At 36.9% G+C, this 72089-nt stretch overlaps 2 protein-coding genes across 2 annotated transcripts; one reads left to right on the top strand and one right to left on the bottom strand.

Annotated features, from left to right (window-relative positions):
- Positions 1 to 17817: 17817 nt before the first annotated feature.
- Positions 17818 to 33212, bottom strand: LGSN (lengsin, lens protein with glutamine synthetase domain). The gene is made up of 5 exons (XM_055329610.1): positions 33204 to 33212; positions 32742 to 32871; positions 31724 to 31921; positions 25348 to 25514; positions 17818 to 19155 (listed from the first exon to the last, which is right to left on the bottom strand). Exons 1-5 carry the CDS (start codon positions 33210 to 33212, stop codon positions 17956 to 17958), a joined length of 1704 nt encoding a protein of 567 aa, XP_055185585.1. The 3' UTR covers positions 17818 to 17955.
- A 2549-nt stretch (positions 33213 to 35761) lies between these two features.
- On the top strand, positions 35762 to 36786 carry LOC129512782 (28S ribosomal protein S33, mitochondrial). Its single transcript, XM_055330327.1, has one exon. It carries the CDS (start codon positions 35813 to 35815, stop codon positions 36131 to 36133), a length of 321 nt encoding a protein of 106 aa, XP_055186302.1. The 5' UTR covers positions 35762 to 35812; the 3' UTR covers positions 36134 to 36786.
- Positions 36787 to 72089: the final 35303 nt, after the last annotated feature.

The following is a 72089-nucleotide window of genomic DNA, read 5'->3' on the forward strand; positions in this document are numbered from 1 at the left end:
TTTTTCTATTCATCTGTCTGTGCATTCCTGGGGCTATGGTAGTTACCAATGATACTTTTACAATAGGTCACCAGTAATATTTTTATAAAGGGATAATTATATTATGACCCATTCAGAGGTCTTGAGGGCATTGTGTGAAAGGTTCATACTAAGAAAAAAAGGAAATCCTGCAATGGTAAAAACATGCCTTCCTTGTTCTCTCTCTGAAACTAGGCTATCAGAATAGTACATGTGATGATTTTCCATTGCCAGATCAGGAGATATTTTAAGTCTTCTTGCCGTTTATAATCATAGGCTTTACCAAGGAAGCCAAAGGAACTTAGCCAGCCTGCTTTTCATATTTACATAGTTTGTATTATCTATAAATATAGACTATTGAGAGGCTTGAATATATTAAAATTGATACATCAGATCAAATGGATATCCTATTTAATAAATATCAGACTCAAATTCACATTATGTTTTCCTGTAATTTAAGAAACTAATAGGGTTTTGGAGAAGAGAAAGAAAACTCAATATAATGAAGCCAAAATTCATCTTTTAAGCTATTTTTGCATATCTAGGATAGAAAAATAATAATTCTATGGATGATGATTATAATACCAGTGATAATTGCAAACATTCTTGGATAGATATGTTCTTGATTAGATAGAAGTCACTAATGATCTTAAAATGAAATGTTTCAAAATACAATTGCATTTTTGAGACTGCCTACATTTTTAAAAGCAACATAATAAATAAGATTCAAATAAAAAAAACCTTGAAATTTTTGTTTTTCTTAATAGACGGCAATTAAGTTTTACGATTGTTCCAGGCTTGATAGGCTTCTGCTTAATTATCCTCTCCTTGTCATCCTCCCTACATGTATTATTGCTCAGAAAAAAATTATGTATATGTGATAAAAGTAATGGCTGCCTCTTACTCTCTTCCACACAAAGACTGTATGAGACACATTACATATGCTATTTCATAATACCTCACCAAAAAATGTAGGATTATTGTGAAATAATAAATAAAATAGCAAGTAAAAACATCTAGCTGAAAACACAGATCTCTCGAGTTTGCACGAGAATAAGTGGCTGCCCCAGGATGCAAATCCAGATCTTTTGCATCAGTAGAGACTCAATCAATTTATACCTAGCTCAAGAGAGGTTTATCAATAAATAGTATTAAAATTGCACAAAGATATTCTCCTCCTTTTCTATATTCCCTCCTATTCTTCTTCCCACTTGGAAGGTGTTTCCAGCATAACTTGGACTTTTCTGTAAACTCTGTAAACCTTCCCTTTCCTCAGCTATGAAGAGTACTGTCAGCAGAAACTCCTATGGAGCTTTAAGGACGCAAGTCAGTAGAAATTGTTGTGTAGTTGTCAGAATGATAAGCAATTCTCTATTTCTCAAGTAGCTGGCTGCATAAAATATCACTGAGGAGGTATTTTCTTAAAAGCAGATTTTTGGGACCCGCCCTCAAGTAATTCTGTTTAGTTAAGCAAGATAAGGTTAGGAATCTGTGTCATTAACAGCCTCCTAAGGCAATTCCCATTCACAGGCAGGTTTGAGAATTATTGGTTAAATCAGAAGCAGAAATGATAGTCAATAGTTCCTTAAGGCCAAGATTAAGAACAACTCCCCTGCACATTACAATCACCTTGGGAGGTTTTTGAAAAATCCTGATGTTCATGCCCCACTCCAGACCAACTGCAGCAGGACATTTGAGGGTGGGACCTAAAGCATCAGGGTTTTTCAAAGCTCCCCAGGTAACTGCAATGTGCAGCCAAGGAGAGAACCACTGATTTAAGGGGTGGAAATAGTCAGAGTTGTTTGGTTTTGTGTTCCCCCGGCTCACCTCTCTCTCTCTCTGCCTTCTCTCTCCCCCCTCCCCCCTTCGGCTGCAAGTCATAGAGTCATCACCCTGAATGTGATGACACGTGAACATCTGACGCCAGCTTGGCTGTAGCTTCTAACCGAGAGCAGAGAACTGGGTCCGAAGCTTCTAGTTAACCTGCCTTCCACTGGATCAGAATACTTAAACATTCTAAACTGAAATGCCAGAGAAATGTCTCTTCATTTCACTCATTTACCCAACAGATATTTAAGCTAAATGTAAACATTACCTTTCACTCTTAAAAAAATATATGGATGATTTTCTATTTCTAACTTGTTTACCTGCATCCACACCCACACTCTGAAACACACATACGCGCTTACTCATGTAATGTCCATTGCAAACTCTTGCTTAAAACTTTGTCCCCTTGAGTATTTCAAGACTTCAATGGGAAGAAAGGAAGGTCAGAATGTTGCAAGTTTTGGGCTGGACTAGCCACAAAGAAGATAAAGTAAAAATCTCAAAGATCATTGAAGATTAGAGGTAAAGGTGCACAAAACAGAACCAGTATGTTTACACAGTATTTCTCTGCTACTGGGATTCCCAGATATTGTCAGTAAAAGCTTTAGGTTGAGTGGGGGGATAATTCAGATGTCTGAGACAAATAGGAAACCAGAAGCTGGCACTGACATAGCCATGAGCATCCAGAGTCAGACAGTCAGAAGCTAATGAGGTGATAAAGGACTGGAGGACTATGAGTCAGCGACACTTGCTGGCATTTTTTCTGGAACAGGTTTGAATATACTTTTTATCTAAAATCTACCACTACTCTTTTTTTCCCCCCTTAATGTATTTGAATCTGGTCCAAGATTCTCTAAATCATCTCAAGGGTTGGAGGCTTTCCTCAGTTTCTGTCATAAGAACGTAAAACAGGATAGCAAAAGTCTGACTGATGATTGGGAAGTAAAGGAAAATTGGAAATTACCTCCAGTTTATGTCTAAGTCAGTTTAAATCAGGGGATGGGCCCAAACTCAAGCAGGACAAGCTCAGTTTTATGAGCCAATTCAAAATGAGTTTTAAAACAAATTTAGAACCCAAAAGGCAATTTAATTCAAAATTCCTCTAGGCAGAAAACCAATGGGGCTTTAAAACATGGCAAAACGCAAATAAAAGGGCAGATTCAAGGGTAAAAATATTTTACAAGTTCCAGTGACAGCACAAAAATTCTATTTAAATATGGGATAATAGGAAGATGACATTGTACAGCATTTAAAAAAAAAAGCACTAGACTGGAAATTAGCAGATCCTGATACAATTTTGGCCCTGCCAGTGACTAACAGCCCTGGGCAAGTCGTATAAAACTTTCTGGGCCTTAGGTTCCTCATTTTTAAAAGAAAGGTGAGGGATAATTGGTATCTTTCATATTCCTAAAGTGTTTGGTTCTATATCTACTTAAAAGCCTCACACTTTGAATTGTCTGAAAGTTCTACATTATTTGATTGTCTCATAAGTGAAAATCGCTTTAAAATAAAATTTGATACATATAATTCTCTCCCACTACACTAGACTAAAACCCAATCTGAACTCACCCTACTTAAATTTAGTCTGTAAAAAATTAATAGCATTGTACTAAAAAGGCAAGATGTTTTCAGAATTGAGAAAACATTTCCAGATTAGTAAAATATTTTCTCTAGAAATTATTTTTCCTTAATTCCTAAAATGTCATAATTAAAAGAGACCATGGAATCAAGTAACTATTTCTCTCTGGCAATAAAGAATAAAATTTTTAGTAATTGCTGGATGGGACTTTTCAGTCAATGTTTGACAAGCATCCCATTCTCTTCCATCTTACAACTTCCTCAATCTTTCTAAATCCTTTTTCCCATCCTAGTCTTACCTCTTCCCAACAGAAAGATTTCTTAGACCTTGGTTTCTTCATGACTTTGTGGTTCAGAAAATTATCTTGCCACTTCCAGTAAGTTTTGCTCCTTTTGTCCAAGTAGCTCCAATATTTGACATCATAGAAGCTCCTATCATTATTCTTGAGAAACTCATTATCTTGGGGCAAGTGTTGGAAATAAGACTTCATTCTTATCAGAAATGTTATGCCTATAGCTTTATTGCCTAATGTAATGGCAACTATCCAATTTTAAAATAAATAAAGCTACTTGATTTACCATGCAATTCATAGAAGCTAAAAGGTGAATCCTATTGTGATTCTCCATTGATTTAGAGTAAAGCACAGGGAAGCTTACCATATAATTCTGTTGTAAAATGCTATTGATTTACTGTACAATATATAGAAGCTCATGGTGTGGCTTTATTGAGAGACTCTTATTCATTGTGCGGTAGCATGAAACCAACTCAGTCACAGAGGGTAGTGAAACCCTCTGATTTAATACAGATCCCAGAGGATTTTATTGTGTCACTCTATAGTAACAAAACTTGAAATTTCATTAATTCATTGTGAATTTCTCAGTAGAAGCCCTTCATAGACTGAGATGTGGCTCTAACCAACCATGAACAGTAGCAAGCACAGTGTTCTGTATGGAACTCATGAAAAAAACAACCTCAGGAGAACAGTTTCTGGCATAAGACATGTGTTGCTAATCTTCATCTTAGTAAGAAGGATGAAAGATTTTATCCTTACAAAAAAAGTGTTAATACCAAAGTTCATAGTATAAATTTGGAAGGAGAAATAACAATGTGATCATTCATTTTAAGATTAGCTATACTTTATAAAATACTTTGAGATTGCTTGTGAATATCTAAGAATATCTAAATTTGCTCATATTTTTTTTCCATTTAGAAAAGTCTGTTTAATCACTATTTGAACTATGTAGAGCTAAATGAGGTAGCACAAAACACAATAGATTGCTATACTAGGGATGATTTTTTTAAAGACTTCAGGAAAAAAAGTCTTCCAAGATTTGCAAATTTGAAAATAATATAGAAAAAACATAAAATGTATAAAACTATGTTTCTTGGTCCAAAAGCTGTTGTCAGTTTGTAATATTTGATTTCTAAATTTAATTATAGATACTCCTCATTGAGATAATTTTTTGTTGAAAAAGTTATAAATCTATTAGTCTTTAGAATAAGCTTGCTTTCCTTGAAATCTAATAAAGTGAACTCTTTTCAGAAGAAACCCCAGTGTCAAACATTATTTTGAGTGTATGTTAGGTTTCTATCCTTTATATAAATTATTCAAATCTGCCTTTCTCTTAACCCTGCATATTTCTTCTTTGACTTAACATGAAAATTGTACTTGGTAGTAAGCAAAGGAATGAATAGTCTTGCATTTCAGTCCTTTGTATTGTTCAAGAAACACATCGTGATTTAGTATGCTAGAAAGATTCCTTTCAACTTCACAGGCAGATGAAAATCCATGCTACATGGGATTTCTTCCAGGAACTTCCATTTGCAAAAGCTGTCTTCTTCTTACATATGTATAAAATATATCCACAAAGAATAATGTTTGAAGGACTGCTTGAATCTGATATACTATTATATTTCCTGTCAGTCAAAGATTACCTGTGAAGTGTATTACAGGTAATAAAGTAAATTTTTAGAAACCATAAAGACTAAGGAAAGAAGGAAAGGAAAGGAAAGGAAAGGAAAGGAAAGGAAAGGAAAGGAAAGGAAAGGAAAGGAAAGGAAAGGAAAGGAATGGAAAGGAAAGAGAAAAAAGAAAGCTCCCTTATCCTGTCCAGGAATTATTTACAATGGGAAGGAGAAGAACAATATAGAGGTTGGGAGACATTTAGGGATCCCTAAATTTGCCTCCTTTGTACAAGCCCATGATAAATGTCTCCACAAGAACTTCTTTTTTAAAACTATAGCCCCCAGCTAGGAAGGTCTCAAACCAAATGGACAGGATAAAAGGAAATCCCGTTTTCTCTTGTCACAAAACTTAAATAATATTACAATTTGTTTGCAAAATTTACTGTATGTTTAACAAATGACAGGCACTATTTCAAGGGCTTTCCATGCATTAACTAATTTAATCCTCACTTTGACTTTTGAGGTTTTATTTTGAGCCTCCTTTTATAGATGCAGAAACTGCACACAGAAAGTTTACAAAACCTTCACAAGGACAGAGAGATAATGAAAGATAGAACTGGGTCTCAAGCCCAGAGTCTAATTCCAGACTGCACCGTCGAAGACTGTGCAATAAGCATAATAACTGCACTTTCCAAATCACACATTTGTGTGTTGTTTTACGTAGAGGTTTAGATCTATTGTGCATAAATACATTTCTTTCTCTCTCATTCCTGTGTATGTGTGTGCATCGGTGTGTGCCTGTGAATCTGATGTGAATAATGCATTTCAGAAATTTCAGAATCTTTCACAAATGCAATGTGTACAATGTGTTTCCTACTGTGAGTATATATCCTGACACAGTTGTTCCTGTCCTGTGGAAAAAAAAAATGTGCTGCTTATTAGAGAGAATTAAGAGGCATTAAGAGAATTAAGAGGCATTGCATAACCCCAACTAGTACCAAACAAATCCATGTGACTTCTTGATCATGCAAGAATTTTGCCTCCTGGGAATATCAGATAACTCAATAAGGTTAAATGTCCTGCCAAAATTGTATTCTTAAAAATATCCCAAACCCAGTAAGTTGGGAGCCATTCAGTCAAAGACTATTCTTGATAGAGTTTCTCTCCTTTAAAGGAGTAAATGATGAACTGAAGTGAGATCATTCACATGTCAAGAAGCTTTTAACTGTCTTAGCTACAAACATGATTAATAGTCATCACATTGGACCTAATAGCACAGCAGATAATGTACTTTTTTGAAGCGTGCAAAAGCCTTTCTTGAGTATTAAGAAGATATCCTAGGTGTGAGAACAGCTGTTTGGCTCTGTAGCAGTTTAGAATAGCAAATGTTAGCCCCAGGGACACAAGAAACTAGAAGCACAGAAGTAGCTTCTCAAAAGCAGCAGAGACTTTGTGTGCTTTCCCCTTAGATTTGGGACTTATAGAAATCTCCATGAACTACTGGACAGGCCTTGATCTTGCAGGTCAGTGCTTCTCAAACCTAAGCTGCAAAGGAATTGCCTAGAGCACTTGTGAAAACACACATTCCTGGGCCTGAGAGTTTGCATTTCTAAAAAGCTCAGAAGTGATGTTTCTGCTGTTGCAAGGATTCCTTTGAGCATCTCCAAGCAACACTGTTTTAGGGCATCCCTTTAACCACTGTGATTCTCAAAGCTGCCTCACTTTCTCACTATTTTTTTCCCTCTTCTTTCATACCAGTGAGACAGAGAAACAGCTCTGGGAACCACAGGACATACAAAAACAATTACTATGCCCTGACCAAAAAACCAAAACAAACTATAAGGCCACCATGCAGCATGGGGCTTCCTTGAGTACATGAGTATGAAAAATGAGTATCCCTGAAGTGAGAAAATCATTCTATCCCACTGTCTCTATGAGCTCCCACTGTGGCAAGTGACCTTGCCAATTGAACCCTTAGGGTGTTGTTTCATACTGTAAAGAGAAACCAAGAAGATTTGAGGTAGATTGCATGTGGGGTCCAATTCAGATGCTCTCTGCGGATTTCAATCAAAACATTTCTTTTTTTTTTAAATTTATTTATTTATGATAGTCACAGAGAGAGAGAGAGAGAGAGAGAGAGAGAGAGGCAGAGACACAGGCAGAGGGAGAAGCAGGCTCCATGCACCGGGAGCCCGATATGGGACTCGATCCCGGGTCTCCAGGATCGCGCCCTGAGCCAAAGGCAGGCGCCAAACCCCTGCGCCACCCAGGGATCCCCAAAACATTTCTTTATTCTCCATTCAGCTTTAGGTTTCTGCTCATCTAACTCATGACAAAGTTTTCAGTAACTGTTGGATGATCAAGTCATATGATCATTCATTTGGTGTAATGTTTCTAAAGGAATATCCAAAGAAGGTTAGTACAATTCCTTTTTGAAACTTCTTAGCAATGTGATCTGACTTTATCTATGGTCTCTTTTTTTTTAAGTAAGCTTCACACCAAGTGTGAAGTCCAACACAGGACTTGAACTCATAACTCATAACCTTGAGATCATGACCTGAGCTAAGCTCAAGAGTCAGATTTTTGTTTTTGTTTTTGTTTTTGTTTTTAGAAAGAGAGAAGGAGCATGCATGAGCTGCTAGGAGGGATAGAGAAGGAGAGAGATAATCTTTTTTTTTTTTTAAGATTTTATTTATTTATTCATGAGACACAGAGAGAGGGGGGCAGAGACATAGGCAGAGGGAGAAGCAGGCTCCTCACAGGGAGCCTGATGTGGGACTGGATCCCTGGACTGGGATCATGCCCTGAGCCAAAGGTGGACGCTCAACCACTGAGCCACCCAAGCATCCCAAGAGAGAGAGAATCTTAAGCAGGCTCCACACCCAGTGCAGAGCCCAACATGGGGCCAGACACTGGGCAAAATCTCAGGACCCTGAGATCATGACCTGGACCAAAATCAAGAGTTGGATGCTTAACCAGCTGAGCCACACGGGTGTTCCTATAGTCTTTTTAAGTTAAAAAGGGTGGCAGGAGGAAGAATTATTGTAAAAGACCTGCTGCTATGACTAAGGAGGATATCCTTATTTTATTAATGGAGGAAACCTGACTCAAAGAAATTAGGTTGCTTGCCCAAAATCACATGCCAAAAGCATAGAGAGAAATGGCAGCTGCAAACCAGTGTGCAGGATGAGGTAAAGCTGTAGCTGAAGCTGCGCAGTGTACTATATAAGCCTTTCAGTGAATGGAGGACGTGACTGGGACTCAGAGGGCCCTTACTGCCAGAAGAAGCTGGAGCGACACTATCATGAGTGGATAAGAGGAATTGGGGTGAGGGGGAACCCTGACTATGTCAAGAGAAGAGACCACATGTCTTACCAGGCCTCTTGGGCTTAAACTATGGATGGTAGCTGATGACCAGTAACCAGGCATGACAAGGGCCTTCTCCTAGGAGGAGGTCAGCAAAGACTGAAGAAATAGCAGGGGACTGATAGGTAAATTTTTAGGCCAAAGTTCATGAGTTAAACACTGGATACTGAGCTCTAGATGACAGGGGGACGTTCCAGTGGAAACGCATTTTGAGAAATCATTTTGGCAATCATCTGCTTGTAGATGGCAACTGGGGAGATGGGACTTAGTGTGGACTCACTGGGTTTTCATGTAATCCTGTAAGGATTCCGCCTTCTCTGTCCCACCCATGTTGTAATAGAGAAAGCAGCCATGTTTGTACACTCTGACTTCTCCCTCGCAGGCCACAGTTAACTGCAGGAGGAGTGGGCACACTGGCCAACTGAACCAGCCAATTTGAAACTGGAACTGGAAAGTCCAGCTTAAGGCAGGTGCTTATTGCACATAAAAGATATGAATTTGGTCTATTGTCCCAGCAGCCATTCTCCATTGTACAGAGAAAGAAACAGAAAGCCGGGCTATGGCAAGAGAGAACGCATAATGCTGGCATAAAGAGAAACACAGAGAGCACAGAGACATCCTGGTTTATCTGCAGTGCTTTGGTCCCTAATTAGACCCATTTCTGGGACCAAGCTTCACCCAAGTTCTCATGGCCCATGAGGCACACTTCTACCTCTTCCAGGAAAAAAAAAAACAAAAACAAAACTTCTCTTTCATTTAATCAAGTTCAATTTGGTTTCTGTTACTTCAAACCAAAAGCACTAATCCATAAAAAGTAATATCAATAATAGAGATAGGATGTTGTGGGGACAGTTTTTAGAACAAGGAGAGGAGAAGGATCCTGAATAATAAAAATCAACAATAGTAATAACCAACAATAAATATCAGACAGAAGACAGAGGTTCATAGGAGGTTGAGACGTGGCCAGAGAGAGAAGAAAACCCAGAGCCTCTTACAAGTCAAGAGAAAAGCATTTCCACAAAAAGGTAGAGGTCAGCTATGTCAAATCCTGCCTGCCTAGCAATCATGAGACATAAAGAAGACATGGCTAGTGGGCCTCACAAGAGGGAGAGAGGTCACTGTTGAACTTGGTGAGAGCAGTTGGAGTAGATTGGTATGGAATTGTCAGGAGTAAATAACAATAGTAAATAACAACAGATAGAAAGAGCAAGGGTATATAACCTAATCAACAAATTTGGTTTAAAGGGGAGAGTATAGAGGCACCTGGGTGGCTCAGTGGTTGAGCATCTGCCTTTGGCTCAAGTCATGATCTTGGGGTCCTGGGATCCAGTCCCACCTCAGGCTCCCCACAGGAAGCCTTCTTCTCCCTCTGCCTATGTCTCTGCCTCTCTCTCTTGTGTCTCTCATGAATAAATAAATAAAATCTTTAAAAATAATAATAATAATAATAATAAAGAGTATGAAGGGTTCTTGGGATTGGTACAGTTGTTTTTTCTCCTCTCAGGTTGTGTGTGCATGTATTATACACATTGAAAATGCGTTAACATGTTTATATTCTGATGGGAAAGAAACGTCAAGAATGGGCCATACAGGAGATGGAGTAGAAAAGGGGTGATTGGTAGCATTAGGGCCTGAGAAGACCAGAAGGGTGGGATCCTGAGAACATCTAAGAGATGCCTCTTGCATTACGTGGCAAAGCAGAGGTGTAGTGCCTGTTCTCTGTCAAGGGATGAAGGAAGTGCAACTGTGGAAGAGCTGTTTCTTCTCTTGTTCCTAGCCACACATCTTTTCCTTCTGCAAGTCCTGGAGACACGGAACCCTATAACCCCTGCCATCCAGTGGGGAACGAGGTTGGAGTCAAGGACAAGAAACAAACAGACTTGAGTATTGCTTGCTCAATGGCATTCTCCTCTATGCTGTTTTATTCTCTTCTGCAACACATACCTGTCCTCAGTCCATAGACATATATAAACATGTCTTACTCTCTCAGTGAAGTTGAAAATTCTTGGTGAGAGAGAATCATGTGTTGCCCTTCCCCTTCAGTTTTACACCTTTCTCTTCAGTAATTTATGTACCAAAGACTCTCAAAAACAATCATTTAAAAAGTTAGATAGAAATGCTGTTTAGGAGGCACCTGGGTGACTCAGTGGTTGAGCATCTACCTTGGGCTCAGGGCATGATCCCAGGGTTCTGGGATCAAGTTCCACATCAGGCTCCCCACAGGAAGCCTGCTTCTCTTTCTGCCTATGTCTCTGCCTCTCTCTGTGTCTCTCATGAATAAATAAATAAAATCTTTAAAAAAGAAAAAAAAAGAAATGCTGTTTAGTATCTAAGTCAATAACAATCTAAAATCTCACCATCTTTTGCTCATTTCAGCAGCACATATGCTGAAACCTCACCATTTCTTTTCACTTCTGACACTAAAGTATCATAATTTCTGATTACCTTGTAAAAGGTGAGTTGGCAAGAGTGTTTTCTAGTGATCTCAGAAAGAAAACTAGCACTTTGTGGGATTTACTTAATTTGTAGATGTTTTAGAGACTTTTATAATCTGATTCATTGAAGTGAACCTCCAAACAAGTGACAAATTATAGCTAGGTTTTTTATCATTCCTTTCATAGCGTGTTAAATATTAAACATTTCTTCTTTAGTCCCTTTCAGAACTATTTATTCCAAATCCATTGCAGAGTCATCCAGAATTTTAAAAACCTGGATTAATTTCAGGCTTCACATAATGAAGCTAATGTTTCCATGGTTTCATATTTCTAATGGCTCTTGAATCTACTCTTCAGTGTCAGTAATAATATATCCTTCCAATGCTCTTTTCTTCTCTCCCCCACCCTGCCCCGATATTGAGCCTGTACTTAATATGTTAACCTGAAGATATTCAAATGCAAGTCATGTGATTGGAAATGCATTTCTGCTATTAGTATTTCTAATACATTTTTTTTCAATTTCCATTCATTTAAGATCTGGTTACTTTCATGTTTAATATTAGGTTTCATGATGAATTCTGAGCCACCGATACTGAATGTTTGATGGTACACTGCCGCCCTCTAGCTTACTTTTGCAAAGTTCTCCACCACATAACAATTTATTCGGTAAATCCCTCATATATGTCCAATCAACAGATATCTGTTGGTTTTCAGTGAATGATATATTGAAAGCTCTATCTTTGCACAGCTATTAATTGGAGTTATACATTTCTTTGCTTTCCAGATAAGATTAAATGATCAGTTAATCAACTGATCAAATTCTAAAAGAAAATAAAAGTCTTAAAAAGGGGAAAAAAAAAGAAAAGGCTCCCCCATTGTGTGTCAGGTTCTCAGCCGATTCTCTTTTCACCTTAATTTACACCTTTTCCCTTCAGGTAAGCTGACTGTTTTTAAAAATCAATGTACTTTCTCTTATCTTTTATTCCTTAAGCAGCCAGAGAGAAGTATCAAATCTTTTATGCTCTCGGTGAATGCTGAACACTTGTCAAATGATATCTCTGAAGATGGAACAAAATAATTTCAGTTCAAATTCCCAGGACTGTCAGAAACTTCAACCAGGTGTTTTTATGTTCAAAAAATTATAAAACTATTTAAGGCTTGAATTACTATTCTTCTCTGAAAAAAGTTCTGAATTAGATGCTGTTGTGAGCTGATACTCCTCTGCGATGAGATCTTCTGGCCTGGATAGAGGTATCAGCTATTCATTACCTGGACAATTCCACATCTGGCTTGTTGAAATTTATTTATAGTCAAACATATTGACTAAAACTCAATGAAATGACATTAAATTAAACCATATAGTAACAAAAAGGAAAGGTATGTTTATTTAAGTACCTACTTGCACTCTGGTGCTCCAAAGCCTTAAAATTGAAACATGATGTGCAGCTTAATTTTCAACATTGTTCTTGGCTGGAACTGTGTAGGAAATGACATTTGAGTATAGCATAGAGTTCTGCCTCACTTAACTTCTGAATCCTGCCTCTCTTACACTTAAAATGATGAGCATACCATGCTCATGAAATTGTAGAAACCATCAAATGAGACAGTGAATGAGAGAGCGCCAGCATGATGCATGTATAAGCAGCCTAGTCGACCTTTGTTTAATATAAACCTAATACAAATATTGAATTTTTCCTACTCTTCTAATTAGGGAGCATTTTCTATTATCCTTGTTCCTCTTACCCAAGTTTCTTGTTCCTTGTGTAACCTTATGTACTGTTTTCCAGTCTTTTTGCAAATTCTAGCTATTTTAAGCAGAAAATGAATTTATTAAGAGATATTAGGTAAGTCACAGAATCTGGGAGGGTAAGAAAAGCAGGTTTAGAAGTTATACCAACTGTTGCGCAGAGATCCAAAGCCACTGTCACTGGGCAACAGTACCACCAATGCCACCCGAGGAGGCTACCACTTGTCACTGCTGCTTCCTCAGATTTACCTAGAGTGGAGTCCATGAGGGGTAAATGATTGCATTTGATTGGCAGACACTGTACTGTGGCTGCCAGAAAAACAGGAAAGTTGAGGTTCTAACTTCTAGCTTGGACGAGAGAAGACAAAAGAAATTCTATAAACAGAAGAAAGTTACGCAAGGGTTCGATGTGGCCAAAAAGCATAACCGCTCCTCTCTGCTCTCTGTGTTTTACGACCCCACATCAAGCTGAGGAAATTGTTTACTCAAGAGTTCCTAGAAACAGAGAAGCTAAAGAAGTTCCTCTAATGGCAGATATTTCAGGGCTGGGTGCCTGGGTGACTCAGTGGTTGATCGCCTGCCTTCAGCTCAGGTTATGATCCTAGGGTCTTGGGATCAAGTCCCACATTGGGCTCTCCATGGGAAGCCTGCTTCTCCCTCTGCCTCTGCCTCTCTCTGTGTGTTTCTCATGAATAAATAAGTAAAATCTTTAAGAAAGAAATAAATTTCAGGGCAATAACCAACCACAAATCATTGATTCTCTCAGCTGTCTCCATTTCTACTTTTGCCTCTCTCTGGACATGTGAACATGTGTGACAGTATCATACTGTACAAGCATAGAACTTATGCTGATGCTATATACATTGATTACTTGATTAAACATAAATTGAATTCCAGAACATCTGCAAGGAATAAGAAATATAAGCACTAATATGAATAAGATCTGTGTCCTTCATTCTTGGAACTCACATTCTACTTAGGAAATCTATCCTATAAACTGCTAACTACAGGCAACATGAAAAACACTTTAACGGAAGATGTAGGGCACTGTGCATATATGTAATGTTTAGAGATACTTGTAGTAGGAAACCTAGGATTAAAGGTATTGTCCAATAATACCTACATGGAAAACATATCGGTAAGTCTATTTTGTTAAACCGGAGACTGGAGATATGTCAATGAACTGTTGTACATTGCTGATAAGTTCAGACCTTACTGTGCACTTTCAATTTTTATTCATATTAAAGTTTTTAGATCTTTCATTGCCTTCAAATCATCATTTCAAGCTTTGCTATTATTCAGACACTGTAAAATGAAATTTTAGATCATAAAGTGTCCTTGAAAATAGATACTTCTTACTATGATACTAATGTTTTAGTTTCTAGTCTTAAAACATTACAGTTTTTCATTTACATTTCTTATGTATACTCATTTAATAACCAACTTTAAATTCAGTAATCACATTTTCCCCTAAGCTTTGATTAGAACAATTATAGTAAATGAAAATAAGAAAGTAATTTCTGTAAAGAGATTCATAAAGCATCCTTTTCAAGCCATAAAGCAGCCTTCCAAATAGATTTTTTCAGCATTGGGTCTACCAAAAAAAAAAAAAAAAAAGATTCTGTTCTGCTGAACATACACAGATCCAACACATTTTCATTGTCTGCTCATCTTCTTTTTCTGGGTCTAGCCTGGTACTTTGGCTCCCAGCAGAAGACTTAGCACACAAAATGTGCTAAATAAATGCTGTGGAGTGAGTGTCTCACCCTCTTGCCTAGACTAAAAAGGTAGAAGCATCAGCAGAAAGTCCCCTCTGAGGGGTGCCTAGGTGGCTAGGTTGGTTAAGTATCTGCCTTCGGCTTAGGTTATGATCCTAAAATGGAGCCCCACTCAGGCTCTCTGCTCAGCTGCGAGTCTGCTTCTCCCTCTCCCTCTGTGCCTCCCCCTGCTCGTGCTTTCTTAAGCTTTCTGGTGCTCTCTCTCACTCTCAAATGAATAAATAAAAAAATCTTAAAAAAAATAGTCCCCTCTGAGATAGAAAGCTTGTGGACAGATAAAGGAAATAGAAAAGAAACAGATAATTGAATTTTTACATCTACCCAATTCTTCTTTAGCCCTAAGCTTTACTCCTGGCCCATGTTTACTTTGGGTTTACCTCACAGAACAAAAATATACATCAGCGCACACCTAAGGGAAGTCTCTGTGAAGATTGTCACCTCAACTTATTGATTGGTAACACACGGCTGAATATTTTCTGTCAACTCATTGTGGTACAATTAACACTGAAGGTATTATTGCTAGTTTGACATAATTCCCTCACACTGCCATCCTGAATATTGTGTTTTTTAAGTTATGCTAATATAATGTAAGAGGAGGAGGCTACAAACAACTTGATTAGCAGAATTTTTATAACATCTTTTATCTGTTGTGGAAAAGCCAAGCCAAAGCGCTAGCTATGCTTCATGAAGGCTCCACAAGGGTGTTTTGTTTTGTTTTGTTTTGTTTTCCCACAGGGGTGTTTATACAGCTCTGCTAGGGTGGGAGTCAGCACAGGGTTTGATTTTGTTTGTTGTTTTTTGTTTTGTTTTGTTTTGTTTACATGTGTGTATCCCTCTAATTTAGATTCTCTTCCCAAAAAGTGGAAAGATTGAGGGGCACCTGGGTGGCTCAGTCAATTAAGTGACTGCCTCTTGATTTTGGCTCAGGTCACGATCTCAAGATCCTGGGATTGAACCTCATGATCAGCTCCACTGTCAGCAGGAGGCTGCTTAAGATTCTCTCTCTCTCCCTTTCCCTCTGTCACTCCCTCCTGTTCCTTAGTGCATACTTGCTCTCTCTCTTTGTCTCTCTCAAAAAGAAAAAAAGAGGGAGAGGGAGATTGAGGAAGTGGTCTTTCACTGTTTCTTATATCTTTATTCTTTTATCCCCAAACTTCTCAAATGTTTTCCCCACGCACATGCATACACATTCACCCAGACACAAACACTCATGTACACATACACACAGTCACACTCACAAGTAGGAAGGAAAGTAAGTTTTGTTACAATAACAAAGACCCCAAATCGGTGTGCCTTAAAGGAGATAGTTTCTTTCTCTTCCAGGTAAAAATCTGAATGTAGGCAAACAGAGCTCAGCTACACAAAGCAGAGCTTCCACCTTGTTACTCCATAATGTGTGGACTCCATTCCCAAGAGCATTACTGTAGCCACAATACCTGCAGGTTAGCCAACAGGAAGGGCAAAGGCAGGACAGAGAAAGGGCAAGAAATAGAGTATCTGTCCTTTAAAGAATTTTCCCAGAGCTTCCATACAACACTTCTACTTCCATCTCTTTGGCCTGAATCTAATAACACAACCACATTCAGCCACAGTGGGAACTCAGAGATGTGATTTTTATTTTCCATAGTGTGTTCCCAACTGACACATTTAGGTACTATTCCTGAGAACAGACGGAGAATGGATATAGTAAATAACTAGTGAGCTGCCATGGGGTTCGTTCCTCCCTACTATCCTTCCCATGGCATAATGTGTGGGATTTCATTCTCAAACGTTTCAAGGCAGATTCCTTTCCTTCCCCACCTGCCCTGCGCTGTCTTTTCCTCTACCTTTTAATACACCAAGAACATTATTCTTATGTATTCAAACACATCTCTGCTCAAAGGAGAAAAGAGGGGAATGATTAGTAAAGGACAGGTGACTTTTACTATTTAAGCCACTGGGTACTATGAATTTGAATAGGAGGATCTGAGCCAAGTGTAATCCTCTGCTTTTGTGTTTGCTATCTAAATCAAGACCACTGTCAGGTTTAATTGAACAATAAAATCTCTTGTTTGATTCTAAGCAGGAGAATAGGGTTTTCATTTTCTAGTCAGTGGATTTTAGATTTTTCCCCAAAGAAGCTAAACTTTAGTGATAGTTCCAATATTATCTCATTCAAATGAAGGTCTGGAACATTTAGTATTCTCTGGGACATATCAACCTCTGTGGGCAGCAGAACCAGTCATTTAAATACAAATTTAAGCCACAAGCATAGCCCTGGTTATATAGGCAGTTCTTCTCACACTTCACAAAGCACTACAGGTGTCTTTGAAATCTTAGCTTCAAAGAACAGAACAAAGCATGAAGAAAGAGCCCATCCATCCCCAAAGAGCCCACCCACCCCCACACACATACCCATTCCACCTGTGTTTTATATCTGGGTTCTATATGAGATATTGTTTAAAGAAAAATTTTCATGACTTTCAAATATTTGACCTCATTGCTCCCCATCAAATTTTACTTCTTATGAATTTGTTTCTTGTGGAGAGTATAGCCTTGAACTTTCTAGGCCTTTCAGGAGCTAGTAATGAAGGGTAAAAAGAAGGGATGAAACTATCTGCTAACTTGCCATCATGACTTACTTTTGATAACTTTTTACAATTATTTAGAAAGATCACAATGATGTTTGCAAAATTTGCTCCACAAAGCAGAGCTTCCACCTTGTTACTCCATCTTTTGTAGGCTCTATTCACTAGAGTAGAATAGTTAGGTTACCCTAACCCACATGATCTGCAGTTTAGCTGACAGGAAGGGTAATTTCAGAAGGATGGGGGAAGGGCAGGAAATAGAGCATCCATCCTATATATGTTGAGATTAGTGAGATTGCATTAGTAAGCATTTTTTTCTCCCTGGCAGTCACAATGTATGTGCATGATTGAAATTCTCCTTTTTTTTTTTTTTTTGGTCGTTTAAATTTTGCTATGTAATTCTTAAGACTTTTTTATTGTGTGAAGGTATCTGTTCCCTGAAATAACTGAAGGTTTCAATCTAGGTCAACATACACAGAGGAAATGATGACTGACTAACGAGACCTGGGAAATTTGCATATTACAGCTGCACCACAACTTTATTGTTTGTTTCTACTATCAGAATCCTCTTGGCAGTCCCATGTCATCTGTCAAGTATTCCACCAAGACAAAGAAGAGCGAAAGCATATGTAGTCTTTTTGTTGTTGATGATAAAAATCCAATCTTTTCTTCCTGGGAGATCAGCTACTTAAGTAAAAGTCACATCTCCAAAAGAATAGTTAAGGGTTCTATCCTAAATAAAATACTCTAAGAATTTATTTCTCTCGGCATCTGTTTCTTCATTTTCCAAATCATATTTTTTCATGGCAACAAAATAGCGAATAAACGTTTCCCCCAGAGCCTGTCTCAAACATTGATCTTCCTCCAGCGCCACAAGAGCATCTTCCAGTTTCAAGGGGATCTCGGAAGATTTTGACGGATAGAAGTCCGTGCTGTCATCTGGACTGGCCAAGACACCATCGCTGCTTTGAAGTCCATCCAAGCCCGCAGCGACAGTCGCCGCCAGCACCAGGTAAGGATTTGCAGTGGCTGAGCCCAGTTTATTTTCTATCCGGGTGCCTTTCTCACCATGACACTTGATATTAAAAGCACAGCTGTTATCATTGTATCCCCATGTTGCAGGCACGCTCTCCTTGAGGTCTTTACTCTCCTTGGAGTAACGCTTTCGGCAGCTGACAGCAGGAGCCATCAGGCAGCTGAGAGCAGCCGAGTGCTTCAAGAGTCCTGCCAACCATTTTTTCCCCGTGATCGTGAGCTCTTCAATTCCAGAACTACTGCAGAACATATTTTTCTTCCCATCGACATCCCAGAGACTATGAGACAAAATTCCTGAATTGCAAAATCCAGTCTCGATGAAAAAGCTAGCGATGTAATTATATTTCCTTGCCACTTCTTTGACACCTGTTCTGAGGGTAAATGCATTATCAGCTGAACTGATGCCAAATTCAGGCAAAAAACAGATTTCCATCTGACCAGGCCTGGTAGAGGAGGAAAAACTCTCGACATTCGCTCCAGTATGATACAAACCATCAACGAGTTCCTGGATGAAAGGCTGGTCATGATTATTTAGCAATGTGGAGGCAGGAAAAGATATGGTCTTTGAATTGATAATTTCAGGCACAGCAAAAATGCAAAAATCATAGATGAAGGCAGAGAGCAGGGAAAAGCCAGAGTCCTGCAGCTGGCTCAGCTGCCTCTTTGCGATGTACCTTGGGGAAGTCAAAAGAGGCTCGCCAGTCACAGTGAATGTGTCACATATCACTCTTGCAGTTCTCTCAGCCCATGGCAAGACTCTAAAGGTTGAGAGCTCTGGCATTAGGACTATGTCACTATTAAAACATGTTGCTCTTATGTGATCCACTTCATCATCCTTAGGATTTGGTATCAGTTCAAGATAACCTCGGGGCATGCAAACACCATGGATCACTTTTTCCTAAAGAAATGAAAAGACAGAGCAATCAGATTTTGAAACTTGAAAACAAACAAAAAGGGGGGGGGGGACATTGCTAATGAGGAAAAATGTGTTTAACATCCGTTGGTTAACACTAGCTTAATATCAAATAAATTCTAAGTATTTTATTTTTTAAAGATATATTTAATTATTTGAGAGAGAAATAGTGGGAAGGAGAGGCAGAGAAGAGAGGAAGAGATAGAATCCTCAAGCCACAATGGAATATTACTCAGCCATTAGAAACGACAAATACCCACCATTTGCTTCAACGTGGATGGAACTGGAGGGTATTATGCTGAGTGAAGTAAGTCAATCGGAGAAGGACAAACAGTGTATGTTCTCATTCATTTGGGGAATATGAATAATAGTGAAGGGGAATATAAGGGAAGGGAGAAGAAATGTGTGGGAGATATCAGAAAGGGACACAGAACATAAAGACTTCTAACTCTGGGAAATGAACTAGGGGTGGTGGAAGGGGAGGAGGGCGGGGGGTGGGGGTGAATGGGTGACGGGCACGGAGGGGGACACTTGACGGGATGAGCACTGGGTGTTATTCTGTATGTTGGTAAATTGAACACCAATAAAAATTAATTTATAAAAAAAAAAAAAAAAAAAAAAAAGAATCCTCAAGCCAAATCCCTGCTGAATGCAGAGCCCGGATACAGGCTTCATCCCAGGACTCTGAGATCATGACCAGAGCTGAAATCAAGAGTTGGCCACCTGACTGACTGAGCCACCCAGGGGCCCCCAAATTTAAAATATTTTAAAATAAACCCCCAGGTTACTTTTATAAACAGTTCTTAATATTTTTAGCCTTCAAGTCTTCACATGCTTTGAGATCTGAAAATAGCGTCATAAATAGAAGGTACAAAGATCAAGAAAATGTCTTTATAGCAAATGACATAGGTAAAGCTTTGTGAAATTATTTGAAATGATTATTACCTAGTCTTTTTTAAAACACTTTTTATTTTATGGCATAGTTGCTAATACTTTAGAGAAGGTTTTATTTTGGCTTATTCTATTGTAATCCCTATAGTAACTGAGAGTCCTCAGTCCTTCCCAGAGACTTGATTGTGGTTAGTCCTAGAACACACACGACAGTCATCCTAACACCAGAGGAGCCAGATCTGCTGAAAGCTGCACTCCTCTCTTCATTCACTTTTACAACTCAGTAAGAATGAACACATCACAGCCTCAAGGTCCCAGAAACTGCCTGTGAGTGTGGACCTGTATCCTCAAAGCTATAGATCCAAAACGTTGTAGCCTTCAAGTCAACCATGAACTGGGTGTCATCAAATCTGACTTCTAGCCCTAGCTCTTTCACTAATCACTTGCTGGAAGTTAAGCAAATCACTGGACTATGTCAGCTTCCATGTCTGTGAAACAACTGTTAGACTCGATGCTTGCTAAGGCACTTTCTAGCCATATACCTCTTGGGGTTAGTGGATTTGGTCATTTATTTAACTTTTGCTATGTACCAGACAACAGGGATATGATGAGGTTATAAAGTTGAGCAGACATGTGAAACAATTTCTAGAAATTGTGTCATAATATAACAAGGCTTCATGTGTTAAAGGTTATATTAATGGTAGCGAAAAAGCTAACTATAAAGTTTGGTTCCCATAATGTCAATGTATATTATAAAACACACTAACAATCTGTAAGCCAAATTGTTTCTTATGTTACCTCCAACTCAAAGAGTATGGCTACCAAAGAGGAGCTGTTACTAACAGAGATAACCTACTGGTCACTCTTCTGCCTTTGACTGTAACCCATGACCTCTTTCACTTTCCACCATCTATACATAGATTTTCAAATGTCATTTGACTTGGCTGATACAATTCTGCTTTTGCCAGTAATAAAGCTGAGAAAGCCAAGCACTATGCAGTGCCTGCTTAATTTTTTCAATTCCATCAGGGACCTGTACACACACACACACACACACACAAGCATTATAGAATTCTAGAGAACTTTAGTATGAAATCTTTTAATTTGAATTTCTACTGCAAGAAGTAATGTTATTTCCCTACTTTTCAGTTTTTTTTAGTTTGAAAATCTGTATGTTAGTTCTATATATTCCTAAAATGAAGGGTAATGCATTTTATTCATGAGACTTCCAAAAGTTCCTACAATTGAAATCTGTGTTTTATCCACCTGGGTGTGAACAATAGGGAAAAGTTGTTACCATTTCCTTCCCCTATGCTTTCACATATTTAAAGAATAGGAAAAAGAGAGAAAAAAATAAAAATAAAGAATAGGAAAAAGTCACACTTTATTCTTCAAACTATTTAATATGTGTTTTTCTGAGCACTCTTTTTTAACATTGTAATTTCCTTTATTCTTTTTTTTGGACATTCTGAATTCAAACCACTCTTTATTAGTAGTGGGAAATATATATAAACATGTCTTGCTCATGACAACAAATTAAGTTACCTTAAAATGTGTTTCTAAGTACAAAGCACTAGGACAACTTTACACTTCAATGTTGCTCACCAGGGATTCAATAAAAACTCATGTAAAATAGCTCAAATCTGTATGATAACTGAAATTTGGACCACAGTGAAAGCCACCAAACAATTAGTTATAAATTCTATTCTAATATATCATGTTTTGATTAGATCAAAGATAGAAATAATCCACATTATCTGTATATAATTTAAATAGAAATTAGTCTTTTGATGCAACAGAAACAATATAAGTTGGTGGTAAGTTTTAATCAGCTAATGTTTGTAAGGGATTTAGCACAGTGCCAGGCACCTGATAAATTTTCTTTGAAAAGTAGATACCATCAGAGTTTCCCAATTTGGCTTTTTCCAATTACACAGCAGTCTTTTCCTCTATTCTTAGTAGGTGGCTTGTTTTAAGAAGAAATCAATCTTGTTGTTTTTTTTTTTAATTAGAAAGGATACTTAGCTCAAATAAAGAATAAAAAGAAATATAAAAGCTGAGCTGAAAAAAAAAAAAAAAGCTGAGCTGGGGGCACCTGGCTGGCTGAGTCAGTGGAGCATGCAACTCTTGATGTTAGGGTTGTGGGTTTGAGCCCCATGTTGGCTGTGGAGATTATTGAAAAATAAAATATTTTTTAAAAAGCTGAGCTGGAGACTGTAGGTACAGTAAGAAAGAGACAATAAAGCAGAGAGAAAGGGAGAGGAGGAAAAGGAGGGGGAGGAGGAGAATAGGAACTGGAAGTGAAGAATCACAGGTGAACATCCCAGCTCTGTCTCTAATTATGGGTATAATTTTAAGAAAGCTTTCCTCAACTTTTCTGGGCCTCACTTCACTCATCTACAAATGAAGAAGATGGATTATATTCTCTTATATTCCCTTTAAGGGTCTAACAATAATTTTTAAATTGACATCTGTTTTCCACAAATAGAAAGAGGTTTAAAAATTACTTTAGGAGGATGGAAATTACTTTTCACTAAGTTATAGGCAAATTTAAATCATGGACTCCACTCTTTATTTAATGAGTTCCCCATACAGAATTGTGTTTATAAACAAACACATGTTGTTTATATTGTTTTACACGGCTGAACTTGTTTTTTATGTCCATTTGCAATAAATTTTCCAAAATGAATTATTTAATTTTAAATTACAAATACTTGTGATGTCAGTATTCACTATTACCTATACTTCACAAGTTCCAAAATGAATTTAAAATGTTTTGTTAGGGATCCCTGGGTGGCGCAGCGGTTTGGTGCCTGCCTTTGGCCCAGGGCGTGATCCTGGAGACCCGGGATCAAATCCCACATCGGGCTCCCAGTGCATGGAGCCTGCTTCTCCCTCTGTCTGTGTCTCTGCCTCTCACTCTCTCTCTCTCTGTGACTATCATAAATAAATAAAAATTAAAAAAAAATTTAAAAAAATAAAATAAAATGTTTTGTTAAAAAATAGATACCATATGATCATTAAATAAGAATAAGATAATGACTGGGTAATGAAATGAGAAAGTGAGCTTGTATTAGCAAACTAAGGCTAAAAATAAATGCAGCAATTGAGAGGAAGTATGACAAGATATATTAAAATTCTGATGATAGACAAACTTTTTCCCCTCATAAACTCCAGGGAAAAAAATGATTCTAATATATTGGACACTGAACAAGATAATGAAAAGTATTTTCAATAGTATTAAAAAAAAAGAAATGCAAACATTTTCTTTCTATGTCAATTATATCAATCCCCAGCAAGTAGAGGGAGCACATTAAATTATATTTTCATAAGAGTTTCTTTGAGGAACTAGAATAATACTCCAAATATGTAACTTTGAGATGCCATTAGTGGAATAGAAGATTAGGATTTGACAAAAACTGAATAGCAAACAATTTTATATTGAGGTCTCTGGCAAGTGCCTGAAGTGCCAGTTGTGTTTTCTTATTGATTGAAAGAAATTCATATAAATTAGATTCTCAGCCAGTTCACAGTAAATTTCACATTTTCTTATCAAAATTAGCCAACATGTATTCTTCCCTGAATGAAGAGAAAATAATGTCTGCAGGCAGGTCTAAATGATTTCTTAAAAGACAAATATGGGGATTTTTGTTTCTTTTTTATTGTTGTTAAGTATAGTTGACATACAATGTTATATCAGTTTCAGGTGTACAACATAGTGATTTGACAATTGTATACATTATTCTGTGCTCACCAAGAGAAGTGCAGTCACCATGCAATGTTATTACAATAGTGTTGGCTATATTCCCTGTGCTGCACTTTTCATCCCCATGACTTATTTATAACTGAAAGTTTTGTACCTCTTCATTGCCCTCACCTATTTCACCCATCCTCTACCCTTGGGAAACTATCAGTTTGTTTTCTGCATTAATGACTCTGTTTCAGTTTGTTCATTTGTTTTATTTTTTTAGATTCCACATGTAAGTGAAATCATATAATACTTGTCTTTTTTCTTTCAGACTTATTTCACTTAACCTGACACCCCCTGGTTCCATCCATGCTGTCACAAATGGTAAGATCTCATCATTTTATGGCTGAGAAATAGTTCATTATATATGTATACTACATCTTCTTTATTCATTTATCAATGGACACTTGAGCTGCTTCTATATCTTTGCTATTGTAAATAAGGCTGCAATAAACATAGGGGTACATGGATCTTTTTCAGTTTTGGAGGATAAATACCCAGTAATGGAATTACCAGATGGTTTGGTATTTCTACTTTTAATTTTTTGAGTAACCTCCATACTGTGATTTTCCACAGTGCTTACACCAATTTACATTCCCAACAACAGTGCACAAGCATTCCCTTTTCTCCACATCCTTGCCAACACTTATTATTTCTTGTCTTTTTGATACCAGCCATTCTGACTGGTGAGAGGTAATAATATCTCATTGTGATTTTGATTTGCATTTCACTGATGATGAGTGAGGTTGAGCATTTTTAGTAAACAAATTTGAAACTGTTGGAATTATCTCAAAAAGTGTTTTTGATGATGCTCAATGTTTCCCAACATAATACAAATGAGAAAATTATAATTAAAATAAATTTGGAGGTTGTTTAACTTTTATATTTTCCTATATAATACTTACTGATGTCCCTTCCTTCTAAGAAATGTTTCAGTGACACAACAAATCAGTCAATAAAATAAATACATGACATAAACTGAAAAATCTCAGAAAGTCTCAAAACATATTCAAAAGACAACATTTCTTGGTATCACTATTTTCAAGAACTTAATAGTATTTATTAAGTCATCCAACAACAATAGTGTATTTTTTTATCAGAATTAGAAGCTGAAAGGGATATGCTTTCTACCTAGCAAATTTTAATCTTTTTTTTTCTCATTTTATATTTGCTCTTGGGTCTTCGTTGCAATTTTCTCATGTCAAACAAAATATAATCTCCATAATTGCAGTAAGGGAGAGAAGATAATTCTATGGAGGCAAATTATTCAAGGCAGAAAGACTAAAATTACCAGTCTCAATTAGTTTTGTATTTCTATGGGTAAAGGAATTGCTGTTTGAGCCCTGAAAGTGTATGTTCAGCTCCTTAGGGAGCAATGATGTGTTTGGAGAGGGACAAGGGAGAAACAAAATAAATTATTGGTTTTCACCTTTAGTTACTGTATAGATTACAAGAAAATAAGATAGAGTAGTAAGGACCATTTGCTTGCTTACAGTCATGAAATTACATTCAATCATAACTCTATCTGTAAAACTCACTTGGAAAAAGTGTGCAGGGATACTCTTCGATCTGGACACACCATGAAGGTCTGTGGCTTCAAATCTCACAAATTGAAGGTGATTCTTGGCCATCTCTTGTTTAATGTGCTTCATTCTAGAGGAGAGGTGAGGTGTGGTCGGAATTTGAGTGTCCTCCCAGGTGTTATCTGTAGAATAGAAGATGGCCCTAAGACATTAGATCATGATGAATTGAAAAGCAAAAGGAGGCCACAGAGTAGTCTAATCATCATGATTGTCGACAAAATCATCACATACTCATGTCATTGACTTACAATTGGAGATTTTACCTTTCAAACTCTGCCTTTACCATAATCCCAAGAACATGATCTCTAAACAGCCTAAGAGATTGTTTGGCACTTGGGGCTAAGTGAAAGTTAAGTTACTTGCATAAGCATAGAGCAATATCATATGTAAGTACTTAACTGAAAATGCCTTTGCTTATGGAAGTTAGGATACATTTGCATAACTGGACAGCTTGGGCACCATACAAGTCTGCATGCAGATCATTGAAAAAACTGAGCTTCTTGAACTAACTGATAATACCTAAATTAAAAGTTCTTGTATGTTTAAGGGCAACATTGTTTGGTTTTTGTTTATTTTCTGCAGATCTGCATTTTTTTGTTTTGTTTGCCAAAAGGGCTTTATGATAGCAGCTGAATCTAAGACATCTACATGTCTCTGTCAGATTTAAACTTTAAAATCAGTATAAATGAGCAAACAAAATTATTTTTCAAGGGTAAGAGTGTAAGAAATGGAAAATCTAGACTGATTACTCAATATTAAAAACAGAAATCTAAATATATATATATACATATGTATGTATATGTATGTATGTGTGTGTGTGTATATATATATATATATATATATATATATATACATATAAAGATAGACTACAAATTCCAAAACTTCAGAGCTAGAAGAGAGTTTGGCAATAAATTACCTAATGCAACTGACTTGCTAGCTTGAGTCCCAGAGAGGTAGGTACAGTGACGTAGTCCAAATTATTTTCAGTTCATTGCCAAAACTGAAGCTACAAACCAGACCTCTTAACTCCCAGTGGGTGACTCATCACCTTAAAATGAATGAATGTATCTTAAACATATAAAAGGGTCAGGCACATAGTACACGTCACAAATGTTAGCTACCGTCCAAACTTTCGGAGAAGTAGCAGACGGTAGAGATTCAGCACAAACACTGAAGTCATCTGCCTCCCTCAGAATCCTGCTTGTGCCCTAGATGTTTTCTTACTTCTCTGAGCCTGGGCTTTCTCACTGATACAATATTATCCACTTCATAGGTTTGTTGTGACAATTAAGCAAGTCATTTAACAGTTCCCGGCAGACATTAAGCACCATATAAGTGCTTCTTAAACACATAAAGTGAACACAATTACTCTAACCCTTACTAGGGATCATAGTACCGTGATCATGTCTGAATCTGAATTCCCATCAATCTGTCACATCACTGATGACAAGCAGCTATAATTTTAAAATGATACCTGAATATCCTTTTTTGAGATATAATTGGCTATAGAAATAAGCATAAAGATTGACAGGTTAAAAAACACAGATTAAGTAGATTTTAAGTACATGAAGCATGAGGAAAACAAATTACTAGTTGCCACCTATACAAATATATTAGAGATAATGTCCTGTCACTGATACATTTGGCTACTCTGAGACTCCTGAGGCTTTATAACTACCTCCCATTTAACACAAACAATTAAGCTGTAGCAATTACAATGTTTCATGCTAAATTAGCAGTTGCTGTCTTCCCAACCTATCCTGAAGTATTGGGAGTTTTGCCCAAGTTGAACAATTCTCCTCACTGAAAAATGAAATTTACAGGCACCTGAAAATATGGAATATTTCTGAAAAGCAGTATTCTAAAAATAATAAGGACTTATATATAAGCTATAAATATTTTAACAACATAAAAAATCAGTAGGCATCTCCTATTAAAGGAGTAAAGTCATTTTATTGGCTCACCAGTAATATGATCACAGCCAGTCTTATTAATTCTTTGTCTTATCTATATCTTCTAAAGTTTGTAAAATAAATATGCATCCACTCAAGACAGGTTGTTTGGTTACCATATACTATTTATATTGGACATATATCTAGGGCTGGACAATATACTTCTTGTATTTGTTTGCCAGGGCTGCCCTAATAAATACCACAGACCAGGTGGCTAAAACAGAAATGTTATGTTCTTACAGTTCCAGAGGGTAGAAGTCTAAGGTCAAAGTGTCAACCATATTGGTCTCTTCTGAGAGCCTCTCTCGTTGGCTTGTAAATGGCTATCTTCGTCACATGATCTTCCCTCTGTTTGTGGGTGTTCTAATCTTCTCTTCGTATGAACACCCGTCATGTTGGATTAGAGTCCCCCCCCCCATAGACTTCATTTAACATTGATTACTTCTTTTAAACCCTATCTCCAAATACAGTCACGATGTGAGGTGTGATGGGATAGGACTCCAACCACCTATGAATGGGGGGAAACATAATTCAGCCCATAATATATCATCCCATTTCCATTTTCTTCAGAGTCCTTATCACCACCCACCATATTGTGTAATCACATGTTTACTTTCTGTCCTTTCCCCCTGCAGGTCAGTTCTAGGAGAATAGGGGCTCAGCTTCACCTGCTGCTATCAGTGCCTGCAGCAATATAAAAGTATCATAGATGCTCAATGACTAGTCCTTTAACAAGGGGTTTGTGAGTAAATTAATTAATACAGCCTGGGTGATTTGACCTTGTCTAATTAACAAATAGAAATTGTCATCACATATTTTGGTAAGTATCTTAAGTATCATTTTATTCATTTGAAAGTTTAATTCTTTCACCAAATATGAGAACTCTATCCAATCTAATTTCATTTACAAGGAATCAACCAATCTTACTGAATCATTGTCTGAATTTCTTTTCTTCAAATAAATCATACTTGTTAGTTACAATTAAACCTTTTGGTCAGACCTTCCCAGATGCACATGATGAATAGCAGGCAGATAATTGCTAGTTTGGGGACTCATTTGTTTTTCTTACAGTATAGTTCCTGGGAGGTGTTCTCCTTTCCCATCCCCTCAGAAGACTAATAAATTAAATCAATCTGCTTTAATAGAGGAAGTTTTCCTGCTGTAAGTGTTGGGGCGGGGGGACACTAAAAAAATTAAAATAAAACCTCAAAGCTCTATAGCAACTAGAAGACCTTGGAGAAATGTTGCCTGTGTTCAGTGATGATGAGGACATATTTCAGTTATAGCAGACAAGCTGTGATCGCTTATAAAGGCAGATTGAATAGGCTTTTGAGCATTCAGAAATATCAGTCCATAAAGGAGAAAGTGCATTCAGAAGTAAATACTCTGCAACACATTTATTTAGCTTATGGAATGCTCGGGATGATATGCCATACTACTTTCCCAGGACCTGCTCTCCTTCATCCACATGGCTGCTTTGAGAGACACCCTCTCAGAGTAAATGTGACCCCACCTCCCGTCACAGCATGTTAGCCCAGATAGCAGAATAACCAAGTAAAAGCAGGAACAAAAAGCAAAAACAGTAAAAAAAAACTGGAGAGGAGGAGCTTTTCTTTGAAAAAAAAAAATTTTTTAAAACGTCAGAAATGGGATGCCTGGGTGGCTCAGCAGTTGAGCGTCTGACTTTGGTTCAGGGCATGATCCCAGAATCCCGGGATCGGGTCCCACAACAGGCTCCCCACATAGAGCCTGCTTTCCCTCTGCCTATGTCTCTGCCTCTCTCTGTGTGTGTTTCTCATGGATAAATAAATAAAATCTTTTTTAAAAAATAAATAAATAAAAATAAAACATCAGAGAAGAAAACACCATGTTAAAATTTCTAACACTTATTGAGGAGTAGATTTTCATATTCATCTTTAAATTCTGTATTAGTGGTTTGTTTAAAGCTATAAACTTTTTGGTACTTTGGGTCTATTAAGAAACAATCTAGCCTGGGGCCAAAGAGGGAGCTTCTGAATTAACCAAGTTAAGTGAATAATGATGCCCATTCTCATAGTCACAGTCAGTTGGTACAGAGAGTTTGTGACACAAGTTTCTTCTTCATATTTTTTTTTGATTGAAGACTAAGAAATGGTCAATTTCATCTCAGTGTTATGGCAGAGACTATATAAAACAAGGGTCACAAACTGGAAGAGCCAATGTGGCCAGCAGATGTTTTCTTACTAGTGGTCCCACTGTTTGGAAACTTTTAGAATAGTCAGCACTTAAATATCTGAACATTTCATACAAAAATCTTGAGTTCAAGCTTCTCTTGAAGAAATTAAATTTGGTAACACTGGGTGGTTATTTCTCCATAGCAACCACTGGCTAGTGCTCTGAGGTGGCCCGAAATGGGGCGTGTATCCTCTAATTCATGGATTGGCAAATGTTTTCTATAAAGGGCCAGATAGTAAATATTTGCAGCTCTGTAAGCCATATGGTATCTGTTGCAACTTTTCAACTGTGCCTTTGTAACACAAAAGCAGTCATAGACAATACACAAACTTTTACAAATAATGGCCAGCAGGCTGAATTTGGCGTGTGGGCCGCCATTTGTCAATGTCTGCTGTAGTTTCTCACAGCCAGCATTATTGACCGTTTCCTTATGCCAGCTCACCTCACTCACTTGTATTATTTACCTGGCCCCTGTGCCATTTGTGTTAATAGTGGAAATGTCGTGGTAGGCAGAACTGCCCCACAAATATGTTCACATCTTGAGCCCTGAAACCTGCAGAATATGTTAAAATGCAGGCCAAAAGGGACTTTGCAAATGCAATTAAGGACATAAACCTCAAAATAGGGATACTGTCTTAGATTGTCCTGGGTTCTTAAAAGCAGAGAACTTTCTCCAGCTGTAAGCAGAAAAGAGGTATGGAAGAAGGAAAATTTTGAGAGGTTCCAAACATAGGTATTTGAGGGATCATCTTGGTCCTAAGACACAGGACCAGAGAGAGGCTTCCAAGAGCTGAGTGCCACCCCAGAGGAGCGCCAGCAAGGAATCAATACTCAGTCCAACACCCCCAAGGAACTGGATTCTCCCAATAATCTGAACAAACTCCCTAGAGTCTCTCGATAAGAATCCAGATCCAACCCCTTGACTTCAATCTTGCAAAATCTGAAACAGAGAAACTAGCTGAATCAACCCAGACTTCTGGCATATAGAACTACAAGGTAATGAATTGTGTTCTCTTAAGTTACTAAATTTGTGGTGATTCTTTATGCTGGCAATAGAAAACAAATACATATGGAATTCGGACAGTGTTCACTTCCCAGGCTCTAGTTCCTCCTTAGTCCCTGTGTGTAATAAGGAATTTAACCTTGCCAAAGAAGACCTCTTTACCCTTTGCTCCTGAATGATAGTCTGGAGTGTCCTGCCTAACAAGAGTGTCTTTGTTTACCTGGGGCTTCTGGGCCACAGTAGAAAATCCAATAATGTCATTTATCCTGGAAGCTTTGAGTCATATGGTATCCGCTTGATTCCCAGAGAAGCTGGAAACTGTGGTCAGCCCCATGAAGCCCCACTGTAGAGCCTCAAAAAAAAAAAAAAAAAAAAAAAAAAAAAAAAAAACAAACAAAACAAAAAACTGGACACCAAGACTGAGGTGAGATTCCCTGCTTGTCAATACTCCATGCATATTGTTACATATCATTGCCAAAAGAGTGGTGCTGTCCATGACTCCACTGGGAGAAACAAATAGAATCTCCATGCTTAAAGCTTTCCTGTATTTTCCCCACTGGACCTCTTCCCTTGGCTGATTTTAATCTGTATTTGTTCACTGTAATAAACTATAACCTTGAGTAATAATTTTCAGTGAGTTCTGTGAGTCCTTATAGCAAAACTAGGGTTAGTCTTAGGGAATTCCCTAACTTCCAATTGATCTTAGTAGTGAGGGGTAGCCTCATGGACCCTGTCCTAACTTCACATACTGCTGTATTTCTGCCTTCCAAACCTTGTTTGTTCAATCCTTTCATCATGGATTCCCTTGTGAAATAAATACCTCATTTTAACTAGTTTCCTCTTAACTCAGTCCCAGAGATTTTTAACCAATGCACTGATAGGCCAAAATAGTTGTATCACTATTGATAAGCCAGAAACTTAAAACAACAAAATTTCACTTTTAGAAAAGGCTAGGAAGATCATTCATTGCAGCCCTTCCATTTTCTAAATGAGCAGCCTAGTGGTTAAAGAAAACTATAAAGTCTTTTATAAATGATAGTTATAAAAATTCTTCTGACTCCCAGACTGGCATTCCTCAATCAATGCCTCATTATCTGTAAATCAAATACAAATTTGGGATTAGTGGCTAGAATCATATGTCAGTTTGTTTCTGAGTCCTTACCAGCATGGTTGGAGTTTGTGTTAAATTCACTACAAGGAGCACTGGCTGATGTTTTGAGGGGTGATGGTTTTATCACTGTCGTCTGATTCTCAGAGTCCTTGTCATCTTGTGGTAGATGAGAGTCTGCAGAGCCAGGTCCCACAACTGGTTTGCTCATATTCTCCAACTTGTGGCACACCATTTGGCTTCTGATCCTTTCTTTAATAATAAAGAAAAATGTTAAAACACATTGCCTTTGTTTTCAACTGTATTTTAACATGATATGGAGAGGAATCTTTAAGAAAAGAATATATTTCTAATATATATATATATATATATTTCTAATATATATATATATATATATATATTTCTAATATATATATATATATATATATTTCTAGGCAGTGACATACCAAATGAAGGGCAATGGTCTGCCCTAGTTGTGGACCAGAAGGGAGTGTGTTGTCTGTAGAAAGTTTAAAAACAATAGTAATATCGACAAAAGCTCTGATTGCTTTTTACTGTTACCATACATTGGCCATTCCTACTGCCCCTGCCTTGGAACACCACTGTTCTTGGATTGGGTCTCTTGTTCAATTAATTCGTAGGTTCAGCACTGTTTCAGATCTACTGAGTCAAGTTGGAATTCTAGCATGTGATATGAAAACTTGTTCCACATCTTTATTGTGGTCTCCCAAGTCCTTAGTAATGATCCTTGCACTCAAGTCCCAGAGCAGACATATGTTTCCCTTCTTATGCATACGTTCCTTCTGTTGTGTTCTTTTTCCCTGCTCCCCCACCTCCACTACCTCCTAGTTCTGTTCCCTTTAAATTCTGAATATTTTGATTGCTTATTTTTATATATTTACATTATACCCTTACATTTGGTATCTTGTACACTGCCTATATAGAAATAAATTTTATTCCCTTGTTTTTGCTTCTCCCTTAGATGAAAAGAAAACGTTTTAGGAAAAAGAAAACCAAATAGAGATTGTCATTGACATCATATATTCCTAAGAGATCATAAGAGCTAAGATACCTTTTGAGTTTGATACATCCATTTCTCCTACTTCAGTTGAAAAAATATGTTGTTTTGTGACTTTCTTTCTTGTTCTTCTTAATTTACTCATCCTGCTGGCTTCAGTCTCATTACCTTCATCTCTCGTATTCTGTAATAATTAATAAACAAAAGGCCAAATAACAGATCATGCATGCAACTAAATTTGGATGTCAAGAAAGCATGGCAATTGCATAGCTAAGTTTTAAAGTGAATATAAGAGATTTTTACAAAGAGGTAAATTTTGTCACTTCCATATGCTCTTGAATAATTCAAAATTTAAAAGTCTAATATTTTGCTTACAGTCTGGATATTCTACAGTCCTTTTATATGGGTATAGAAGTGTCATTAAATAAATTAAGATCTTGTCCAACTAGTGAAGATTTTTATGTTTATTTTTTACCCTGGGATATTTTATATTATCCATTCCTAAAAATATTTTACCAAATCCATTTCAGCTTCAAAGTCCTCTTTTTATGACTTCCATCTTTTTTAGGATCTCAAACCTTTTGGCCAGAAGCACAAGTACCTGAAGAATTAGATTTTATTCTCTCTTTTTTCTTACACTCATCCTTATTGTATCCATATTTACTTGAAAAAAAAAGCAGTTGCATTCATAAAATACTATTTTGTATTTGTAAAACAAATATTATACTTAAATAGTTTTATGGCTTGGGAAAACCTAAAAAAACATTTTAAAACAAAATAGCCTAAAAAAATAGCCTAACTTTTACAATCTAGTTCTCATCCTTGACAGAATTTCTTGATATACCTGTCGAGGACTATTCCCAGCATGGAGCTGGGCGGTGAAGCAGGGGCTGAGGGGTGAAAAGCTCCTGCATCTCTACACTAACAGTGGGAAGAATCACCCCTGCAGTCCCAGGACACAAAAGCTAACACTGGAAAAAAAAAAAAAAGAAGAAGAAAAAGAAAAAAGAAAAAGAAAAAAAAGAAAGAAAACAAAAAAAGCTGACATTGCTGTTTTTTGTTTTCTGCAAACCCTTTTTGTACTTTGAAGGAGGAGGAAAGGAGCAGGGATAGAGTCAATAACTGTAGTCTAAAATGTTTTGAGCTATTGTCTTTTTGAAGAGCAGGTTCTGAAAGTTTCCACATCTGGGAGCAAGTTATAAATATGCGTCCAGAGTGGTTACTGGGGAACAGCTGCACACATTTGTCGATACCAATTCACTCTCTAAAAGCTAAAATAAGTAAAAAGAATTGAACTTGTATTTATATGTAATTATGATACATTGTTATTATTGTTACTATGTTTAAAAAAGATATTTCATAGGATAAAATCTTTCATGTCATCTTAAAATTTCACATCTTAGAATATTGTGGTTCCTTTTACCCCAGATAATTTTATATTTGGATGATGTGATACTTCTTGCAAGATATAGTTTATTTTTTTCTATCAGCTTATTATTTTATTTAAATATTTTCCCAATACACTTCTCATAGAATTCTGACAGTGATATACTGGCCTTATTGTACATAGTCACTATCTTCAAAATTGCATTGCCAGAAATATACATTTTATAATTGTACTTTTTGGTAAGTGTTTTTATAAACAAATGACTCTAGCTTTATTAAGAAGTCTTGTTTAGGGGTGCCTGGGTGGCACAGTCACTTAAGATTCTAACTCCTGGTTTCAGGCTTGAGTCATGAAATAGAGTCCCACATTGGGCTCAGTGGGGAGTCGACTGTAGGATTCTCTCCCTCTACCTCTTCCCTCCTCACCCCTCGCTTGTGCACTTTCTCTCTGTAAAATAAAATAAATCTTTAAAAAAAGTCTTGTTTAGAAATGAAATACTTGGTCAGGTATATAAATATGAAAGGTAATTGAGTAAACTAACATTTGTGTTAACTTTTCCATTAAGGATCCTCTCACATACAAATTAAAGGAATCAAATGAGATAGACTTTCTTTCAGCTTCAAACTCTAACCTCATGCATCTGAGTGGCTCAGTGGTTGAGCATCTGCCTTCCGCTCAGGTCATGATCCTGGGGTCCTGGGATCGAATCCCACATCAGACTCCCAGGAGGGAGCCTGCTTCTCCTTCTGCCTATGTCTCTGCCTCTCTCTGTGTGTTTCTCATGAATTAATAAATAAAATCTTAAAAAAAAAAAACCTCTAACCTCAATTGAATAACAATGTGCTAAAACTGAGCACTTTGTCAGACACATTTTTCAGCATAACCCTTAAGGTAACAGAATCTCCATTTTACAAATGAGAAAAGTGAGACCTAAAATAACTTGCCCGAGGCCACAGAAGTGAATGAGATGCAGTTTACAAACAGGTCTTCTAATTTCCAAAATGCCATTCTACTTCCTAAATGCCAGAGATTCAAGTTTAGAGAGGATTCATTTTAATAACGTTCACCTGCTTTCATAGAAACCAGATCAAAAGGGAAAGTTTAAGAAAAAAAAAAAAGATAATTCACCTCATTACTAACCTGAGATTTTTACCAATTAAAGCCCAAGAACTAAGTCATAATTCATGCCTCTAACTCCATAAAGATGCTCAAAAGAATTTTTTTCAAATTAAGAATACATTTAGTTCAGTCCTTTGAATTATTTTTTATATACAAGGATGATCAAAGTATAGACACAGCTGTAACAGCTGAACCAAATTTATTAGATCCTTGGCTTATCCTGACCCCAGTAGAATGTTTTTGTTCTCCTAAATCTTTCAATTATATTTGGTTACAATATGAATAATATATCAGTAAAAAAGCCAACTAGCCAAGATTCATGAAGTTTGCATTCTAATTCTGACTTTTCCACTGAGTTGCAAGTCCTTCAGGAGCCTTGTCATTTTCATCTGTAAACACTGCTATAAATATAAATATACCCAGCAATTATATTCACATTTACAAGTATTTTCATAATCAGGCAATATTTTAAATTTAATTTAATACAACAACATCAAAGGAACATTTATTATTGCCTACATTTTGCCAAAGCAGATATAGGTCCATAGAAGTTAAGTGATTTGGGAGAGGGGCGCGTGGGAGAGGAAGGTCGCGAGGAGGGCCTCTTGCTGCTCAGGAAATGTCTTCCCTTTCAGAATATGCCTTGCGCATGACTCGTCTGAGCGCCCGGCTGTTCGGTGAAATTGCCAGGCCTACTGACTCCAAATCAATGAAAGTGGTGAAACTGTTTAGTGAGCAGCCTTTGGCCAAGAGGAAGGAGACTTATGACTGGTATCCAAATCACAACACTTATTTTGCACTCATGGGGACACTACGTTTCCTTGGCCTCTATAGAGATGAGCATCAGGACTTCAAGGATGAGCAGCTGCGTCTCAAGAAGCTTCGTGGCAAAGGAAAACCTAGGAAAGGAGAAGGGAAAAGAGCCACAAAAAAGAAATAGTGCTGGTCCATCAGAAGAGAAAAGTTCTTCCTCAGCAGCTGACCACAGAAGAAGGTGTATTTATCTTTCTACTTGCTGGAGGAGTGTGAGCTTCTGAGACTGAAGAGTATTTGGAGGAACATGATCATTTCTGTGTTGAAGTCCAATTCAGTCGAGTTGTAACTGGTTCCTTGGACACTTTCTAATTCTGCAAAGTTACTCTGGCTTTGGTTTTATACTGTGAGGTTTACCTCTTTCTCTGGAGAAATGAATGCATAGGTGGTTGAAGACAGACTCCTTTGGGGTGGGAATGGAAGGTTGGGATCATGGGAGGAGACTCATTAAATGAGCATCGTTTCATCTCCCCAGGATCCCATTACACCAGCCCTTACCTCTGCCATCCCTCTGGCCCTTCAACCACTGTCTCCACCACCAAGCTCACAAAGTTTCTGAACCGTCCACGTCTCCTTGGAGAGTAGAATCTACTGAGCTAGATTTGGGGGAAAGGCTGTACCTACTAAGAGAGTACTGAGTGTACACTACCTATTGTACATAAGGTACTGGGGCCCTAGTAATACCATGGTTAGCAAGAGAAAACAGTCCCTACCTCATGGAACTTTGAGGGTTGTGTGAAAGATTAATATCATTACATAAATAAAATTGTTTAAATGCTACAGAGGATCCCTAGGTGGCTCAGCAGTTTAGCACCTGCCTTCGGCCCAGGGTGTCATCCTGGAGTCCCAGGATCAAGTCCCACATCAGGCTCCCTGCATGGAGCCTCTTCTCCCTCTGCCTGTGTCTCTGCCTCTCTCTCTCTCTCTCTCTCTCTCTATCTATCTATCTATCTCTATCTCTCTATCTCTCTGTCTCTCATGAATAAATAAATAAATAAAATCTTTAAAAAAAAAAAAAAGAAGTTAAGTGATTTGTTCAAGGTCATATGACAGCCAAGGAAGAATGGGAATTATTTGAGGAGCTTCCCACAGCATTGTACCCAGACAGTTGAACTGGAGGAAATTTCACTTCTATTATATAATGTTATCTGTACAACTGGTAAAACCTTGTTCACTCAACTTCCTCAATTACAGATTTTTTCATTTGCATATTTTTTAATAACTCTTCTCTGTGTAAGGCTTAAAACAACCTTAAGTCACTACCAGCTTTAAACTTCATCAGTCCAAACAGTGAGGCCTATGCAAATTGCTATGGTAAGGCAAAGTCAAAGAGATAAAATAAATAAAACATATCTTTCATAAACAATCTTACAATTTAGTACAAGCAATAAAGTGTTATAGAAATCAAAGTTTCCACATTGTCAAGAAAGAGATATAGGTCGGGGATAGCAAACTCAAATACCAGACAGAAAACAAAGAGACTCAGAGGGCTGGAGAGTGACCACCAAAGCTGACATCTCTTTCCAGGAAGAAGCCTAACTTGGTTCGAGCCAATCACTGCCATGATAAACATGGTCCCAGTGTTGCCAGCTTTAGAATGCCAGTGTTGGCAATCTAAGGAATGCCAAAAGTCTGGATTTTGGTGAAATTTTATGATTTTTAAATGTTAACAAAGTATAAGTAAGGAATAAAGAAGGAAAGAAAGTTTCTCAACTTCCACACAGCCAGGTCTCAAAAAGACTGGAATGCAGTTCAGAATATGCAGCAGTTCTACAGGGGCCTGGTCACAATGATAGCATCAGTGGCCACGTATATTTTCCCTAGCACTGGTATCTAGTGTGGTACTAAGAGATAATGGTCAAAACATTTAACTCTTATTATAGCTGACAAAAATAAAAAACACTTTTATTATATCTACTACATGTCATCTCTCTTCTAAATCCTTTGTATATATCAATTCATTTAGTCTCAAAACAAGCCCTTTTAGATTATGAGGATAACTGAGTCAAAGAAAGACTAATTAACTGGCTCAAAATCACATTTCTCATAATTGGCAAAGATTTGAACCCAGGCAATCAGCTCCAGAGTACGAGCACTTAATGTATCCCTAACGAGTACCATCAGAATATCCCTGCATCACTGCTGGGGTGCTGGGAAGCTAGGGCAAGGTTCTAGAGAGCCCCTACAGGGCCAGATCTTAACTCTTTAGTGGATGGATCGTGAAAACTTACAAAGGCCCAAGAGGATTAGTTGGCTAGATACAGAAGTTAGGAGGCTTGGGAGGAGACAAGGGACTCTTGTCAGCACCTGTTTACCAACTAGTTTAGAAACTTTTCACCAGATGTGCCTGGGTGGCTCAGTTGATTAAGCGTCTGCCTTTGGCTCAGGTCATGACCTCAGGGTCCTGGAATCCAGCCCCATGTTGAGCTCCCTGCTCAGTGAGGAGTCAACTTTTCCCTCTCCCTCTGCCCTTCTCCCACTCATTCTCTCTCTCTCAAATAAATAAATAAAATCTTTTTTAAAAAATAAAAATAAATTTTTCATCATTTGTCAGGCATTCAATAACATAGTTCCAATTTACAGATCTCCTGGTTGCTCCATCATGTTGGATAAGCAGTGCCTGATGTATATAGTAACTACTAAACAGATGTTAATCCTGATTATTATTACAGAGGCACTGTGCATTACTGGAGATCTCTGTTGGGAAGATATCTCATTCTAGGTTACCACATGCGCCCCTGACTCATGGGAGCTGGCTCTCACTGAGTCAAGCACTAATCCTTTATCTAAAGAGCTCTAGATTTGGGGCACCTAGGTGGCTCAGTGGTTGAGCATGTGCCTTCCGTTCAGGTCGTGATCCCGGGGTCCTTGGATGGAGTCCCACATGGGGCTCCCTGCATGGAGCCTGCTTCTCCCTCTGCCTATGTCTCTGCCTTTCTCTGTGTGTCTCTCCTGAATAAATAAATAAAATCTTAAAATAAAAATAAACAGCTCTAGATTCTGAACGATAAACTAGAGGAACCCCTCAGAGAGATTAGGGTATGTCAAGCAGTCTGAGGGTCGTCAGAGAGGGTGCTGTGACCTATATACTCATGCTTAGACTCTACAGCACCGCTATTATTAAACAGGCAGACTATTTTACAAATAGTCTTCAGACAGCCAGGGAAACTAGGGCAAGCTTTAAAATGAAGAAAGGACACTTAAGCTGAAGATAGAGGTGAAGTAAACCAGGTTGGAAGAACCACAAGCATAAGCACAGATATTCAATTTCATTTTGATAGCATAACATAAATATGCAAATCTAATTCTTGCTTAATTTAGACAATATCAAAATTCTACAACAACAGGTTGATCCTGACTTGATTTGACATTTCCAAAGGAGAAGCTTTTCTCACTTCAGAAATGTTTCTGCTATCATCCCATTAGAGGACCCCTTTGTCTCATACATGGGACTGGCCTTAAAGAATGTTTCATATCACAAGAATTTTTCACAATTCATGTTTTCCTCATCACATTGTTTCTTTTTGAAAGCTGTTATATGGTTTAGTATAAGTTTGTCATTTTGCATTTCAACTCAGTGGCTTGATCAAATTAACTAAAAAGAGACTTCACCTAAAGGGATCCTGCCAACCATTAAATTTAGACCCTATTTTGACCTAATAAGTTTCCGTTCCATGTATTAACCGGTGTTATTTAGATTCTAAATATCACTGACTTACTCATTTGCTTTTCATTTTGTCTAATGGCCACCTTTTTAATATCAATACTTTAAAAACCTTTGTTTTACCCTTATATACTGGCTATAGTCTGAAGCATAATCATTAATGGATCTACTAAACATTCTGATTTCATTAATGATAAGGGTGTGTGACAAAGAGAGCAAGCCAAAAAGAATCTTATCAAGTTTTAACCTCTGTTAGAAATAATGGGAAAAAAGTATCTATCAATGATTACCAAATGTAAAAGAATATGAAAGTGCCTTCAGTTTCCTTAAAGTGTGCTCTTCAAAGAAAAAGGGGGAAAAAATGTATTCAAAATATTTATAGAAGAGATACTTCAAAGAACACAGTGCAAACTTATGTCAACTAATCTAAAAATATCCATACTGATTTACCACTATTTCTTCTTCTGGCAATTTGTTCTAAGAATATAATACAAAATATATAAAGTTATATGTGTGTCCAATGCCACCTTTGTTATGATAAAAACTTGAAAGCAGCACACAATGAAGTGGGAAGATTTAAATACATTGTGGTAGTTCTACTCAGGAAATTCACCATTTAAAAATGAATGCTTACATTTCCTATTTTTGTCACCTGGATTACAATAGTTACATAGTGGTTCTCCCTCCATTCTCCACTTCTACCCATCCTTCAGGGTACTACCCAGGGTACTTCTTTATTTTCAAAAAAATTCTATTTATTTATTTGAGAGAGTGAGTGAGCAGACAGGCAGGAGCAGAGGGAGAGGGAGAAATAGACTCCCACGCTGAGCAGGAAGCCAGACAGACTCGGGGCTCGATCCTAGGACTCAGGATGGTGACCTGAGCCAAAGGCAGACACTTAACAGACGGACCCACTGAGGCACCCCACCACGGTGCTTCTTTAAATCACAATTTTGGTCTTATTATTTCTCTGCTTGGGATACTTTCACAATTTTGCATCACCTCAGAAAAAATTTAAATTAGTATTCTCTGAGGCTCTGCAAAGGCCAGTCTCACTGATCCCTGCAGATTCCGTAGCTGGCCATTTTTATGCACAAACTTTATCTCCATCCATGCAAAACCAGTTTTATCATTCCTCTGACTCAACCAAAAGGCAATGATTAGCCTAACTATTATGGTTCCTTAAGTGCCAAGAATATGTTTAGGTGTTCTTCTAGAATTAATAATCACTGCAGCTGGGGATCCCTGGGTGGCTCAGCGGTTTAGTGCCTGCCTTTGGCCCAGAGCGCGATCCTGGAGACCCGGGATTGAGTCCTGCGTCGGGCTCCCTGCATGGAGCCTGCTTCTCCCTCTGCCTGTCTCTCTCTCTCTCTCTCTCTCTATCATGAATAAATAAATAAAATTTTTAAAAAATAATAATAATAATCACTGCAGCTATAAAACATGGAACTACTTATAACCCAAAATGCACTTGGGCAATCTAGGATAGAGATCATATTGATCAGACTATGGTAATGGCTGTAAGGATGGTGAAAATGAGCATACTACAGATATATTTGGGAAGTAAATTTGGCAGTTTGGAGATTGACTTGATATAGGAAGTGCAAGAGATAGAGGGTCAAAGGTGATAGTCAGGTTTCTGACTTGGGAACCCAGAATGAGGAGGACACCTGAGAGATGAGTTGCTAAGTTCTGTTTTGAGTGCATGGAATGTATGATAATTGTGTCATCTGAAAGCATCCAGCAAGCATTGGCCATGTGGGTCAGAACCCAAAAGATAAAATGCAAGGAAAGAAAACTCCTGAAAGTGCTTGGAATCATTAAGAGAAAGAGCAGAGATTGAGAAAATAAGAGAACAAGATAGAACTGGGAAACAACAATATCTAATAAGTAAATATAGGAATGGAGTCCCAAAAAGTAATCAGAGAAAAAAATGATAAGAAAGAGAAAGAAAAAGTTGGGGCAGAGTGGTTTCACTGATAGCAAGAGATAAAGCTGTCTTAAAATAAGGGAGCACCAATAGGCCTACTACTGAAATGATAAACAAGGTTGGTATTAAGACCAATTCATTGTATTTTGTGACCCAGGTCACTAGAGGCATTGGTAAAGGCAGGTTCAGTAGAAGAATGTGAGCAGTAGCCAGACTGCAGTGATTTGGGAAGGAATGAGAGGTGCTTAATCCAGGGTCTACACATGATAAGCACACCAGGAATGTTCTCTACTGCTAAGTGGAGACAGTCAGGACATATAACTCAAAAGTAAAGGAGAAGGAGACAGACAATGACCACTGGAGAAGTACATAGAGGTCTAAGAAAGCTTATGTTGCTTTTAGGAAGAACAGACTTACACACATTTAAATGCTTAATGAAAGGAGTTAATAGAGACACCTGGGGATCCCTGGGTGGCGCAGCGGTTTGGCGCCTGCCTTTGGCCCAGGGCGCGATCCTGGAGACCCAGGATCGAATCCCACATCGGGCTCCCAGTGCATGGAGCCTGCTTCTCCCTCTGCCTATGTCTCTGTGCCTCTCTCTCTCTCTCTCTCTCTGTGACTATCATAAATAAATAAAAAAATTAAAAAAAATAATAAAAAAAAATAGGGACACCTGGGTGACTCACTGGTTGAGCGTCTGCCTTTGGCTCAGGTCATGATCCTGGAGTCCTGGGATCAAGTCCTGCATCAGGCTCCCTGTGGGGAGTTTCTCCCTCTGCCTGTGTCTCTGCCTCTATCTGTGTGTCTCTCATGAATAAATAAATAAAATCTTTAAAAAAAAAAGAAGAAAGGAGTTAATAAAGATGTTGAAGAGAAAAAGAAAAAGGATAAAGTGAGGTTCCTGAATTCAAGCAGAAAAGATGGAAACTAGAGTTGCAATGAAGGGATTAACCTTAATATAGCCTCCTCTATAAGAGGAAGAAAAGAAGACACAATGCTAGAAGAAAGCAAGAAGAGAAAACTTAAGGAGGAAAGGAAAATTAAGAGGAGAGGAAGGAAGAAATTGTCAACATTTAATGGGTGCTTTTCAGATGACAGAATGGACGATTAAGTTCACCCAGTAAGTGGCAGAATCTGAATGTGAAACTAATTTTAAACCCTCTATCTTTATCTATAGAAAGGTAGCCAGTTATGGAACTTCAAGTTTTCTCTTCTAGGTGGGAGGTGCTCAGACAGTAGAAATATGGAAGACTAAAAATTTAGAGAGAATGGAAATGGTTGGCCATTTGTCATAGCAGAGAATGTGAAAAAAATCAACTCGGGAAAAAAATGTTGAGTGCCCCATAGAAATTGGAGACTTTTAAGTTATAGTGGCATCAATCTGCAAGGGTAAATTATTTTTTCTCCAGCAAAACTCTTTCAGAGATGTGAAAAACTCAGGATTGAGGTTTTGTGAGGATACAAACTTAGGAAGACAATGACAAAAAATAGGTTGGAGATATTGACAAGGAAGACTAAAATAATGAAATATGGAATCCAAGATAGATGGAATGGAAAATGAAATCAGGAAAGACTGATAAGAAGAACCCAGTCAACAAATTGGAGCGCCCTAGAAGGTAGCATTTTAGATGTATCATTGAGCTGAGTATATTGACTAGAATAAAATAGGAATTGAGCAAATACCTTTTAATAAATGAATACAACCAACGCCTACCATGTTGAAATATAATGCCAGAAGGAAATTTCGACTCAGATCTTTCCTTCATAAATGATTCAAAATTAAATATTTTTGGATGTCCAAAAGGACCTGATGGCGATTCAATTGGTTGATGTAATCAAAACACTTTTCCTAGATAAAATATTACATGGACTCCTTTAGTTTTCTCAAGAAGAGCAAAGAGAAAAAGAAGCTCTGCTGATAATAAGATGCTCCACAATGACTCTGTTCCTTTATGCCATTAATTCTACTTTTCCTTCAATATTTTTTCACTGTACTTAACCTCAAAGCCACACCTTATTTTCAAGGTTATAATTATTCCCTTTAAGACAAACTCTTATTTTCTGTTTCCTCATAGTATAATTAAAACATGCTGATATTTCAAAAGAATTTTCTAAATATTAAGGAACATTATAAAATAAATAAAAAAGAACCAAAACTACAAAATATCAGTTTTCTATTGTCTTGGTAATTAAATATGTTTTCTTCAATTTTAATCTGTTGTTTATCCTACTCAAGATCTGTCTGAGGTATTTTCCTTTTAGTTCTCTAATTCACCAACCAGATAAATAAGCATCATTTGGAAACTTATTTGAAAATTTAGAACACTTCTTCACGGTCTAGTAAGTGATTCACTCTTTCAAACAGGCTGTTTCTGCAAAGTTATTTTAGTCTTATATTAAATCAGAGTCCCTGAGATCATTAAAGACAAGGACCCAAATGAACACCATTTCCAAACTTTAAAAAAAAGTGAGACACTTTTAGGAAGACTTTACCAACAGATCTACTTATCCCCAACACTAGACCTTCATCTGTATATTTTTAAAGAGTTTTAATCCTTAAACTGCATTGCATTTTAGGAAGTTCCATCTAAATACATGGACTCTCTGGAGATTTTTGTTATAATTTGTTCTTTATTACAAATGTAACAATCTTCAATGTAAAAATTCAAAGGTCAGAAACTCATAAAGTAAAATGGAAAACTTAAAAAACAAGAAGAGTCCTCTGTTTCCGTCTAACCTTTAGATTTTTAACAAGCAAATATTTTCAGAAAGACTTATTTCTTACTACTACGAATAACTCTTATAATGGCTTATTTTCTAATATAAGTTTTTTTAAGAATTGTTCTCAGTGATGATTTAATGTGTCAATATTGATCGGTACTAGACACATTTTGAAATATACCAAAAGTAGAAATGGAAGGGAATAGATACAGTACATTCATACACCCCTTGTTGACAGGTGACTACTGGGGCAATCCTTTGTATGAAATTCACTCATTTACTTAACAAATACTTAGTGAATATCTACGAGAGGCCAGTCATAGGTCTGGATGCTCTAAGAGAAATAAAGACGAGCTACTTATTGTTCCATGGAAAATAAATATAATACATGATAGTGGGCATAGGTATACTATACATGAGGAAGCTACTACTAGAACCATCTTCCTGATGAAGCAGCTGAGCCTCTGAAAGTTGCAGTAACTCCTCTGACTTCACACCTAGAAAGTAGCAGAGTCCAAACGTGTAGTTGGAAACTCTTCTTCCATTTTTTTTTCATCCTACTTACATTGGTTACAGGCAACAAAACACTGAAAACTAAAAATGTTGACTAAAAACTAAATACTGAGCAGTTTTATATAAAAGGCAGCAAGAAATTCAAATGTTTTCTTTTTAACTTCACAGTTCAGTATAGAGTTCAGTAGCATCCCTGCCTTTTGAGGTAAAAACTAAGCACAGAAAGGTAAATACAGGTAAATTTCTTGGAAGTTACAGAGAATCCAAATTTTACTTAATAGAATGTCTAAAACTGGGATGGGCTATTTGGAAACTTGTCAGGTTTCTCATCCTCAAGCACATCTGTGGAGGGGTTAGAGAGTCAAATGTCAGAAATGATTCAGATAGTTTCCAGATCTTCCACCAGAGACACCATTTTTGTAATAAAATAACCTCAATCCAAGTCGGTAGGTGAGATGGAACACTGTTCCACCTTTATCTCCACCCTCACCCAAGAATAGAGGAAAACTATCGTTATAAAGAGCTTCTATGTGAAAGAAATGTCACAATGTATATGATGCGGCTGTTCCCACAATGTAAATGATGTGAAGAGCTCTGGATCTCACTTCTGTTTCCAAGAAGATGACAAAATATGCAACAGCAGCAACAAGCCTAGAGCAAATCTCACCTCTGGAGGTAAGGCAATGCAAAATCTGTAACAGAACATTTCATATGAGAAAATTGTGCTTAGCCAATAGTTTCAGAGAAGGAAAATAGTGATTTTATAAATATCTAACAGCATGTTATTTTCACAATACGAAGCTAAATAAAAAACGAAGCTAAAATAATTAAGGATCAAATATTTGGTCAATCCCCTGAGCTTGGTGTTAGTACTGGCTTTCTTTTTTTATTGAAAAAGAAATTTCCATATTTTCCAGAGAAATGAAGATTTTTGTCCCTAAATAAGTTCAAAGTAATTTTTGAAGGCTTGGTGATAGGCAGAAAGGCAACACAAAAGCTTCAAAGTTTCAAAGGTGAGAAAAGATTTGTAGAAAAATTTGAATATACATATAGTATATGATATATATTTATGGCAATGGGTTCTATAATACAGTGTGAAGTAAGATCCAAAAACATAGAACTGTCAGTGAAGATATCAGCTAATAGGCTGTTGCAGATAAAAATATTGGGCTTCATCAAAAAGAAGATTTTAAATGTGACAGCAAAAGGTGTTCCATCTTTTAGAAAAATATGATGTGCTTATGGCTGGAATACTAAATATAGTTCTAGTCACTGTCCCTAGGAAAATATTAATGGGCTAGAAGTGGATCTATATGTGTTTATTTATATAAATGTATACCACATAGAATTGTTATCATTATCATATAGAAAGGCAAATAAAATTCTACTGTGTAAAAGAAAAAGTGCAAAACTCTTCAAGGCTATAAAAATGAAAACTTAGGGGAGTTATTACTGGTCATCTACAACATAATAAAGTATATATGATGAATAATTCCTGTATTCACTATGTTCTAAGCACTATTCTAAGCACTGAACACATATTAACTCATTTAATCTCTTTACAAAATCTCTTCCAGTCGATAATATTAACATCCAAATGAAGCACAGAGAAATCCAATAATTTGTCCCATCTCACCCAGTTAATGAGTAGTAGAGCCAAGATTAAAACACAGGCCTTCCGGTTTCAAGGAATACACTCTTAACCACTGCATATGAAACACAGACCTAATTTTTAACCTCAAGAGACGTACATAAAGGAAAGTGGATGTGAGGTAAATAAAAACAAATATAAAATGAACCAAAAACCTTGGAATCTAAGAACAAAACTGAATTTTAAGAGACCAAACACATTTAAAATATAAAAAAAGAATCAGGAAATCTTTCTAGAGTTGCACAGAGAAGCATAAAGCAAGGAAAATTAGGGTAAATTGGGATAGGGGAATCTCAAGCCTTGAGTTCTGCTTCTAGAAAGTCAGTCATGGCCTCCCACAGAGCTGCATTTAATGCTCCAACACACACACACACACACGCACACACATACACACACATGCATGCACACACAGATGACACAGGCTGCAGAACAGAGTGAAACTCTGGTCTGAACCAGATAGGATCCATTCTTCCTGCAATATGGAAACATCACCTGTTTGTGTCTACCTGTGCAGGTGTTTTCCTTGGTGTCTACCTCACAGGTATTGAGGCATAAGTATCATCTACAGGGCAGAGAACAGATCTTCCCCAACTCACTTGGAATATTACTCTGCTCAGTACCTCATACATGGCTTTTGAAAAATAGATTTTAATTATTATGATGTGCTGCCATTTCCCTCAATTTGCAACTTCATACACCTGTAGGGTCTACTTTTGGGAATAATACTGTTTTTTATCTATTTTCTGTTCACTACTGCTAAGAATTTGGCTGGATACATGACTTTATGACATTGTTTTGAATAGAGAATCTCAGTAAAATATTCTTTAGGAAAATACTAAATCTAAGATTAGGAACTATTCATTTTCACTGAAGAGACTCTACTAAAGAATTTGTTCAGGTTGGGAAGTAATCATCCTGGGAGTTTTCTTCACACATACAGTCTGACCTTTTGATTTATCCAGCCTTTGTTCAGCTGCTGTATTTTTTGCAGTTAACCTCATACGGCTGCTGCTCACGTTACCAGGACATCTGGTATGGAACAAAATCATTGTCCTTTTCCAGATACAAGTTAATGGAAAATGGAATGTCACACACTATCTCCCTCCCACCTCCCACATTCTTTCTCTTCCTGAGAATATGACTCTACACAGGGCAGCACAAGAGCTATTCAGTGGAGAGTTGGGTCAAGTGGACACCAAGGCTTACTCTTATTACATCTATTAAATATAATGTTCTCTCCCAGTTATCAAGGAACTTTTCCCCCAAGAGACAGTGTTTGTCTCTTGCTGTGAAAATTGTGTACTTTAAAACCATTTTGCTGGTTTTTCTATTCTCCAATCAACATTGATCTACACTGCTCTTAGGAGACTGTGACTCGTAAGGATTTTCACAAAAAAAGAGTCACCTGGGATTCTTGGCTAAAACTGTAGGAGGTAGGGTTAGGGAACAGGTTTGCCATAGGATCACAAGTAGTAAAACCTAGACCAAGAAGAAGTTGAATAGTTAGACATCAATATCTCAAAAAGGTAAAGATGTGCATACTAATTACTTTCTCAAAGCCATCATTTGCAGCTACAAATTTACTTTCAGATAAACTTGTTCTGTTGAACAAACATGTCCATCATTTGATGTCTCAGACAATGACAGGACACTGCTTGATGAACCACAGCTTCTTTCCAGCGAGCCCCTGCTGCACATACTGTTGCCTAGTTTCCTTGTGGAAAGTACATTTGTTGTCTCCATGAGCATTGCTCATATTCATTAAACATAGCAATGACCCTATTATTCCTTGATCTTCCAGCTTTCTTCTCCACTAGATGGAGGAGTGGATATCAGGTCTATTTCCTCTATGCCACTATTTCAAATACAGTGCATTTCTCTACCACTATGCTTTGCACATAACAGTAGTGCTTCTTCTAGTTTATTTTCTTAACTTCATCTAAAGAAAACCCACATCCTCCCAGACTTGACCACAGCATGCCTCCCAGTCTATATTTCAGTCTTTTAGAATAGTCTGTCAGAAATACAAGAGTAGAAGCTGGGTACATACACATTAAAAACTAGCAAGAAATGTTACATGTTGACAAGTGAGTATTTTAATATATTCTAGAGCAGATGAGAGGCTATCACTATTTAAAATGCCACGCTTTTCAATTATAATTTGAAAATGGGTTTTCACCTTTAGCCACTTAACCTCAAAGCATTTTTATTACAATGAGACAAAAGCTTTGAGAAAAACAAAGATTGGGCTCTTAATAACAACCAACATAGGCATAGAAGAATTTTATAGCATCCTTCTGCTTCTGAAACCCAGTGCCTAATGAAGTTATTTTCAATGATCGTTCAAACTAAGTGAGCTTTTCTAATGCAAATTCTGAATTTAGTTTTTATTATATTTATAAACTCAATACATAGTGGAGGAGCGTTTCTTCACAAACTTCTCCAAAGCAGACATAAAGCAAGTATAATCATGTTGCCCTTATTCATACTGGCACTCAAATAGATGACATAGAATAATAAAAATCTTTACTGTCAGTATTTTGGTAAATAACATTTTAACTATTAACTTCATACCTCCTGCAGAAGGTCCCCTTCATCATTCATCTCACACTTTTTTTATTTAAGTCGACTTTGGAAACCACAATATGCCCAGCAAATGCATTCAACATGTATTTATATGTATACCTGAAACAAACACTGCAGATGATGAATTCCATGGAGGCTCTTTCCAGAGTGGTCTGGCAGGTAATAAAAGATAAACACCAGACTCTGATGTGTCATGCCCAAGGCACTAGAAGAGTCAAATGACAAATGCTGGAAATGCACTAGAAGAGTCAAATGACAAATGCTCATTTATGCCTGACTCCCTACAAACAAAGGACATTACAATGCTTAAAACTGTGTTGACTGACTTTTTCTCCAACATTGAATTTTGTTATATAACAATTGTATTCTAGAATGAAATCTATTGTTAGATTCAGATGATGAAACCTTTATTAGACGACTATGCAATCACGGTCCACAGACAAAACACAAATGGAAAAACACAGCTGTAAGTGACCCAGATTTGTACCAATGGCAAAGATCCACTCATTTGTAGTTCCTATTTTTCTTTTCCTTTCTTTTCTAGGGTCCCTTCTAGCCTCTAAATTAATCCCGGTCCTTCATTATATAACAAAACCCATCTTTCTTTAGCCTTTCTAATTCTACAAATGTCAGCCTCTGACAAACCCCAGCCCTTCCCAGCTGGCCAGGGGGAACATACAAAGATCTACAGGTTACCCTATATGGTCCTAGGAACAATCCTAACTCAGTCAGAGAGAACAAGGAATGCTTTTTCAATGAAATTATACTTCTGCTGCCTTCAATTGTGACTTTAAGTTGGTGAAAGAGGGTAGAGAGTGTTTCTAAATCAAATCAAATCCTTTCTAAGCATTTTCCATGTTTGAGTGTACAGTCTTCCATAGCTGATCACTTCATTCCTGGACTTTGGCCTGAGGAAGCTCAGGCCAGCACTCCAGCCCATCATCCAGGCCTAACTCCCTTGTTCTATTTCCACAATAGCTTAGTTATTATTTTATGTTTGTTGTAGTCAACTCTACTTTTTCATTTATTTTTTTTCACTTATTTCTTTACTCATCTTTCCACCTGCCTCTATCTTTGTGTCTCTTTTCTACATTATAAATTTCAGTATCTTCTTAGTTTGCCCTCTGTGTCTACTTCTAATCAAACCATAAGATAGAATTCAAACACAGTTTATAACAGAAGCTATACTGCTGATAAGTTTTCTTCTCTGTTCTTAATTACAAAACTTAGTATATAAAAAGTTTTTCATTTCTCTCCTAAAACTTAAAAAATCAAACTGGACTTGTTTACCTAATTACTTTATGTTGATTTTTCATAATTTGATCCAAATCCAAATGTCAATACTAATTTTCTTTATAAACTTTAATAAATCAAGACAAAGTAAAAAAATTATAGCTGAAGTTTTCAGATAATCAATATTATTTATATGAAATATAACAACTTACATACTGTTTACATCCATAACCACACTCTCTTTCTTTAACCCTCCAGTTAATCCAGTTAATCATCAATTCTTATTCTAATAAACAAGGTAAAATGAAAATATTGTTGTATCATAAAACAGGGAGTTGGTACATTTCTGAAAAATAAGTCAGATAAATAGTTAAGTCTTACTAAGTTGTTAGAACTTCTTTATTATTCATTATATGAGAGTTTTCATGTCCCATGCAAAGCAGTTTTACCTGCCCAATAGTGGCACAAACTGCACACCATATGTCAGAGAGATCTTAATTCAGAGATTCTAATTTCCAGTGACAATCTATTCATTGATCATCTTTCCAATTTTGTTGTATTCAGTAGACCTGTAACTCATCATTTCTGACTTCCCAGTCAAATTGCTTTAGACTCTCCTCACTCTAAACCTCAAGATTAGCTACTTTAACAAGTCACCTCCACAACTGCTTCCACTTGTCTAGTTGTATACTTACTAAAAATTAATCATAGTTATTTTCAAAATTGCTTATCTTAATTGCACTAGTTATTGCAAATATGCAGTTTAATTAAATATTATATAAACTAATACAAAGAAAGATAGTTAACATTGCTTCAAAGCTAAGATGAACACTTTACAAAGACTTGAAAATGATACAAGTCTTAGTTTGTTATGTTTTAAAAAAAATACCATTGCCTAGGTAGTTTATAAATTATAAAAATATATTTCTTATAATTCTAAAGGCTAAGAAGTCCAAGATCAAGACACTACAGATTCAATGTCTGGTGAGGGCCTACTTCCTGGTTCATAAATGGTAGTCTTCTCATTGCATCCTCAAATAGAGCTTTCTGGAGTCTCTTTTAGGAGGGTACTAATCCCATTCATGAAGGATTCAGTAAATAGCAGTACATGTATAATAAAAAATTGTTGCTAAATTCTGTTTAGGTAATACACCTGTAAAAAATAAGATAATTTATTAAAGTATAGAATTTTCTTTTGGTTTATCCTAAGATCTTACATCACTAAATAATCTTCTATTATTCTTATATGATGCATTATGATAACAGTTTATGCAAGAAAGACAATATGAGATTCAAATCAGTGAATATATACTCAAAACAAGGTATTGATCCCAAATCAATAGATTGGATGATAAATGTATAATTATATGACTTAAGTTAAAAGAGTATCTTCAGATAAGTACTCCTTTTTAGGGTACTTTATTTCAGCTGACTTTCCTGATCAATCAACCAATTTTCCACTGATTGTTTAAGATAAAAGATCTTCTTTATCTTTACAAACTTTTCTTTAAAAAGTGGATGAGAGCATTTGGAGAGAGATGCCAGATATAACACCTGCATTCACTTTTGCTAGCTAAAAAAAAAAAAAGAGGGAGAGAGAGAGAGTGAAAATCTAACTAAAGGGCATAAGTGAAAAAGAAAATGGAAATGGGGACAACTGAAAAAAGATTTGGGTGGTAGAAAGTATGTAGACAAATTGTAGAAAATGTTTAATAAACCACAGAAAGCTAATTCTAAATAATCAGTGAGAAAAGTCAAGAAAGAATGCAACGTGCATTGTAGAACTTTCCAGAAATAAGAGAAAAAAGGCAAAGAAATGAAAGAATAAGATCAAAGGGACCTAAAACGAAAAAGATGACCAATCTAGGAGGTTTGACATATGAATAATACGTTTCAGAAAAAAAGAAAATAGAGGAAAAATAGAGGGGAACCTATCTTCAAAAATAATCATTTCCCAGAATTGAAGGGCATGAGTTTCCAGAATGAAAGGGTATGCTGAATAACTAGCTAAATAGATTAAAATTCATACACATCAAGACTCATTATCATAAAATTTCAAAACTCTAACACATACAATATATGAAGAATCCAAAAGAACCTAGACTTCTTAATGGCAACACTGGAAACTAGAAAACAATGGAGAAAAGATTTTGAAATTCTGTAGAGAAACACTTAACCCATTATTCTATATTGAATCAAAACTATCAATCAAATGAACAAAATTAAGGCATATTTCACGTTTCACATATGATTTATATGCCCTTTCTCAGAAAACTAATGATGGATATATTTTTCCAATAGAGGAAACCAATACAGTAGAAAACCATAGATCCAAGTAACAACAGATCCAACATGGGAGACAGTAAAGTGAATCCCCAGGAAATTGATAAGGTAAAATCTCAGAACAACAGCTGAATATCAAGAGTAAAAAAAAAAAATCACATGGCTCAACTGTGTATAGCTTTACATAATCATGATAATGTAGATACGAAATATTGATTTTAATAACATTACAATGCTTTGTTAGGACAGCTGTGGGAATTGAAATTTTGCATTTCAATTGTATTTAGGGAGAAGCAAGGAAAGAACTAAATCCTCATTCATCCAAAGTGAGAAGTCCATAGTTAATGCCAAAAACTTAAAGATGAGTAAACAGTAATATAAGTGCAATTTTTAGAGATACTGAGTTAAAAAGATCCAGCTAAAGAAATTGAGATTAGATGTCTTGGGAAGGGAAACAGAAGTGCGATGAGGAACTGCTCGATGCTTGAATCCATGATCTTTAATAAACATGAAAATTGGTGTGTGGAGGAGGGGTGAATTGCTGATATTCATTCTTGAAAAGGCAGCTCTTCCAATTGTGTTTACTTGATTTTTCTTTCTTCTTCTTTTTTGCTTTTTGGTAAAAAGTCTTATGTAATTTCTTTATGTACAATTAGTCACTTTATCCCTTCACGTAAGTTTATATAGTGTTTCCCATATGGTAGAGTATTTTACCTGTCTTTATGTCCCCCATCTATGCTGTGAGTTTCTAGAGGGTTTGGATTCTATTTTGTAACTTGAGCACCTGGAACACTGCCTATTTCATAATAAGACATCAATATACTTTTGTTGAATGAGTGAATGAATGAATGAATGAATGAGGTATGAGAAAGACTGAATTTATTGTTTAGGGAAAAAATGCCACACTCCTGTTATGAGAATTAAGTATATATTGCCAAAAAAACAAATAGACTCTTTTGCCATTCTAAATCAAATTTTTATGATAACTCAGTCTCAAATGATAACCTCTATGCTCCATTCACTGTAGCCACTGAAGATAACATGAGTGCTTTCTTTCTATTAAAGGACTGAAAACATCTATTTTCAGACATCTGCACCCAGAAGTGACAATTTATATTCAAGATTATGATTATGTTTTAGGTAAAGTCAAAGCCCTTCATATAATTTATATACCAAACACTTGAGTGTTCTCTGACCAGTTTGCTGCTTTAGAAAATAATATGTATTATTTCAGATTTGTTGAGAACCTCTACAGGGTACTCAATTAAGAAGATTCACAAACTGAACACAATATTCTCACCACATTGCCTCCTAGACAGTAGACAGAGTTAAGGATAAGATGTATATTCTCCTTGAATCTAGATGATTTATGAATAATTTTTTCTGCAAAATAGATAGAATTATAATCTACATACAAAATATTAAAAAATAAAGACAGTAGACTCTAATAGGGCCAAACCTCATTTCAAAAATTTGATTTCCATTGTGTTCTGGCTGTTATAAAGGATGGAAGATGATAATCTAAATGGTATATTTCTCATGTGCACTGGTATATCACAAACAAATTTCTGATGGCATCATAAATTTTATTTTTTTAAAGATTTTATATAAATAAACTCATGTTTATTTATTCATGAGAGACAGAAAGAAAGAGAGAGGCAGAAGCACAGGCAGAGGGAGAAGCAGGCTCCATGCAGGGAGCCTGACTCGGGACTCGATCCCGGGACTCTAGGATCACGCCCTGGGCTGAAGGCAGGTGCTAAACCACTGAGCCACCCAGGGATCCCCTGGCATCATAAATTATAAAGTAATATGTCTTTAATTAAGCAAACATACTTAAAAAAAGAAGCAAATAAAAAAAAAACTTCCAAAAATACCTTTTTTGGGGGCCCACTAATTGCACTTCTTCAATGAAAGCCCTTTTACTGATATAGTGTGTTTCAATCTCTTTACTTTGGAACTGTGACCTAGATGAAGTTGAAGAGCCCACATTGTTTCCTCTACTCCTGTTGTAAAAGTTTGTAATCATGACAAAAGCTTTAGGAATTTTACAAATGTTTAACCCTGCTACAACATTGTAGTAGATAAAATAAGACACACTTATATACTTCTTTGTGTGTGCAAGCGAAAATCTAAGTGCTTCACAGATACTAACTCATTTGATTTCTCCAAAATAATGAGTTACTATTATTACCCCCATTTCACAGGTGGAGTAACTAAGGTATATATATCTTATGTATCTTGCTGAAGCTCCACAGCTTAAGTGGCAACACCAGCTTCCGAACTCTAATAGCTTAGCCCCAAAAGTCTCAACCACAAGGACAAGATGGGAAGGGACTCAAGCTTAAAAGAACACAGTTCCCAAGAAAGCATTAATATATCCATAAATTTAAAGTGAGGAATCTTTAACAATCCTTGTCTCTTTGCATTTATGCAAACCTATCGGGAGCCATATGGGTTAAAGGAAACTCTGCTGGTATCCTCTATTTCCCTTATACATATTGATGTGCATATATTTAACGTCCTTTTGGAAAATTCTCATTTTTTTGCTAGTCCACTTAGTCATCCCTTTATTCATGATGCAGTCCAGCACATGTGTGGTGAATAGCTGCATCACAGGCTAACTATGCAGGCAGCTACCACAATCACTTGTTGTGCATGGATAAATGGTATATAACCAAATCTGTGATATTAGCAGGAGATACATTAAAAGTCTTATTATAAAAATCAGTTTTCAAGAAACCAAATGTAGTAACGGGTTTAAGAGATAGATAGGGAAAAGCAATGAATTGTCAGAAGTCCATATTCAATATTTCTCATTCACAAGCACTTGTTCAATACCTACAATATCAGGCAAATGATTATAGCCACTGAGCCATGAATGTAAGATTCAAGTCTTTTCCCTACCCCTCTTCTGAGACAACATATGGGAAGACTGTTCAACTCGAGTACTTCTCTTGCCAAAAAGAGGTAATCTAATTGAGTGGATCCAGAAAAGAGTGGCTAAAATGATTAAAGGAATGATGGGATTCATTTTATGAGAACAGACTGCAGAAGCTAAAGTTTACTAAGTACCAACAAGGGGAAATAGTGGGTTGTTTACCACTAAGTTACTGACTTCTGATGAATTATTTAACAGGACTGGAGGAGCAAAAGATGCAAATTAAGTACAAGATCAAACTTATTCTTTCAATGTAGAAGAAACAGTGGGAGAAAATGAAAACCATAATAATTCTGGTTTCATTTCATGTTTATGTATATTATATGTTACAAGACAATGTATGAGACACAAAGTTCTTGCCTTCCCAGCACTAACTGCTAAAGAAATAGAATAAAACATGCCCAATGTGACTAAGGGCCTAGGTGATTTGCGAGAATGATTACTGAATACAGAGGAGAGAATAGTCTTTTTTTCCACCTCCATCCATCACAAAATCATAGTTTAGGGTCAGCGGGAGGCCTTGACAACAGTGACAAAGGATACTTCCACCTGTTTTTCTCCAGATTTGTGGTTGTTCTAGAAGCTGCATGGGTTTGCTCCTCTTTCATATGTACCTGTTGAAGAGAATGTGGCCAAACATTGTGAAGAGCAATATTTGGGCTTTCAGTAGTTCTGGAACTCCTGATCAGAACAGCTTCCTGTAGTCCCCTCCACCTACCCAGCCCCCAATTCTCCCCAATTCTGCCTAGAAACAATTCATCTTCTAAAGAAACAGTAGATCTGTTTACAGGATTGAGATTTAAAACCTATCGTTAAAAATAAATAGTTTGGGTAGAGCTGAGTAGAAGATCAGTGATTTCATGAATGTGCAGAAAAACACACTGCTGGGGTGGGGGAGATCCTGGGTGCCTCAGTCAGTAAGACAGCCAACTCTTGATTTCGGCTTAGGTCATGATCTCGGGGTCCTGAGATCAATCCCCACATTGTGTTGGGCTCCACACTCAGTTGGGAGTCTACTTCAAGATTCTTCCCTTTCCTTTTCCCTCTGCCCTTCCCCCGTACTTGCTCACTCTCAAACAAACAAATCTTTAAAAAACACACACATAAGCAGGAGATGGGAGGATTTTTGTTGTTGTCCTTTTCATTTACTCTGGAAAAAGAATTTCTCCTATCATCTGATCCTTCTATAAATTCAATTAAGCAGTAAGTACTAAATAATGCAACTCCCTAAAAAAGTATATGACAATTATGTAGAGTTGGTAAAATTAAAAAAAAACTAGTTCAAAATCATTTAATACAGGATTCTCAATTATTATTCATATATTTAGCCAAACTCCATAAAGTTAAATGAAGTCGATCGTGAATGTAGGAGCATGAAATCTGAGTTCCAAGGCACATAAGGAGCTTGCATTCACATATAATGAGCTAAAAATTACTCCAAAACAACCAGAGCTCTATTTAGAAAAAGAAGGGCAGTGTCATAGAATACATTTTTATAACACCATTAATTTAATAAATTTGATAGTCAGTGTTGTCCATGTGTCCTTTTCTTACTAATGTCCTTCCAAATATTAGGACAGCGCTTAAAAATTATTGGCAATTCCAAAATCTTTCATTTATGTAGATATGTCATTCAGTATTTAGCATATTTCAAAATAGAATAGTGATGAACATACTAAATATTAACATAAAAATATATTTACAAGAAAAATAACTATATTCTCCAAAACATAAAAAAGAAGCTTGCCACCATTTTATATTTTTGCAAATCTTTTTTAATATCTAGAAGTCAAAACTCACTAGAATCTCATCTCTACTTTTGCATTCATTCCATTGCAGTACTACATGCCATGCAGCCTCTGAATAACTCCACTCTACACTCATGAGAGAATGAGAATGAAAAAGACAAATAACATCTTACTACAGAAATAATTTTGACTTCATAGTCTCCTCAAAGGGTCTGAGGTTCCCTGGGGATCCCTGGACCACACTGAGAACTGCTGCTATAGGGGAACAGCCAGCAGATTAAAGACCTGAGTTCAAATAAAGCCTTGTTCCTTAAAGGCACATCACCTAATTTGCTTGATCTTGGCTTCTTTGCAAAATGAGGATTGAGGTAAGATGATGTCTCAGATTCTTCCCGTATTTATGCTCCCTGTGGTGTATTCCAGGTTTTATGTAAACCCTTCACTTTCATGCGGTAATTGCCATAATAGAAAAATGACCTTATAAATTAATTCCAACTAAGCACCTAGCATGAGTAGCCCAGGTAAGAATTGGAACATTTCCGTGTATTGGGCATAGGGAATAATAAAAAAAAATGAAATAAAAATAAAATGATGGAATTCCTAAACACAAGATGGTATCTGAAACAAATAAAGGACATTATTGGAAAAACTGGTGAAATACAAATAAATTTTCTAGTTAATAGTATTGTGCCAAGATTAATTTCTTAGTTTTGATAAATGTTCTATGGTTATGTAAGATGCAAACATAAGAGGAAGCTTGGAGAAGAGCATGCTGGAACTCTGTACTATATTTGAAAGTCCTTTGTAAATTTAAAATTATCTTAAAAAAATAAACAAGATGGCATGGAGAGCACTGTGATATCACTGTGACTGAGCTGAGGGCAGAGGGGTAGAGATGCCCTGCAGATCCCTCCAGAGCAACCATCTGCTCTTCAGGCCCTCACCATCTCCTCATCATTTTTTAAGAACCCCAAAGAGAACAAAAGTAGTCCAGTGCATCAAGAACATAATGTGAAATCTCATAAAGGAATTCAATGTTTAGAAAAATGATTAAAACTGGGATATTTTAAATGCTATTATCAGTGAATGGTAAAAGTACAAATATTCACTTTGCTATTTGCTTTATCAATTCAGTTAGATTCATAATGAGCATTGTTTACTCATAACCTCTTATGGATATTGATGCTGTTCTGTTTCATTTTGTTTACTGCCTAGAATCTAAAACGCATCTTGTGTTTGGGGGGAAAAGAGACCTATGTTGAGAATGTTGGTGGAAAAAACAGACCAATTCTCACTACAGAGGCTAAAAATACTAGATTCTCAAATTTCTAACCCTACAGTTAACCTGTATGCACCTCATCTAGGAACAGGTATTTGTCTTCTGCTCAGCCAATCAGACAGAACTAAAAAACTCTCAGTCCAAAGCTATTGGACAAAGGAGCAGGGACAGGGAAGACTTCTCTGTACATGGTAGCAGTGGCTGAAAGATCCAGTTTCTAGAGGCAGAAGTGGCAGGGCTTGGTGTTCTGTGAGTAATTCAGGGACAAGCTACATCATCTACTGCTCAGTGGTGGATGTGTCTTTGTACGGTCAGTTCCGTGCCATTCTTTTAAGCCATAGTTCAGTCTGCTTTTCTCCAATTTCTGGGGCTAGTATCAGCTTCCTTGATGACTCTGTAAGCTATCTGATGTCTTTGCAAGTTTGTTTTCTGTTAAATCTATCAGAGTTGATTTCTGTTACTAAGTACCCCAACTGTTATATACTCATTTATGCAACTCTAGAATTAGTTCACTCCAAAGTACAAGTAGTTACTATGATAGGCCAAATTCTAAAGATGGGCCCCCCAAGATGTCTATCATCTGGTTATTCAATGGAATACTAATCTAGGTACTGCTATGAAAGGATTTGCTTAGGCAATTCAAATTCCATGTCATAGACTTTTATGATATAGAGATTATCCAAATGGATTTAATCTAATCCCATTAGCCCTTTAAAAGCAGAGCATTTTCTCTGGCCAGGCAGCTGGAGGGAAAATCAGAGATGGAAAGCACCAGAAAGATTCAGAGGACCATTTGTTGCTCACTTGAAGATAGAAGAGGCCACTTGACAAGCAATGTGAGCAACCTGCAGCTGAGCTCTAGCATGAAAATGGGAGCCTGAATCCTATAAATGAAAACCAAATTACATCAAAAATCTACAAAGGCTTGAACATAGATTCTTCTCCCATGTGTTCATCCAAACCTGCTATTGTCCTCTGTAGCATGGGCTCAGAGGGAACCCAACCATCATCTGTAACTTTAGTTCTACCTGAAAATATATTCCAGCTCTAATCAAGAAACTTGCAAATGAACTTTGGAATAGATACCATTATCCCACAAAAATAAAGACATCCCTTTAAAGAATTATTACATCAACAGTAGAGAGATGAAACTTGGCTGATCTCTCTTTCCTTTTTCTTTCCCTTTTAATGTGTTTTAATAAGATTGTTTCTTTTTTATTTCTTCTTTTTTTTTACTTTTTGTAGATTTTTAATTTCTTTCTTAAATGCATAATCATAACAGCCTTATATCTGTGACAGCTAGAACAAGGTTCATCTAGAGATGACAGAAAATCCAAAATAATAGCAGCACAAATAAAATAAGATTTTATTTTTCTCCAAAAATAAAACCTAAAGATAGGCAAGCTAGTGCTCACAGTATCATGAACCCCTGTTCCTTCTATCTTATTTCTCTGCCAACTACAACCATTGCTCTTTCCACATGGCCAAGACTGCTTTAAGATAGCAGATATTGTGTTCCTTTCAACCAGCAGGAAGGAGGAAAGGCAAAAGTGGCTATGCCCTTTACTTTGAGATCACAGGACAAACTTCATGCTTCCATCCCGTTGATCTGGAATTAATCACATGGCCACTCTGCTGTAAGTGAGGCTGAAAGGTAAAGTCTCTACTGTGGGCATCCATATTCTCAGCTGGAAATCATGGTTCTACAACTAAAGAGACAGAGAAGAATGGGCCAATTAGCAATCTCTGATGCAACATCTTTTGCTTCAAAATTTTTTCCATTTAATGAAAGACCACCCTTTAAATTTCCAAACATAAATGGTATGTTTCTGAATTCCATATTACAGTCTGTTGACCTATTTATTGAGTCTTACACTAATTCTGCATGATTTACTTACTACATATTTAAAGTACACTTTGGATATACAGTGGGTCAAATCTTACTTTATTGTTCCTTTTTCAAAAAATGTTTAATAGTTCTGTGCATTTTCCCTTACAGATGAATTACAAGGCCAAAACAAGAAAAAAAACCTATTTGATACTTTGGACTCACATCAACTTGTAGAATACTTAGGGAAAACTGACATCTTTACAATTCATAGTGTTATTATAATGACATGATTATTTATTCAGCTCTTCTTTGTGTTCTTAAGTTGTAAGGTTTTGATTATTGTTCAAATGTGCATTTTTAGAGTTTATTTTTCTCTGCTTCAGTTTATTTTATAATCCATTTTTTTCCATAAGTTCGTCACTTTTTTCATTCACAAATTAATTCTGTTTTTCCAAAATGACTTACTCCAGTTTGTCTCTAAAAGGATCTCTAAGAGGGGGATCCCTGGGTGGCTCAGCGGTTTAGCACCTGCCTTCGGCCCAGGGAGTAATCTTGGAGAGCCGGGATTGAGAGTCCCACATAGGCTCCCTGCATGGAGCCTGCTTCTCCCTCTGCCTGTGTCTCTGTCTCTCTGTCTCTGTCTCTCTCTCTCTCTCCCTCTCTGTGTCTCATTAATAAATAAATAAAATCTTTTTAAAAAATAAAAATAAATAAAAAATAAAAAAGGACCTCTAAGATAAGGTACCGTTTTTCACAGCTGATAAAATACATGCTTTATGAAATAAAATTAGATAATGCCAAAGTCCTTTGAAAATTCAGAAAGTTACCAAGTAAATATCTGTCCTGTTCTTATTTTTAATTAATTATAACTGGAAATGTGCAAGCTGCATCTCAGAATGACTAATCATGTTTCTAAAACCCGCTAAAATAAATGGTAACTCATTTGGAAATCCAGAACAATCGCTGAGTCACACATGACTCATATAACAGAGCCCACTAGTCAAGGAATGACTTGTAGAGAAATATTACTAATATTAGATAACAGTTAACTCTCTGTGAATGAGAAAATAAGATAAAAGACTAAGTGTGTCTCTAGTTCTTGAAAGTTTTCTTAAATTTAAGCAGAAAAGCATTTTTCTCTAGTAAATCAAAAACGTTTATTTATAATAAAAAGAAAAACAAATGAGTTGATCATTCAATATTAAGTACGCTTTTGAAGAATATATTTTAACTTAAAGACCATAGCTCTGGAGTCAATGACCTTTAAATATAGTAACCACAAAAGAAAGAACAGACTATCAGCCCTAACTGCCAAAGATGTAGATATGTAATTAAGTATTTACAATGAAGATCTATGAATTCTTGGCCCACTCTGGTTTCTATTTTGATTTTTAGTTAATGGCTCAACAGACATTTTGCAACATGAAATCTCTACAAGGTACTATCTAGTGTTGTAGATAGACAAAGATGAATCAAATCCAGATCTGGCCTAGAAGAATTCGCCATTCAGTATGAGCAAGAAGGCATTTATTATTTACCTTAACCCAAGGTGGAGCACCAACTACTTAAAAAATTAAATAAAAAAAAATAAAGCATTCAAAGGACAAGAGGTTAATGCAAAATTCTTTGGAACAGTTGGCATTGGAATGCAGCCTTGAAACATCATTTGAAATTTGTAAAGATGAGGGCAAGGAAAAGAAAAAGTCGAAGCACTGAGCTTGCTGTACACAGGACAAACAGGGTGAATTCTCAATTTAATGATGCATGAAAGAAGGTAGAGAGAAACAGGTGGCACAGATCTTGATTTTCAATGACCTTACTTACACCCCATGAGAGACCTTCAAAGTGTTGGTTGTTTTATTATCAATTTAAGCAAGATATTAAATTTAATCAGAACTGTGCTTTAGAATGATTCATTGAGGGTCCTACTCTGTAATGTGAATTTATGGGAGTATTAAGGCAGAGACTGGAGATAAGAGGCCAAATTAGAAAATGCTTGTAGCTGCACAGATGGCAAGCATGGTCAGCAAAATTTTTTAAAGTCCCCCCAAATTCCCAGACCTTGGTGTGCACACCCCTTCTCCCAGTTATTTAGTCAAACGTTAATTGAGATGTTGCTGTGAAGGAACTTGGGGATGTAATTAAGGTCCCAGATCAGCTGGCCTTAACGTAAAGAAGTCATCCAGGAGCGCCTCGGTGAATCACATGAGTCCCTTTAATCTATCTGTGTCTAGAAATCAGACATAGGAAGTTAGAGTCAAAGCATGAGAGGGTTCAACAAGGCAAAATTTTTCCACTACTGGCTTTGAAGATGGAGAGGGTTCTGTATGGCAAGGAAGGTCAGCAGCCTCTGGGAGAGCTAAGATTGGCCCCTCGGTCAACAGCCAGCAAGGAAATGGGGTCTTCAGTCTTAACAACAGACAGGAACTGAATTCTGTCCACAACATGAATAAATTTGTAGTAGATTGTTCCCTAGAGTCTCCACACAAAAACTCAGTCTGACCAGTATCTTGATTTCAGCCCTGTGATACTTTGAGCCCAGAATTCACTCACATCTTGCCAAGATGTCTGACCTACAGAAGTTTTGATATCATATGTTTGTGTTATTTTAAGCCTCTAAGTTTTTTTGTAACTTGTTAGCAGCAATAAAAATAGTACAAGCAATGAAATGTAGTACTTTATACCATTTTAAAGGATTTGCTCTTTACTAAACCAAGTATTCAGCACACACTTAAGGAAGGCAGCATTTTGGGACCTGCTTTTCCAGGTCAGTTTAATAGGATAAGAATACATTTCAGTAAACTTCATTTATTAGAGACTTGCTCAATGATTTGGAAGTGAATGGCATGATTTTTTAAAACACTCTAATCACTTACACTGGGTGTTATACTTTATTTTGGCAAATTGAATTTAAATAAAAAATTAAATAAATAAATTAAATTAATCACTTAACAAGCAAAAGTTGAAAGAGTTGAATACCTACCATGTGAGTTAACTAAACTAACTCCCAAGGAATAATAAGTGAATAAGCTTAAGAGTTAATAGAATTGGATTTATAGTTATTTGGACCATGTAGTCTTGAACAAGTATCTTGATTTCTTTCAGTCTCACTTTCTTTATCTGTAATATGGAAACAATTACTGTACTAATTACTTCACAGTATTGTTACTAGCACCAAATTCACTAAGATATACCAAAAAATTATATACTGTAAAACAGTTCACAGATTTTAATTATGATTATTACTAGGTCAGGAATAGTTATTTGTCTGCAAGCCATAGATTATCTCAGTGCATTTAAATTAGCCTTAAATAGGGTTGCAAAGATTTAAAAATTTTTACTTTATTTCTGGTTTGAAACAACATCATACTTAAAATAGTGCTACACGCACCTCATGGAACTATGTTCATTAGTAGAATAATTGGTATTTTATCCTAATAAAAAGAATTTGACAATCAGAGACATCTCAATCTATTTACAGGAAATAAAAGCACATATTTGTCTTATAAATATCTTCATTTGAATCTTAAAACTAAAAGCAATCCAGTAATCTTAACTTCTTTGACTTAGATTGGAGACTAATATGTTTTTAATATGGAGTCTCAATTACACATACTATATATCTTTTTGAAGCTAAAAATTTTTTCAATATACTGGGGAAGATTTAAGGAAAATTAGGTTACTTCCTCAGGATTTCTCAATGTATCAGTGGAAGGATTTCTTGTGATAATTTTGTAGAGTACCAAAGAGTAAGTGATTAAATAAATTATTTTTAAGAAAAGAAGGAATTGAGATAAAAATGGTCTTTGTAGAAAAAGAAATGCAGTAGGAAGGAAGAGTATGGTTATATAAAGTGAATTATACTTGTATGTTCCCAGGCAAACAGTAGGTGGCAACATGTACACAGTCTTGTTTTTGAAATGATTGTATAACACCAAGATAAAACAGGCTAATGATTCATGAAATGTGGGACTTTCCAAAACTCATGTATTAAAAGGGATATTTATGCACGAACATATTCTATGTTTTTATTCTTTCAGCACATGCTGCTGCCTTATCAGAAGGACTTCACTGAAATCATTAATCTTAATGTTTTATTTGTGAGGCATATTAGGTTGTTCATCTAAACGAAGGGATGGAATTTTTTTCCTCACACGAGCTGGTCAGATGGGGTGGTTGAATTAGATAAGAGTGAGGATCAAGAGAAGCGTGGATACTTTACATTAAAAAAAAAAAAAAAACAAAACACCATGGCATGACCTCAATAGAGTTTGCAGCAAGTTGCTGCTAGAGGCACATCTAGGGGTCAAGGGAAGGCAGAAGCTGCATCAAGTTTCCTTTTCTCTTCTGAGCACGTTGGACTCTCAGTAACACTGAAGGCTGAAGACACATGGCCCTGCATGTGGTTTCTCACAGATCAGTTTCCAAACCTAAGAAGCCATTTTAGAAGATAAATGGCCAAAGTCACTGTGATCTTTGAGGCCTGGGGGTATTTTTATTTTTCAGAACGATGAGATTTGTTTCTGAACATTCTCCCGGTGGGAAATCAGATCAGAGCGCAGCCCTGAGAGGTGAGCAGAGGTGCTGCTTTATAACAGCAGAGGTCAGTAACAGCAAAGCGGAAGGAAATGGAGCAACTCTGCCAGAAATTGTTGTCACTTTCTTTGAGTTGCACAATCAAGAGGCTGACAACACACAGGATATCCTAATCCTAAGTACCCAACAGAGTCTCCTGGATGGGCAGTGTCTTCATCCTGGTCATGGTGCCTTCGTGGACACTCTCAGAGATATTTAAGACTCTGCCTACCAGAGAATTAGTTCCTACCACAGAGTATCTTTTTAGGGAACCATAATAGAATATGAAGTGAGGGGCACCTGGGTGGCTTAGTCGGTTAAGTGTCTGTCTTCTGCTCCCAGGTCATGATCTAACCCCCCTCGGTCTCCCTGCTCAGCAGAGTGCCTGCTTCTCCCTTTCCCTCTGCTACTTCCTCTTCTTGTGCTCTCTCCCTCTCTCTCAAATAAATAGATAAAATCTTTAAAATAAAAAAAGATGAAGTAAAATTTTCCTCTATACTCTTTTACAGTTATTGAATTTTTTTCCTACCCCTCCAATCCTGGACTTAGTTTTATTTTTAGATAAGAAAGAACAAATAGTAGTAAGGAAAAGAATAGGGAAAAAATATATTCTTTCCTTACACTTGGCAAATATTTATTGAGTTCCAGGGACTCTTCTAAGTACTTGGGGTTCAAAGTGAAAAAAATAGGGATCCCTGGGTGGCACAGTGGTTTGGCGCCTGCCTTTGGCCCAGGGCGCGATCCTGGAGACCCGGGATCGAATCCCACGTCGGGCTCCCAGTGCATGGAGCCTGCTTCTCCCTCTGCCTGTGTCTCTGCCCCTCTCTCTCTCTCTCTCTCTGTGACTATCATAAAAAAAAAAAAAAAAAAAAAAGTGAACAAAATATATCACATCTCTTTCCTCCTGGAACTGGGAATCTGGTGGGGGCAGGCCGAAGTTACACAAATAAATGGTATATGTCAAGTGATAAATTTATTTCCTAGAGCTGCTACAACAAAGTACCACAAACTAGATGAGTTAAAACAATGGAAATTTATGGTCTTGCAATTCTAGAGATAAAAATCTAAAATCTAAAATCATCTACAAGGCCATGCTCTCTGAAACCTATAAAGACACTTCCTTGCCTTTTCCTAGCTTCTGGTGGTTTTCCAGCGATCCTTGGTATTCCTTGGCTTGTAGATACCTCACTTCCATCCTCTGTCTTCACATGTATTCTCCTCCTCTCCCTTCATATACTCTTCTTTCTATACATGTCTATGTTTATGCCCAAATTTCCCCTTTTTATAAACACAGCAGTTATATTGGACTAAGACCCACCCTAATAATCTCATTTTAATATGACTACATCTACAAAGATGTAGATGTAGCCACAATTTGTAAGACTGTGAGCTTACAAAGAAGCTCACAATCTGAGGTGCTAGGAGTTAGTGGTTCAACACACATTTTGATGGGGACCAAATTCAACTCATAACCTATACGATGAAAAAAATAAAAGAGTAAAGGCAATAGAAAGTAGGAAAGGGAGGGGAAGCATATTTAGGTAAGGTGGTCATGAAAAAAAAAGATAAGGTGGTCATGGAAAATGACATTTGAATAAAGTGAGATTTGAACAAAGAAGTGAGAAAATGGATCATGCAGATTACTGAAAGAAGAGATATCTCCTCCTGAAATTATGGGATTTTAAGTGTCAAAATTGTAATGTGACCAATTGTCTTCATTCCTGAAACTATTTTCATGATTATAAAAGAAATGTCTATGAGTATTACAACCACAAATAATTCTTTTTAACTCTGAACAAGCTAATGATTTTCAGTTAACTTATCTTTAGCAAGAATGGAGGGGATAGTGATTGTTTATTCTTTAAACAAATATTTATTTTGCTGCAAATATTCATCTTGCACACTTTTAGCTCCTGAGGACAAAGCAGCGAACACAACTGTAAAACTCTTTGCCTTCAATGAGTTTCAATAAAAGGGGAAACCAAGTTTGACTTTTGATCCTTTCTCCCCCACTGGTTCAGTATTTGTATTTGTCAGATAGTGAATCTTTGATAAGAGTCCTTAAAATGGCACCAACTTGTGTGTCATCACCTCTAGCAACAGAAGTTCACAATCCATCCAACTTCACCACCTACTGGAATTTCTCTCACCCAGGCTTCCTCTACTCCAACAATATAGTATTGCTGCTTTTCCTGGGGAAACACCAGGCCCTTCACTTGCACTCTCCAAATATATTCTTGGCTAGCTGCTTCAGCTCCTTCAAATATCTATTAAAATGTCACCTTCTAGGTAAAGCCTTTCCTGGTCACCTCATTTACAAAATAACCCCCCACCATGTTGCCGCCTCACTGCCTTTTTTCCATTTCTTTGCATTAATTTTCTCCAAAACTTGTATTGTCACCTAATTTTTTAAACTCATTTATTTTATTGTCCATCTCCCCCTATTGGAATGTAAACTTCATAAAGGCAAAACTTTATATCTGTTTTAATTTACTGCAATGTCCTCTGGAATGAGAAGCAGGCCTTGCACAGAGCAACTGCAAAATGAATGTTTAAGGAACAATCATTTTTTTAAAAGATTTTATTTATTTATTCATGAGAGACACAGAGAGAGACAGAGACAGAGGCAGAGGGAGAAGCAGGCTCCATGCAGGGAGCCCGACTGTGGGACCTGATCCCAGGTCTTCAGGATCATACCCTGGGCTGAAAGCAGGCACTAAACTGCTGAGCCACCCAAGCATCCCAGATAGTCATTTAAACTTACGATTAACAGCCCCTCTATTCGTGCTAAGGTAGAGTTGACTGCCCGCTATCAGCTTGTCCCAGATGGGGCCACATCTAAAGTAACACCAAGCACTATCTTCAATTACAGTTGTGGAAAATTCAGAGACATTCCTTCAAATTGATGTTGCTCATATTTGTCTTTATAAAGGGATTAGGGTGTGTCTTTATATTTTAATATGGAAGGGAAGCTCAATTTAAGTACACTATGTTATGATGAACTAACTCATACCCAGATTAAAACTTGGAGAGATTGGCCCAGGGAGTTCCTAAAGTGACTTCAGCAAACATCCAGCATGATCTGTAGATGGAATAAATCGTGTGAGTTGCACACATATGTGCTGCTTCTTAAAATGTCAGTAGAGGTCCATTATGATGAGTAAGTACATATGGGAGAAACAATTTGGTGTTCGTTTGGCCACGTTCATAAGTAAATGTAATTGTAAATACTACATATTAGATGGAAATGATGCTAGGTGACTTGAAATTTATCCTGACAATGAAAAGACTCCTTTTGTGGAAGAATTTAGTCCACATCAGGCTGCTTGGGGCTATAAGTAGAGCAGTGGTGCTTGAACCTATTCTCAAACTAGAATCACGTGGGAAGATTTGCAAGCACTAGTGCCTGGTTCTCACTTCCAGAGGTTCTGCTTTAAGTAGTGAAGGGTAAGGCCAAGTATTTTCTTAAGCTTCCAAGGTGATTATAATGTGCAGGTAGGTAGAGAGTCAATGCAGTAAAGATCTATTCTCTGGAAAATAACCAAGGGAACGGTTAAACTTGTATAATGAGTTTACAAAATTATTCCAAGAAGCACATGGTATTAATAGGAATAGGGGTTTCAAAAACATTCAAGAAAAAGAAGCAAAGGCAAGTTTCTCTTGAAAACATGGAGAATTATAGGCATTACCATTTATGATGGTGGAAATGCAATTATTTCAGTCTACAATTCGTTCTATGAACTGTGTATGACGTTCCTCTCAAATAAAAAAAAACACATTGCAGGGGCACCTGGGTGACTCAGGCAGTTATGTCAGACTCTTGATTTCGGCTCAGGTCATAATCTCAGGGTCATGAGATGGAGCCTGCATAGGGCTCCCTCTGGGCATGGATGGTGCCTGCTTAAGATTCTCTCTCTCTCTCCCTCCCTCTCCAAAGAACAAGAAAAGAAGAAGAAAGAAGAAGAAGAAGAAGAAGAAGAAGAAGAAGAAGAAGAAGAAGAATCACATTGCAAAGTTGGAGCAAACTGCTATGTGTGCCCTAAGATAGACTCCAGAAGAGAATAACCACCAGCAAGATGTGCTGGCACAGTATCCCAGGCACAGGCACAGAAGTCAAACCAACATGGGTTTAATGTCCAATTCTGTCATTTAGCAGGCATGAACATTCAGTTTACCTTCTTTATCAAATAAAGATAACAGAACCTACCTCAGAAGGACTTGCAAGCAAGGCCATGTGACCAGTAGAATCTCACAGGGCCACACTCTGATGGGCCCTCTGTTCACAGTTGTAATTCTTTGTGGCCATTGTCTTGAAATTCTTGACAATTTTATCTTTGACTTTCACTTTGGTAAGTGAAGTCTAATGGGACAAAGGAGTAGGCACTAGATGCTCAGAACCTGGACTCCCGTAGGGTCTTGCCTCCCCCTCTCCCCAGGAAGACTTTCTCTCTTTTTTTTTTTTTGAAGATTTTATTTATTTATTCATGAGAATACACAGAGAGGAGAGAGAGAGAGAGGCAGAGACACAGGCAGAGGGAAAAGTAGGCTCCATGCAGGGACCCCGACATGGGACTCGATCCCGGGTCCCCAGGATCACACTCTGGGCTGAAGGTGGCGCTAAACCGCTGAGCCACCCGGGCTGCCCTCAGGCAGACTTTCTGAGGATGCTCTCCTCACCCACCAGCAACCACTGTGGCCCCTCACCCCCTCCCTACTTGGACCTGGTCATGGTTTGGGGTCAGATGCAAATGCCCTGCTTGCCAAGTCACAGGGCAGAGCCCTGAGCTCCTATAAGGGTCTTCACTTGCCCTGCAAGTAACTTCATGCCAGGGAGAGCATGCTACTACATAGCTAATACAAAAGAGTATGACGGGTAGTGAAAGAAACCTTGGAAAAGAAGAAAAAGCATTCTTCCTGCTTTTTGAACAAAGAGCCCACATTTCCATTTTGTACTGGGTCCTGCAAATTATATAGCGGCTTGTGAGCCATAGATGTTTATGTTACATAATTTTTGTGCATACATCAGAAAGAAAATATGAGACAAATAGATTACTTTTGTGAGATGGAAAGCCTAGCAAATTTATTTCATTGTTAGTTCATTGTCTTTATGTCTGTCAACATGTTTCTTTTCAATAATGTGAGTTGTTAACTATTGATGGGCATGTCTCTATCCAGTTTTGTCTAAGATCTCAGAGGATAATCTAGAACATGTTTTGGATGGTTTTCCTCAGATAATTTCTATTTTCTAGGTGCTTTGGAGCAGGACTTAGGTGAGTCTTTACCACAGCAATTAAATTCATAGAACCTCATCATGCAAGCATCAGACAACATCTAAACCACTGAGCCATGAGATTTGCTTTGTAAAGCAATGAAAATGACATCCTCCTCTAGGGAGACTTACATCCAGAATAGTAAGAAGTTTCTACTCTGCAAATGATTTGAGACTTTGAGCTACCTTAAATTCTTTTTAGAAACAGGACATAAATAAAAAATCAATGTAATCTCCTTTAGAGCCATCTGGTGTTGATTTTTCTGCTGTACCTCCTTGAGAATTCAAAAAAGCCAAAAAGAGAAGGAAGTAATTGTTCTCTGTTCACTGAAGCTGCCAAAATAGTCACTATTTTTTTTCTATCTTTACCTGTAAATGAGAACCAGCCCTCAAAACAATACCGTTTTATTAGTCTAAAGACATATTCACCAAATATGGAACGATTTGGATTGCCATGAGCTAATGCTAATGACACTTGGTCCTTTTAAGTTCCTGTAATTGGGCAATGAAATTTCTCATGTCCGGGGTAGTGGTGGTAGGAGAAAGATAGACACCCAAGAGTAGTTTTGTTAAAGTCCTGCTTGTTCCTAGTTCATATTTTTCATAGCACCAAACACATTTCCCCCTTAGTCTTTCCTTTTGCATAATAAATACAGTATTCCCAAGTCTTCTCATTTTTCAGGATGAATCTTTTTAATTTATGTTTATGGTCATTGATGTCTGCAGAATCCTCCCCAACCTGCATCTTCCCTCAGGTGTTGACTTCAGGAATCATGTGTACATAACTCCTACAGATGAATAGGCAATTTTGTGACTGAGTGTCTCTGGTTATGCTACTACTCCTGATCATACAAAAAAGACACTGTGAATAAAACAGAGTCCTCTGTTAATGTCTCATGTCATCTTGAGGATGATATGAGGCGAACGTTATGTCCCTATTTTGTCTAGAGGTTATATGACTTCCCTAAAGTCACACATTAAATATAAATAGTGATGAGATTTGAACCCAAACTGTTGGATCTCATGTTCTTAAACACTGCACAGTGCTGTCCCCACAATGTCTGACTCCTTATTCTATAAATGCTACTTTATACCAGAGTATCTTACCTGTATTCCCTTCTGCTTTCTAATTGTGCTTGAATTTTCTGCATATTGTCTCTCTGACCATTCACATACTCCTCAAAGGCAGAGAAAAGACTTTCTCTTTCTGTTTTACTTACCGAAAGGGCAGGGCACAGCATTTCTGAAGAAACTCCCTTGGGGCTCTCAGCAGAGAGCAATGCAAATAACAAATACCCAAGAATACTATTTGAAACCGAAGAAACATCAAAAATATTCCCCATCCTCACTTCTCTTAATCAATACTTTCTATTTATTCAGGCCCACACTTATGAAGGGTGAAAATTGTCTTGATGAAGAGCAAGCCCTCTGGCTACTAATGCTGACATCTAGAAAAATCACAATGCTTGGATTCAATATTCTGCACTATAATTCCCTAATAGACTCAAGCAAATGGCAATGGATACACTCAGCCTTTTCTGAGATTCTAAAAAACATTCAACCACTGCATTTCTCTTTAATTTCTTTTCTAATTGTCTGACTGCCTTTTACTTGAGCCCAGTAGAATTTTAAATATGAGAAAGTAGCATTAGTGAATAGGCTTAAAATGAAGAGGAAAATGGGAAATTGGTATTTTATTTGATTTTTTTAACAAGTCATCTACCTTCAGTGATTGAATCAGTTGGCTAGCTGGAACAAGATTTCTGGGTGAATAACTTTCATTAAAACATATGGGGTGCATTTTAACAATGGTATACATTCACAAATGGCCACTATTTTTATCCCAACATCACTCAGTG

Source organism: Nyctereutes procyonoides, unplaced genomic scaffold (genome assembly GCF_905146905.1).
Source record: "Nyctereutes procyonoides isolate TBG_1078 unplaced genomic scaffold, NYPRO_anot_genome, whole genome shotgun sequence".
Classification (NCBI taxonomy): Eukaryota; Metazoa; Chordata; class Mammalia; order Carnivora; family Canidae; genus Nyctereutes; species Nyctereutes procyonoides.

Coding starts and splice junctions, on each gene's coding strand:
- LGSN (XM_055329610.1), bottom strand. Junction 25,515..31,723: donor CACAAACTCCAACCATGCTG/GTAAGGACTCAG, acceptor TCTATTCTACAG/ATAACACCTGGGAGGACACT. Junction 19,156..25,347: donor TCCCTGCACACTTTTTCCAA/GTGAGTTTTACA, acceptor TCATTTCTTTAG/GAAAAAGTGATCCATGGTGT.
- LOC129512782 (XM_055330327.1), top strand. CDS start 35,813: ATGTCTTCCCTTTCAGAATATGCCTTGCGCATGACTCGTCTGAGCGCC.